The following is a 72,089-nucleotide window of genomic DNA, read 5'->3' as shown; positions in this document are numbered from 1 at the left end:
ACAGAATGTCCTCATTTTGTAGTTTTCTATATTAGTGATACTATAAATCAGAACTTATCCTTATTCCTAACATGCAAGAAGAATCAAAATCATGTGAGAGTGGCAGGGATAGATTTCAGGGTAACTATGAATATAGTGATAACAAAAATTATATCTTTATGTTTACTATCTAATTGAAATAGCATCTTCTTCAATTTTTAAAAATTTAAATTAAAATTTATTCAAGTAACAAGTATAAGCAATTGTAATTTCTAAAAAAAATTATTCTAAGGAGTCCTTACATTTTCACCAGATTCCAAAGATATTTATGGTATTAAAAAAGTGAAGTGAAGAATCTTTAATATCAAAGTTTATATTTTCAAAGTTGTTTTAATAATTAATATATTTCTTCTAAATTTTTGAGTGTGATGAGTTGGGAGAAGGGGATGCCTTTGACATAAGTAGAGCAGTTGGGATAGGGTGTTGGAGCTGAGCAAATAGAAACAATGAATGTTTAGCATTCATTTGACATAAAGGCAGGAAGGAAATGGAACAGTGGTTAGAGAGTGCCCCAAGTTTTAAGTTTAGGATGATGGACTTGTGTAAATCTTAATATAGTAGAAAAAGAGACAGAGAATGGGGAAAGAAAGAAAATGCTAGAAGAGCAAAGGCATTTAAAAGCTTATTTAGTTTGGAAGAAATAAAACTTAGGGGAATATGATTGATCATATCAATTTCAATCATTTCAAATATTTGAAAAACTATCAGGTGGAAGAAGAATTGAATTAATTTCATGTAATTCTGAAAGATATAGTCAATTAGTAGAAGTTACAGGATAGTAATTTTATTCTCAATCTAAAGAAGCATCTCCTAAAAATTAGATTTTCTTAAGAGATGAGTTCCTTGTCATTAAATAGAGGCAGGATGATAACCTCTTGGGATGCTGTAGAAAGGATAAGAAATGTTGAACTGGCTGGCCTCAAAGATGCTTATTAAATCAAAATTTTTGGCTTACACTATCCTAATTCTTGGAGCAAGTTAAGGGACCAAAATAATTTTTTATTAATACTGAAAAGATCTATAAAAAGCATGATTATCTCTGCTGTTTGATTTTTTTTAATACAAAGACTTTAGTATTTAATTTTTTAAAAAATTGACTAATAATAGTCACAGTTTAGAGAAAATTTTCAAGTAATATTTTTATTCATATCTTCTGGTTTTATGCCATTTTCATTTTTAAATATATTCCTCTTTCATATTCCACCCAAAGAGCCATTCCTTGAACAAGCCACATTTAACAAAGGCTAATAAAAAGAAAGAAAATAGACAGTTCATCAAGACCAATCAATATAGCAACTAATTTGAGCTGAATAGGCAATGCTTCACACTGATTGTCTCCCACATTCATAAAGAAATAGGGGAGGGAGGTGCATTTTCTTGCGATATGACATTTCATGGGATACTGTATACTGGGGTTGAAGGAAAAGAATATAAAATTGTATATTTCTATCATAAACATGAAATTCTTTTTCACATTTCTTTCCCATATGTTCTTAGTGAGTTGCTATGAGTCAACTAGATAATGACAGTGGATGGAATGATAGACCTAGAGTGAGGAATGCCTGAATTCAAATTCTCCCTCAGACATTTATTAGGTGTGTGACTTGGGCAAGATATTACCTTTGCCTCAACTTTTTCAACTGTACAATGAGAATAATAATAGCACTTCCTCACAGAGTTATTGTGATGATCAAATGGGATAACATTTCTAAAACACCTTCTACACAGTAGACACAATAGAAATGTTAGCTATAAGTATTACTATGAAAGAAACATTTTTAAAGTGTTTTAAGTTCTAGTATAACAACACAAATAATTTTCAAGAGCAAGCTGAACCTGAGGTCATTTTAATTAAACAGCCAATAACCAATCAATAAGTATTTATTAAACTTGGTATTCTGAGCCAGATGGGTCAGAGAGATGGCAGGGTAGATAGAGTGCTGGGACTGAAGTCAAGAAGACTCATCTTTCTGAGTTAAATCTAGCCTCAGATGCTTCCTAGTTGTGTGATCCTGGGCAATTCGTTTAACTCTATTTGCGTCAGTTTCCTCATCTGTAAAATAAGCTGAAAAAGGAAATGGCAAACCATTCCAGTATCTTTATCAAGAAAATGCAAATGAAGTCATAGAGTCAGACAAAACTAAGATGACTGAACAATAACAATGTGCCAGATATTGTGCTAGGTCCTGGGTGTACAAAAACCAAAACAAAATCCAATGAAATTTCCTATTTCAAATAACTTTTATTCTTTTGAGGGAAGATAATTTGTAATCATAAAAACATATACAAAACATATGCTATATAGATGTAAGGTGGTTTCAGAAAGGAGGCAATTGTGGGAGGAGGTATCAGTAAAGAACTCATATAAAATGTAGCATGTGAACTGAAAGTTGAAGACAATTAAGTATAAATAACAAGCAGAGGGATGTATGTCAGACATGGTAAATTGCAAAAACATGGAGACTGAAGAGGAAATTTTATGTGTAATGAAAAATAAGAAGGCAGTTTGGTTGAATTGTAAAATGTATGGAATTTGAAACAAACAAAACTTTCTTACTTAACAATCTTTTGGGGTCAAATTATATGTAAGTTAAAGAAATAATCCTTGCTAAGGATAGAATTTACTGTCACTCAATTAAATATTATGAAATGTTCACCTCTTTCTATATCCACAGATAAAAGAGGAAAAACATGATAGAAGGAGAAAATCACACCATTTGGACCTATTTTATTTTGGAGGGATTTTCTAAGTATCCAAAATTAGAGATGGTTCTTTTTGCATTCAGTCTTGTAATGTACCTGATTATACTGCTTGGGAATAGCACTCTTATTGTAATCAGCATCCTGGATTTTCACCTTCACACCCCCATGTATTTCTTCCTAGGGAACCTTTCCTTCATGGACATCTGTTATACATCCTCCTCCATTCCAACTTTACTGGTTAACTTGTTGGCCACAGAAAAAACGATCATCTTCTCGGGGTGTGTTCTGCAAATGTATCTCTCTCTTGCCATGGGGTCCACAGAGTGTGTCCTCTTGGCTGTGATGGCATATGACCGGTATGTGGCCATCTGTAACCCTTTGCGGTACTCTATTGTCATGAATCAAAGGATCTGTGTGCAAATGGCAGCTGGATCGTGGATAACTGGTTGCCTCACAGCTCTCCTAGAAACAAGTTCTGCTCTACGAGTGCCTCTTTGTGGGAATGTGATTGATCATTTCACTTGTGAAATTCTTGCCATGCTGAAATTGGCCTGTAGCAGTTCCTTGTTCATGGACATGATTATGCTAGTGGTTGGTGTGCTTCTCCTTCCCATTCCCATGCTCTTAATTTGTATTTCCTATTTTTTCATTCTTTCTTCCATTTGGAGAATTAACTCAGCTGAGGGAAGAAACAAAGCTTTTTCTACTTGTGGAGCCCACTTGACAGTGGTGATTTTGTTCTATGGGGCTGCCCTGTCCATGTATCTCAAGCCCCCAACAACAAGTTCTCAAGAAACAGACAAAGTCATTTTCTTAATTTATGGGGTGCTAACGCCCATGCTAAATCCCATCATCTACAGTCTGAGGAACAAGGAAGTCAAAGAGGCTGCAAAAAAACTATTTAAGAGAAATTCTCCTTTGTCACAAATATAAAAGATTCTGATTGGGTTAAGATCACTTCGTATCTGCAGGAGTAGATCACTATAATATGACTACTTTGAAGAATAGCAAGGAAAGTCATTTAGCACCTAAAGCTCTGTCTTAGACTCTTTATTCTATGAGCTGATAGCAAATGAAGTCAGTTATTACAATATAAGAGACATATATTGTACTTAGAGGCACTGTGCTGTCATAGAATAAAATGCTGGACCTGGGATCAGGATCTCTGTTATGATTCAGATGCTTGTTGGCTGTGAATCATGGGCAAGTCCCTTAATCTCTTTGGGTTTCAATTTTCTTATCTGTAAAGTGAGAGTAATAAAATTCATATTACCTATCTCTCAGGTTGTTGTAAGAAAAGAACTTTATAAGGTCCTAAGTGCTATAAAAATGTGAATTATTTAATAAGTAAATGGAATATTTGCTCAAACCCAGAATTCCACTGCATATATATTGGTATCTTTTTTTTTTCTATTTACTCTTCTTGTATGTTTCATTGATATAAGCTATTTGGTCTTTGTATCTGCCAATCCTTGTATTTCCTCCATTTAGAAAATACTTGTTCCTCAAAATTCACTAGTTCTAGGATGTCTTTTCCAATGAATTCAAGTAAAATTATATTCTTTTTGCTTGACATTCAAGGTTTTCTACAGTTTGCCACTAGGCTCCTTTATCTCTTTCTCATTTGGCGACTTCATCAACTCCCAGAAATTCAATTATGATCTGTAGCCAACTCCAAGATTTAAATATCTAGTCCTTGTCTCTCTCCTGAGCTTTAATCCCGCATTACCAGTTGCCTGTTAGACATGTTGCAAATCTTTCATACTCAATATATTCAAAAAAGAATGAAATATTTTTTTCCCTTCCCAATCCCACTCCTTTTTTGAACTTCCCTATTTTTGTCAAAAAATATTTTCTGTCCTTTCAGTTAGCAAATTTGGTGTCATGCTTGACTCTTCATTCACTTACCCCAAACATTCATACAATGTCTACTCTTGTTTCTATCTCTATAACCTCTCACATTTGGACACATCTCTTTATTCCAGTGGCTACCATCTTAGTGCAGACTGTCATATCTTTTTCTGGACTACTATAGTACCTTCCTAAAAGATATCTTTTTCCACTCCAGTCTATTTCTTTCAAAAAGTTGCCAAAGTGATTTTTTCTAAAGCATAAATCCAATCATGTCACTTCTGGGCTCAAAAAACTCTAGTGGCTCCCTATTACATTGAGGATAAATTCTTCTGTTTGTGATTTAAAGATCTTTCTAGCCCAGCCTCATCCTACTTTTTCATTACCCTTAAACAGTACTCTTCCTCCATCCCCTCTACACACCCTATAATCCAGCCATTTCTCATAAGGAACACTTCATATCTCATCTCCATGTGCTTATGCACCAGCTTTTGAAGTATCCTGCATTTCTGAAATTCTTTCCTTCCTCACCTCTTCATCTAGTAGTCCCTGGTTTCCACTGACTCGCCCCACCTTCTATATAAGGCTTTTCTTAGTCACTTAAGCTGCTAGTGACACTACACTAAGATTTCCTTATATTTGGATTATAGCTATTTTAAATAGATGTGTCTCCCATTAGAATATAAGTTTCTCAGAGGCAGGGAATGTTTCTTTTTCTTTGTTTCTTTAGTGATCAGCCCAATATCTGACATGAGATAGATGCTTAATAAATGCTTTTTGATTGCTCATTACTCTTCTTCTTGTACTCTTGGCTCTGGCCAAATTGTGTACTTTGCCTTGCAAAAATAACCTACCATGTCTTTGCTTATATTATTCTTTATGCCTGGAATTTCCTCCTTCCCCAAATTTGTCTGTTGAATTCTTACATTCTCCACAGACTTCCTTGATTCCATTCCCACTCTACATTTCTTATGTCCCAATGGTTAGAAACAGCTTTGTTCTTGGGTCTCCCAGATCACTTTTATTTTTTTAAGGACCTCTCTAGCCAACAACAAGTAGCACTTATTAAGGGCCTTAATGTCCTACATTCTGAGGAGATAAAGAACAATCCTAGTTCTGCCACTTTGGGTAACTTGAAGCAATTTACTTCATTTATTTATTTGGGCTAGATGAAATGTATTCCTCCAATTAAACAATATGGAACAAATAAAAGCACTTGTAATAGAGAAGGAAATAAATTCAATGTGAATTCTTGAATAAGGAAAAAAATAACCACAAAAAAACCCACATTTAGTGCAAAGATTCTGTTTATTGCTGTAAAGCTTATTAGAAAAAAATTACTTAGAAAACTAGAGATCACTCTGGCAGTAATTGGTTGGGCTTTTAAAATTTTTTGATTTTATGTAATTTTTGGTTATATTTTAAACTTCTGAACTCTACCTTCCCTCCTTATCCCATACTAGAGATTTGACCATTTGATACAGATGTGTGTGTGTGTGTGTGAGTGTGTACAATACCCTATGCATACTTCTATTTATCAATTCATGTTCAGAGACAGATAGCATCTTCCTTCATATGACCTTTGTAGTTGCTTCAGCTACTTATAATACTCAGAATAGCTTAGTTGTTCACAATTATTTCTTGAACAACATTTTTGTTACTGTATACTACCTTGTTTTGATTCTGCTCATTTTACTTGTCATTATTTCATGCAAGTCTTTCCATGTTTTCCTAAAATCAACCAACTCATCATTTCTTACAGTACAATAATATTCCATCACAATCATCTAGCACATCTTATTCAACCATTCCCCAATTAATAGGCATCCCTTCAATTTCCAGTTCTTCGCCACCAGAAAGAAAGCTGCTATAAATATTTTAGAACATATAGGTTCTTTTCTTTCTTCCTTCATCATCTTGGAAAACATATTATGCTGTTTTCCAAGATGATCAAGGAAAAAGGTAAAAAACTAAAATTGAAGGGATGAAGGTAATAGAAATAATCATGAAAGATAAAACTAAAAATGTTTTTAATACATGGAAACCACACAATCAAAAATAAAAGGGACATAATGAACTGAGAAAAAACTTAAAGTTAATTTCTTTGATTAAGTTTTCTTACTCAAATAAATAAGAATTAAACAGTAGAAAAAGGTGAACAAAAACCATTATCTTAATATTAATGGTCAAGTCATATGAACAGGCAATTTTCAGAGGAAGAAACCCATGTTATCCATAATAATTTTTAAAAATCTCTAAATCAGAGAAATATATATTCAGTTATCCATTGTATCCACAAGATTGGCAAAGATGAGCAAAAAAGGAAAATGATAATTGTTGGAGTTCCTTCAGGAAAACAAATATACTAATGATAGACCGATATCCACAGATCATTAAATTACTACTGGGTCAAATAGATCAAAGTATTGCCAATTCTATCCCAAAGTTATCAATGAAGAGAAAAGAAATCAAGTATACAAAAATATTTATAGCAGTAGTTTTGGTGTAACAAAGCACGAGAAATAAAAATTGGAATTGTCTGAGCTAATGGTATAAATGCAATGATGAAAGGGAGGCTTTCAGAGAACCTAGAGATGAATTGTCTGTGAACTAGTATGTTGTGAAAGGAACAGAACCAATAAAACGATTTTCCAATAACATTGTATAAGAAAACATCAGTGATCAACAATGATTCCACCGAATCAGTTATGAAGCAAGTTACACACTTTGACAGGGAAGTGTGGAGTCAGCATAAAATGAGACACATTTTCAGACATGAATGATGTAGAAATTTATTTTGCTTGACTATAAAAGTTAATGCATTTTTTTTCTTATTTTCAGTTGAAAGAGTAGGAGAAAGAAGGAGCTTGGGAATTGAGAAAGTGGGAGAGAGAAGGGAATTGAGTCTGGGAAACAGGACCACCTTTCCTTATGGCTTAGAGATCTTTAATTAAGAACTTAGATTATATTGATCAAAAATTCAGACCCAAAGATTGATCCAAGGTATTATCTCACAATTATACTCCTTAAGCAACCTTATTCTAAAACTAGCTCTTATTCTAAAACTAGCTCTATATTTTATCATTCAATTATTGTTTCCATGTTCCTTTGTTTATTGACATGGGTAAAGTGGACAGCTTTTGCTGAGTATTGGAACTTGTACCTGCTTGCTCTCCCCCTCCAAACTTAGAAAGTCCTTAATCTTTCATCAATCAAAAATTAGATTATCCTGATTGTTTCCTTTTAACTAGTTGTCTTTACTTGATTAATTTTTTTTAACATAGGAAAGTGTGTCTGCCCCTATATTTGGGATTCAGGTCTAAACTGAGGATGGTCTGGTCCCGATTTGTCTGGCAGTTGCCAGGCATTGCTTAGAAAATCCATATGCTCAAGAAGAATTAAACTTCTTTTCCTTTGTCATTTATCTTTCACCTTCCATAGTAGCCAAAAAGGAAAAAAAAAAAGGTCATTGAAGTATTTTTTAAATGAACCGAAAAAAAACACAACAAAAAACCAGAAGGAAGAATTGAAAGAGTCACAGATAACCAGGACAGCTTTTAAAGTTATATGCTTTATTTATTTTAGATTTTTAAAAAATAGGTAACAATTTCTAAAAGAGATTCACAGTTTCATCTATAATGCTTATTTCTATTATATCAAATATGTATATTATATGCACACTATATATGTTATATACTACATTCTATATATGTGTGTGTATGTGAAAAAGATCATTGTTATTTGATGTTAAGTTTAGAATAAAATTTGTCTGAAAATTTAGAACTTACCTCTAAGATGGTTTCCTCTCTTTTGAACATCTATGTTGTTTTAAAATATCATATTTATATATATTTAGTGTGTGAATAATATATAATCTGCAAATATGAATACAATGTAAATGAATTTGTGGAAATATATAAATATATATTTATATTTTAAAGACAAATAGTTTTGTGATCTTTTTGATATGAACTATCCCTCATTGAAAAAGGGCTGTTTCTAAACACAAAGTCTTTATTAACAAGTATGCGGAATTTATCCAAGGAAAAAAAGGTCCCACATTGTATGTTTATGATAATGTATGTCTCCTTCTGCAACTTGAGTCCACCATGAAGTAGACAGCATGCTTTGTTATCAGTATTCTGGAATCATGTTTGGTCAGCATGATAACCAAAAACAACTTTAGAGAATGCATAATGGAACATGATAGGGAAGTGATGGGTTTGCAAAAATTGAGGCATAGATGTATTCACATATTTATAACATATATTTTATTATGATATCACACACATATATGACATGGCTAAAGTAGGAATTTGTTTTGCTTGGCTACACATATTTGTAATTGATTTTGCTTTTCTTGCTTTCTCAATGAAAAAAGAAAGGAAAGTAGGAGGAAAAGAATATACCCCTGAAAATAAAACTGGATTTAAAAAAATAAAAATTCTTTAAACAAAAAAAGAATATATGTCATATATGTGTGTGTATATATATGTATATATAATGTTATTTAAAGAATCTGATTCCCATAAGAACAAAGAATGAATGAATAAATACATACTAGTAAACAATTACTGTCAGTGTCAAGAGAATGTTTTGACAGTCTTTTATGGCTAAGGAAGTAAAAAAACAACAAAAATGTGAGTATCTTTGAGATTTTTTCTTCTTGTTTGTAGAGCTATCTACTTTTTCAAGTTTAATGTTTCCAGATTCTTATGCTATTTCTTTACTCTAAAATGGGGGCTATAATAACACTTTCCTCAAAGAATTGTTGTGAGGAAAGCACTATATACATGAGATAATATTGATACTATATATTCTTCCATCAATACTTCAAATAATTTCAAATGATGGAACATCAAATTCTCAGAATATGCAAAATTGCAAAAATATATAAGTAGATTAAAGCACATGACCAATGATGAATTGTAAAAAGAGGTTAAAACAGATCATCAGGGAATTTGTGTTTGATAAAGCATATAAGCCAATAATGCATTAAGAGTGAAAAAAAATGTACATTGATATAATATATATTTAGATTTTAAAAATTATACATATACTTTTTATCCCTGAGGTAACTGGGATTAAGTGACTTGCCCAGGGTCACATAGCCAGGAAGTTTTAAGTGTCTGAGGTCGAATTTGAACTCAGGTCCTCCTGACTTCAGGGCTAGTGCTCTATCCACTACACCAACTAGCTGTTCCTACATGTACCTTTTTTCAAATTTGAAAAAAAAAAGTGAGAAACAGTAGATGGAAGCCCAGTTGCTGCACAAAATATTGTCAAAGAAAGCAAAAATATTGAACACCACCATCTCAGTTAAATTCTCTTCAGAAGATTTAAGAGGATAAAAGGATAATAATCAGAGATTATGAGAACTGAATAGGATGAATAGGGTTAGGATATGTAGGAAGTGCTCATGTCAATTAGGTCATACATCCAATCAAACATATATGAAAGTATTATTTTTAATGACCCACTCTTTGGAACTATTTGATATTAGCAGTAATCATTAGAGACTGAATTTTCTTTCCTCCACAAAATGATCCTGGGCCAGAGATCTTTTTCTGGATAATATGTCTTAGTTCTTTTCATTTCCATTTAGGCTCTTAAGGGGAAAAAAAACCTATCATAAATCCTATTTTTTTCCCACTAAATGAAAAGATGCTGTTCTTTGCCTCAAACCTTATTTAGCCTTAATCACTGAATGGGACCTGCCTCAGTCAAACTGAGACCTATTAAAGATCTTAACTTAAAAAGTCCAAAGTCTTCCACTGCCTCCAGGGCCATCTCCAGTCATCTTGATCTATTTCTTACCACTGGAACCAGATGGCTCCAGGGGACAAAGTGAAATAGGTGACTTTTCACACTCCTCCCTCACTTCAATCCAATTAATTTGCATGTCATGGCATCAGCTTCTGATGTCATGATCCTTTTTCAGACAGAAGGACAAACAAAAACAATTATTACTTTAGAGACCATGTCACTTCGGAGAGAATGCAAACTTAATGAGAAGAAAAAAATTGCAAGTTTAGTTTTAATAAGATTATCCTTTAAAATTAAAAACATCACTTACTTATGGGATTGAGTCCCACTGTAACCTATTTGTATTTCCATGGCAGAGAGCAAAGAAACTAACTTTTAATGATGTCCTATGAAACACAGTTCCCCAATGAAGACTAAGTATTAGAAAGTGACTTTGTATTCCTGTGGGAGGAATAGTGTCAGAATAGGGATTTAAGATAATGAAGAGAGAGAACCATCACTTGATTTGGAAACCTTTAGGATGCTCCAAAAGTTTCATATCTGAGTAGACTTCCCCACTTTATATACCACAAGGATAATGAGAGACTCCACAATTTCCTGACCCAAAGAAATACTCAGTGATGTGATGACTGTTAGTGATAATATCTGAATTAGGCTTTGTAAATTTAGAAGAGGGGCAATCGCCCCATACCACTTTATTTTGGAGAAGTTGTGAAACTTTTCTGACTGAATCCTTCGCCTTTACTTCAAGTCAAAACAATTTTTTTTCATCTCAGGATCAACTCTTGTTCGTACTCCAGCTAACAGTTATTCCAAAATATTTGTATGTTATCTGAAGAAGTGAACACAACTACATATTTAGACTTCACAGATGACTTTACGTCTTATTTTGCTGAAATCAATGTCACTTGGGTCCATTTTCCTTATTAGATTGTAGAGAGACTTTGAGGAGGGGAATGATCTACCAAATAGACAGAATTCTCATGAATTCCCAACTCTGAATGTGACATTTGGAATAAGAGAGAGAACAGGAAGCTATTGCAAAGAAGAAGACACAAGAAAAGAGCTATAGAGAGTAGATATCAAAAAGTAAAGAATACAAGCTGCCAGGAGTTGAGGTATCCAGATCAGTGTGATGATTGAGATTATTATGCTATATCCTATTTTCCAGTATAATAATGACCATGAAACATGCTCAGATTTGTGCTTACTATTTCCAGTTGACCTATTTTGGGGAAATTGTTTGGCCATATGTACCTTAGTGCCTAAAAGGCTTGCACTTTAGGATGATGAAGAATCCCCTTACTGGCTACTGTCCAGGAAATACTAATGACTCATATATCTAAAAGAGGGCATCCCCAACCTCAGAACTCTCTTTCCTTCTTTCACTAAAGTATGTCACAACCATTTGGGGACAACACAAAAAAGCAGTGAAAAGGTAGGGTGAAGACATGAGTGACTTGCCTTACACTAAAACCAGACTGGGCCTTTTTTACAAGACATAAAATAGGAATTATTTAGATAATACATAACTAAAGTGAAATGTAACATCCCTAAATCAACAGCCTTACAAACTCCTTTGTGTTCTGATGGCTTTTAGCAATCCCCCCTCCCAGAAAGTATAATAATTATTATAAATATAATAAAATATTCATATTTTTAAATTAATAAATGCTTATTTTCTCTCTCCAGTTCTCCTCACCCTTGGGGAAAAAAGAAAAAGAAAAAACAAATCTTTTTTTCAGAAATAGATATGTGTGTGTGTGTGTGTGTGTGTGTGTGTGTGTGTGTGTACTTAAAATAAATTCCTGTACTGGCTATGTAAAAATTTATGTCCTATTCTGCATCTTAAAATCTCTTATTTCTCTGGACAACAGATAAGGCAATGACAAAAAATGACAAAATATATAATGGCTCCTCACCAACTAGAGCAGATGGTATATTATTTTTGTGGAATTATGTGGAACATTTTTCATCATCAGCTTTTTAGAACTGTGATTAGTCATTGCATCGAGCAGAAGTCTCAGATCTTTCAGAACTATTTGTATTCTATTCTTCTTAGACAAGCTTAACACTTTTACAGGTCTCAAATCTAAAGTAACATTTCCTGAGGGGTCTATTCCCTTTCTAAACCAAGTTTTTATAATTCTTTTTGTTAAAAAAATGTTTTTTTTGCATAGAAGCATATCAAAAACACATTTTTTCCAAAAGTATCAGAGAATAAACCTGAATATTTAATTTGTAAGAAAAACTTTGGCAAGGTATTGGGCAAAAGTTCTTGAGCAAAACATTTTTTGAATTTGAGATTTGATTTAGTCAAAAGATTTGAGTTTTTTTTGAATACTTATTCTTGAATATACCAGTAAGAAATCTGTTCTTGTGCTTGAGGCAATAAATTTATCAATATGTACAATAAAACAAAATATTTGTCTTTACAATGTTGTTATACAGATTTTCTTCTGATTCAATTCACTTTACTATTCATCAATTTCTGTAAGTCTTCTCAGATTACTTTGAAAGAAATCCTTTAAGCCATTTCTCATGGAACAATGTTTCATTAGATATTTATGTAACACTAACATGGTCTCCACAACTTGTAGTTTAATTATGTTACAGTTTACCTCTCTCTCAGGATTCTCTGGTACTTTTAAAAGAGCTGAGGTGTCTAGACTTTTGTTAATGGTTTCAATAACATTTCACCAAGTTTAGGGGAATTTCATTTTAATGAAACTTTTCATGTTTTCCAGGTCAATGGTTTTTCTTTTCTTTCTTTTTACAATTCTTTAACTTTGAATATTTTTCTTCTCTCATAAACAAATAAGTTCTAACTGCTCCATTCTATGTATCTGTCCATTACTTATGTAAAGTTTTCTGCATTCTGCTCTAAACTATTGTGTTTATTTCCCTCATAGCTTTTTTTATTCTAAATTGAATTTGTTTCTTTCATCAATTCAATTTTTTCATTCATCTTCCATCCCTTCTTATAGTCCTTAAAGCCAAGTCACTTTTTTCTCTGTAGCTCCACTAATATTTATTGTGAAGTTACTCTTTTTTGTCTGGGTTTACCTCTATGACTTCCTTTAATCCTTAACATCTTTCTCATTTGTATGTTTTTGTTTCCTGTGTATTTGAACTTATTTTAACATAGTCCCTCTCCCTCAGGTTTCAGGACCATTTACAAAGATTTGTGCTGAATTCTCTAATGTTATTATTCTTCCTCAACTACTGTTGGCTTCTTATTGTCTTTTTGTTTTGCAATTATGGTTGGAAGAATTTATTTCCATTCTATCTGGAATCTTCTCTGGATAAGTTGGGGAGAAACAGATTTCCCTATATCTGCTTTTTTTTTTTTTCCAAATTTTTTTTTTTAACAGTAAGCCATCTATCCACAGCTGAACAGGAGGGCAATTGAGATTACAAGCTTCATTTTGTTAGGTGTGATCAAAAACAGCTTTAGAACAAACTTTCCTCATCTATAAATCACTGTAAAAACAGCAAATAGAACTTTGACATTGAACAGAATAAAAATTTTAACCACAGAAATGCTGCCTTAATCATAGATATAAAAAAAAGTTTTTGTTTCTGTGATTTGACTGACTCTTGTTGTTGGTTCTGGACATCAATGAAACAGAAGTTAGCTCACCCTGGTGTCAGTGGACTGCAAAGTGGATACGTCTCCTGTCTTGGTCTGAGATTGGGTAGTTGGGTAGGGGTGGCCCATTCTTCCTCTCTTGTGCTGGGGAAACAATTCATTCTTGGCCCAATGAAATACCAAAGCAGATCAGACCACTCTCCCCTGTTTCCTACTCTCCTCTCTCTTCTCCATTCCTAGCCTGGCCATCCCTAGACCCCATTTTTCCAGGCTAATTATCTGGAGTCAATTAGACTTCTGCTATTATAGTATTTAACTAAAGACCACCAGTCTCTTTTTGGACACTTCCTCTTGTCCCAATGGTGGTGCCTTCTTGGCAATAGGCCAAGCTTCATTTCGCTCTCCTCTATTCCTAGGTACAGTGTGTGCCCTAAGGAACCACCTAAGTGTTTAACTGACTGGCTTCTGCCTGGGGAGATGGCTGGCTGTGCTCATATATCACCCTTTTAATCTGAGACATGGGTCAGGGCTGCAGTGTCAGCCAGAAATTTCAGTGGGAGAGGAGATGGTATATAGTAGATGTCTGAAGGGATGATCTGAGGCAACAATGGGTAGTTGCTTTGTCAGAAGTTTCCATCAGAATCCCTGTATTAGCCAAAAAGAAGAGGTCCCTGTTCTATAGTTATAGTGGAAGCCCCCCTGGAGGGTGTCTTTCAGACAGCAGGGAGGCTGCTGTAGCTGGGCTATTTGATGTAGCCCAGTGGGAACCAGTGGTACATGGTGCATAACCAGGGTACATTTTAGATGGCCCTCTCCCCAAATATTCCCTATCCTGCACCCTGGGGTGATATTGAAAAGGTGCTGGAAATCAGCATAAGGTGGATTAGGGGAAGCCAAGGTACAGGTGGTGGCTTTGCTGCAGTGATCAAAGCTCTGGGAGCCCACCCCTATAATTCCTGCAAATTCTACCTCCACAACACCTCTCCCTATACTTCTTCACATTTAATATTGATTTTGGGTCCAGGTCCAGTTGATGGTGGTGGAAAGAGGCAGGTAGGATTGCTGCATCTGCCTCCTCATAGTCAGGGGTGCATAGTGTTGGGTTACAGGAAGTTGGAACTAGGTACCTGCAGGCTTGTGTCAGGGTAGCCTCATAAATGTCCAAGGGTTGCTGGTGATGGTCTTAGAAGGTGGAAAGGGAGAAGTTATATGTCTGGAGGCAAGCATCAAGAATTGCCTCTTACTTAGGTGTGGGTCTAGGTGGTAATGGGTGGAGTTGTGTGATAGAGAGAATGTGAATTTTTAGAGGCAAAAACAGCCACAGCACATATTTATTAAGTGCCTACTGTATATCTGGTTCTGTGCTAGACATTAAGGATATAAGTACAAAGAAGGAAAAAAATTCCCTGGAATTGAGTATAAGATTGCATATACAAATAGAAAGTATCATTTTGGTTTAATATGTGGGGATGTATCAGGGTAAAAACTGACATTTAAATTTAATAGTTTCACATTGATTTACATTAATGATGGCAATTACTAAATTGTGAGATCCTCCAGGAGAAGAATTGTTTTGTCTTTCTTTGTATCCCAAACTTTTAGCACAATGCTTCACACACTTAATACATGCTGATTGATTGACTGACTGATGATCCATAGTTCTTTTTCTCTGCTTTATTTTTGCTTCATTTTGGAATTGTAACCACAATTTTTGTTAGAGGGAAAAATAGAAGATTATGGTTTTCTAGTTTTTAAAAGAGCTTATATACTAAAGGGGTAATTTTTTCTATAAACGTGTAAGGAATTTTCCTTTCCATAGAACATCTGCCTTATGCTAAATAGCAATGAGCGGGCATAAATACCTATTCAAACTGCAATCTTAATATATACCACTAGATGGAACTCAGAGCTTGAGTCATTTCACACTTCCTCTTACACTTAACTAACTTATACTATCTTCTGAGCTTCTGTGTTACGAGGAGGATTTTCTCCACTTGTCTCACTAACTCTTGACATTTCTTCCTCTGATTTGGATGGATCTCAGCTAGAAATCTCGGGTGCTTGTGCCATACAGTAGACTCTGAACTGATAGAATCACCATTTGGTTTGGAAAATGTCAGTTTGTCAATAACCCTACTTACAACTTACTGCTGGACAAATCAATACACGACAGGGTTAATCACTGCTATGATACTGTTGCATACTGGGGAAAAGTTTCATTTTCATGTAACTTACTCCAACAAGAAATCAATAGTAAATAGATATACTTCCCAAAAAATAGTCAATAATTTGATACCAAATTAGAAAGAGGTTTCTCTTGTAGAGGTCCTCTCTTCTGCACTGAACACTCCATCCCATCCTCTCTTCTACTACAAACGGTTTCGGTTTCGTACACAGTATCGTCAAGACCCTATAACTCTCCAGAACTGAGCCCAGAGCCTAGAGACCTGGAATTTCTATTCACTTAACACTCCCACCTCCATTCCTAACAAGGTGCAGCACGAGGAAAGGCAGGAGGGAGGGGGCCACGGAGGAATGGATATTACACGTTTTGGCTTGTGTTATTAGCTATCTCATCTCCATCCCGTCCTAGAACATTTCTGAGTTCTGGCAAAGAGGGGATGCATGGGAGACGGACAGAAACAGAGACACAGAGACGGAGAGACAAAAACAGGGCGACAAACGGGAAGTATGAAGTCTCTACCCCAGTCCCACTCACGGAGGGAGAGACACAGAGCAAAAAGTTCAATCTATTGAGTCTGGGGAGCCGTGGCTCGCGGCGGGGACCTCATCCTGAAGACTCTGAAGAACCTGGAGGAGGATGAATTTAAGATGTTCAAATTTAAGCTGCGAACGTGGCCGCTGCCGAAAGACTTGTTTGTCTGGACCGTGAGGACCTCAGAGACAAAGTCGTCAATGAAGGGCTACGGGATGGAGCTGACTGCAGAGGTGCTCCTGAATATGGGTTTACCGGAAGAGACTATCACACTCCAGCAAGCGGCAAGGTCTGGTGAAGGTCCCTTCTCTCAATCCCCTCGCCAAGACCGAGACCCATGCTCAACCCGTTCATTTCTAACCCCTCCCATTCCACTTCCTAAACTTTGTACCAAGTTTCCAGGCTCAAGTTCCTGCCTTGAACTTCGTTACAGATCTGACTTTTCTCCTGGGACACAAACCCCTGCCCTCCATCCCAAGCTATAGCCATCCTCTACCTTCCTGCCTGCTGTAGCTTCTTCACCATATGTCTGGCCTCCAGACACATCATTCATTACTGTCTCTCTTCCACTCAGCATTATTTTCATTTTCTTCCTCTGCCCTTGGGTAGATTGGGGTAAAGGAACACTGACACAAGAGACCATAGAAAAATTTAAATACATACACCCCGACACATCTAGTAACATAAACTAACACACATACAAGTTGATGGGAGGCCTTGAGGCTGTAAAGAGATAATATAAGGGTGACTGTCACAATTTCTCTTAGTTCTGAATTTCTTCATTTTGGGGTACTCCTTTCATGTGTGTGATAACTCTTCTTCCTTTTCCCTGCCTCATTCCCCAAACAGTTTTAACTTTCCTGACTCACCAAGGACTAAGTTGAAAGGTCCCAGGACCTTTTATATACCAATACTCATGAATATTTATATATACACCATTCATCACGAGACACAGAGCCAAAAAAACATATTCTCCCTTTTCATCTCTCATTGTCCTGGGACCTTTCAACTTAGTCCTTGGTGAGTCAGGAAAGTTAAAACTGTTTGGGGAATGAGGCAGGGAAAAGGAAGAAGAGTTATCACACACATGAAAGGAGTACCCCAAAATGAAGAAATTCAGAACTAAGAGAAATTGTGACAGTCACCCTTATATTATCTCTTTACAGCCTCAAGGCCTCCCCAAGTGTACTTAGCATTGAACTAGAGCATCCGCTCCATTGAATATGGACTAATACATACTCTCTCAGAGGTCTCTGGATTGAAGTCTTTTGTTCTTCATATTTTATGGAAGATAGGCAAGGATAGGCTGGAAGTATAAATGTCCAGGACCAGAGAGCATCCTTCAAGATGTGGAATGTAGGTAGAGTTTAGGATAAAAAATTATTCAAGCTGTCCATCTTTCAGGAAGACGTCCTGCACTGAACTTCTGACTAGGTATCAAAAGGAATGTGGGTGGAATCCATTTTATTCATTTATTTATTTATTAAGCATCTACTATCTCCTAGAAACTATGCTAAATGCTAGAGATACAAAGACAAAATCAAAATGATGTCTTCCCATAAGGAATTGACATTCTAATGAGGGATATATGTATATATTTATATATGCACATACATATGCACACATATATAAATGTATGTATTGTGTATATATACATATATATGTTTATACTTAACCAGATAACAGACATTTTTAGAGAGGAAGGCACTAGCATCTAATGGGATCAGGAAAGGCTTCTCATAAAAGATGGTTCTTGTGTCAAGTCTTGAAGGAATGTCGAGATTCCAAGAGATAGAAGTAAATAGGGAGAGCAATTCTAGGCAAAGGGCAGTACAAAGTAATGGAGATAGGGGGATGGAATATCCCAGGTGTAGAATAGCAATTATCCTTGGACTCTAGCCTTGCATGTATAAGTAAATTGGAAAGATAAAAAGAGGCCAGCTTGTGAACAGCTTTGAATGCTAGAGGAATTTGTTTTTGATTCTCAAAGTAATAGGAAGCTATTGGAGTTTATTGAGTAGTATATTGGCAAAGTCAGACCTGCATTTTAGGGAAATCACTTCAGTCTCTTTGGAGATGATGAACTGGAGTAGGGAAAGACTTAAGACTATTATAATAGAAGCAGGTGAAAGATTACTACCTAGAATTAGGGTGGAAAGTATGTGAATTAAGGGGATACACATGGTTTAAAAACTCAATGACTATAAAGTTGGTGTTACTCCAACAGAAATAGGGAATTTCAGCAGAGGGGTATTTAGGATAAAAAAATTGTTGTCTACTTTGAACATGTTGAGGATAAGATGTGTATCATCTGCATGATGATAATCAAAATTGTGCAAGCTAATGAAATCATCAGGCAAGATGAGTATATAGCAAGAAAAGAGAAGGGAAAGTATGATGGGGCCTTGAGAAATACCCATAGTTAGAGGACATGACACAATTGATGATCAACAAAGAAGGCTAAGAAAGAACAGTCAGACAGATAGAAGGAAATCCAAAGGAAACAGTACTCACAGATGTCATTTTTGTGCAGTAAACAACAAAACTAAAAACTTTTTTGGCCAAACTAACTTGAAGATCTTTTTCTCCTCTATACAATAAACTGTTTCTTTTTTTGTTTTTTTAAGATTCTAAATAAAGTATTTAGGGACCTTAGATTGAAAAAATTTTTAGAAAGAGGTCCAGACAAGCTTTTTGCCCAAAAGATTTCATATATTTGTATATTGTTATGGTCATATTATACCTTAAGCACTGTTTTACATAGTGTTTTTAAAATTTTGTTTATTGAATATTTTCCCCAGTTACATTTAAAACAAAATTGCTTTATATTTGTTTTTAATTTTTTTGAGTTCTATGTCCTCTCCCTTATCCCCACCCACAATTAAGAAACTATTTGTGAAGTTATGCAAAACATTTCCATAAAAGTCAGGTAGTAAAAAAAAAAAAAAAAGGTATGTGCCCCACCCTAATGAAAATTAAAACATTCAAGAAAAATTAAGTAGAAAGAGAGAAAGAGAATGCTTCAATCTGTATTCAGATACAATCAGTTCCTTTTCTGGATATGGATAGGATTTTTCATAAGTCCTTCAGAGAAGCCATGGATGATTATACTACTGAGAATAGCAAATTTATTCACAACTGGTCATCCCAGAATATTGCTATTATTTTGTATACAGTACATTTCACTTTGCTTGAGTTCATGGAGGACTTTCCAGGTTTGTTTTCCATCAACAACCAGTTTATCGAGCTATTCCCCAATTGATGAGCATCCCCTCAATTTCCATTTTTTTAACCTGAGAAGAGACTTGTTAAGATTATATTATATTATATTAATACATATATGTCATTTTCCTTTTTAAAATCTCTTTTGGTACCCATGGGCACAGATCATATCTTTTGATCATTTATAAATTGAGGCACGGCTCTTGTTTTTTATAAATTTGACTCAGTTCCCTGTGTGTTTAAGATATGAGGGCTTATCAGAGAAACTTGCTTCAAAATTCATTTTACAATTATTATTGCTAACTGTATTTTCCTCTATTTATTTTCTCTCTCCTTTCACTTTGTCCCTCCTCAAAAGTATTTTAGTAATGACCACTCCCTTCACCAATTTGCCTTCTCTTATCCCTATTTCCCATATTACACTCCCCTCCTAACTTTCCTGGAGGATAAGATAGATTTCTATACCCCTACTGAGTATGTATGTTATTTCTTCTTTGTGCCCATTCTGATAAGAGAAAGATTTACTGTCTTCCCCTCTCCTCTCCCTCTTCCATTCCATTTTGCCCCCTTTTTATAGTAGATAAATTGCTTCATAATTCCTTCAGTTATTATGCAGTTTCTGAACACAATATTTTGCATCCAGTTCCATGTTATCACAATTAATTTTACTCTAGACTTTTTTGTGCACATTCATTTTCTTCTCTTTTTTTGTCAATATCTTTAAGATATATATATATATATATATATATATATATATATATATATATATATATATATATATATCTTTTAATAGAATCTTTGGATCAAAGTATGTAACACATTTAGCAATTTTTCTTGCATGATTCCAAATTGTTTTTTACAAAATTATTGAACCAGGAGGCAAAGCAAAGATGGCAGAGAAAAGGCAGGGACTCACTTGAGCTTTCCCCCAAATGCCTCTGAATATTTTTTATATAATATCCCAAAATATTTTGAGCAGTAGAACTCACAAAAAGATGGGGTGAAACAATTTTCTAGCCAAAGACAATTAAGAAGATTAGCAGAAAAAGTCTATCACACTAGGATAAAAGTAGAGTGCAGTCCAGTATAGTCTAAGCTAATGCACACTAAGTCCCAGCAAACCTTGGGAACAACTGAGTCAGCAGTGGGCTTTGTCCAGAGCTCCCAGCCCATAGATGGTAAGAGGGTCAAGCAAGTTGTCAGAAAGAAATTATGAGGGTCTCTTTGCTAGCAATGAGTCAAGACTCTGTTGTTCTGTCCATACAGTGATCCTAATTATAGGCCTGGCTGGCATTCCCAGGGTGAGGAGGAGTGCTAGCACACCAGAGCTTGCAATCACAGTGGAGCTGAGACCTTCCTTACAGTTCCAGGATAGAAAAGAGTACCTGTGGTCTCTCATAGATCAGAACTCAGGCCAAGAGAATAGTAAACACACCTTTCCTTAGATTATAGCACCTTGAAAGAACTGAAAACATACAGATCTCTAGAAGTATCTCTGAAAACAGCTGCACAACTCACCTGAAGCTTCCATAATGCACTTTCCACCCTGGTAGAAGAGCCTTATATTAACAAAGTGTTAAAAGGCAATTATTAGGCTGGGGGGAATGAGCAAACAACAGAAAAAGATTCTGACCATAGAAAGTTACTATGGTTACAAAAAAGGTCAAAACACATACTCAGAAGATAACAAAGTCAATACTCTTACATCCAAAATCTCCAAGAAAATTATGAATTAGGGCAGCTAGGTAGTGCAGTGGATAGAGCACTAGCCCAGAAGGACCTCAGTTCAAAATCTGGCCTCAGACACTTAATACTTCCTAGCTTTGTGACCCTAGGCAAGTCACTTAACCCCAATTGCTTTAGCAAAAAAAAAAGAAAAGAAAAGAAAGAAAGAGAGAAAAGAAAAGAAAAAAAATGAGTCTATTTCAGGCCATGGAAGAGCTCAAAAAGGATTTTGAAAATCAAATGAGAAAAGTAGAAAAAATGGGATGAGAAATGAGATTGATGTAAGAAAATCATGAAAAACAAATCAACAGCTTAGTAAAGGAGACACAAAAATACTGAAGAAAATAACACCTTAAAATCAGAGTAGGCCAAATGGTGAAGGAAGTAGAAAAAGCCACTGAGAAGAATTCCTTAAAATGCAGAATTGGCTATATTGGAAAATAATCCACTGGAAAAAAATGCCTTTAAAAAGTATAACTTGTCAAATGCAAAAAGAGGTACAAAAGCTCACTGAAGAAAATAATTCCTTTAAAGTTAGAATTGAGCAAGTGAAAGCTAATGACTTCAACAGACATCAACAAACAATAAAACAAAATCAAAAGAATGAAGAAGGAGCAGACAATTTGAAAGGAGACATTGGAAAAGTCAATGACCTAGAAAATAGATTCAGGAGAGATAGTTTAAAAATTACTTAACTATCTGAAAGCCATGATCAAAAAGAAAAGAAAAGAAAGAGCCTAGACATCATCCTTCAAGAAATTATCAAGGAAAATTGCCCTGATATTCTGCAACTCGAAGGTAAAAAAGAAATTGAAAGAATCCACTGATTACCTTCTGAAAGAGGTCCCAAAATGAAAATTCCTTGAAATATTATAGCCAAATTCCAGACTCCCAAAGCAAGGAGAAAATATTGCAAGAATCCAGAAAGAAATAATTCAAGCATCATGGAGTCACATTCAGGATAACACAAGATTTAGCAGCTTCTACATTAAAGGATTAGAGAATTTGAGATTATGATATTCTGAAAGGCAAAGGAGCTAGGATTACAACTAAGAATTATCTAGCCAGCAAAATTAAGTATACTCCTTTAAGAGGAAAAAAAAGAATATTTTATGAAATAGAGGACTTTTAAGCATTTCTGATGAAAAGATCAGAGCTGAATAGAAAATTTGACTTTCTAACTAACATAAGACTCAAAAGAAACAAAAAGTTAATTAAGAAAGGGAAATCAAAAGGGACTTATTATGGTTAACCTTTTTATATTCCAGAATGGTTGTACCAATTCATAGCCCCACTAGTAGTAAATTAGTGTGCATGGCCTAAAATTCTGTAGTGAAGTCACCCTTTTCTGTAATAAAGTTTAAGAACAAGAAATAAAATTGTTACAAAAAAGAGGAATATCCTATTTTCATAGCCATATAAAAAATTTCTAATTACAAATATATTAAACAAATGTGATTATGTCCAGAAGTAGGCATATTTATATGAATGCCCAGAGAGTTCATCAAATTATATTTTTTAAAAATTGCAAATTTAATGAAGATGGTAAAAGAAATTAAAAATAAATACTATAGCAGTTGTGAAAGACATCAAGCTAACTTATGATTGGTAAGTTCTTGAAATGGTCTAACCATCATGGAAATTAATTTGAAATTAAATAAGAAAAAATATTAAATTTTACCAAAAAGTAAATGCTAAATAGTAAATGTAGTAATAAAAGTTAGATACTATATAAATGTTTATACATATTGGATTTATTATATATTTTAACATGTTTAACATATATTGGATTGCTTGCCATCTAGGGGAGGAGGTAAAGAGAAGAAGGAAAAAATCTGAAATACAAAGCTATGCAAGAGTCAATATTACTAAATTATCCATGCATATGTTTTGAAAATAAAAAGCTTTAAAAATTTTAAAAAATAAAAAACTATAGATATTATAAAATATTTGGGAATCTACCTGCCAAGACAAAGTCAGGAACTATATAAACAAAATTATAAAACACTTTTATTTTTAAAAAATAATAAAAATTAAATTCTTTCATTCCTGGTATTATACCCCATAAAATAAAGAACAGATAGAAAAGGCTCATCATGTCTCAAAATATTGGTAGCATCATTTTTAAATAAAAAGATGGAAATAAATTATCTGACTAATGATTATGATATGGCCATAGAAGCAAGGTTATAAGGGATGAACTTAAAGCTAGGAAAACAAGGGTTAGAGTTTTATCTATGGACACATACTATGTGATTCGAGATCATTTTATCTATAAGGATCCCAAGAAACTATCTCATGCAACTGATAATTTCTTTTGGTAAAGGGAATTTCCCTAATGGGAACTCCTCACATTAATGAAATCACAGGTCTAGTAGACAACAAGTTTTAATTGAATACCTACTATGTGCCAGGCACTGTGTGAAGATTTAAGAATACAAAGAAAGGCCAAAAGAACAATAACAACCACAAAACTAGTCCCTGCTGTATGTACAAACAAACTATATAAAAGATAAATAGGAAATAACAGGGACAAGGTACTAGCATTAAGGAAACTTAGAAAGGTTTTTTGTAAAAAGATGAGATTTTATCTGAAATTTGAAGGAAGCTAGGGAAGCCAGGAGGCAGAGATGAGAAGGGAGAGGACAACAGCCAATAAAAATGCCAGAAGTCTTTATTGTGTTCAAGTGCAGCAAGGAGGCCAGTGTTCCTGGATTGTAGAGTTGTAGAGGGGAGTAGATATAAGGGACTGAAAAGGAGGGGGCAGGTTTTAAAGATCAGTCAGAAGATTTCATGTTTGATCCTAGAGAAAAGAGGGGGCCACTAAGAGTTTACTGAATCAATTTATAGTTCAGGAAGACTGATTAAAAAGCTAAGCAGATGCTAGATCTATAGCCTAAAGACATAAAAATGGAGGAAGGGAGAAGGACTTATTTGTTCAAAAATATTTTACAGCTGTTATTTTTGTGGTGGCTAAGAAAGTCAAAGGAATGCTCATTGGTTGGAGAATGGCTAAGCAAGTTGTGGTATATGATTATGATGGCATGTTATTGTACTATAAGAAATGAAAAACAGAATGATTTTTAGAAAAACCTGGAAAGAATTACTTGAACTAATGTAAAGGAAAAACAAACAGAGCCAGGAGGATATGATATTATATACAGTAATAGCAATATAGTGATCCCAAACAATTCCAAAGGACAATGATGAAGCATGCTATTTACCTCTAGAGAAAGAACTGTTATTGGCATGCTATTTTTCACTTTCTTTCTTTTATTCAAGTCTTCTTATACAAAATGACTAAAATGGAAATTTCCCCCTATTTTAAAACATTATTATTTAAGGTTTTGAATTTCAAATTTTCTTCTTTTCTCCCTCTCCCCCCACCCCAGATAGTAAGCAATCAGATGTGGCATCAAGTAAAACATTTCCATAATGTTTAACTTGATTGCACATGTATACTCTATATGTGATTCTTTACCATCTGGGGGTGAGTGAGGGGAAAGGGGGAGAAAGGGAAGGATAGAATTTGGAACTAAAAAAACCCCCAAAATTAAAAATTGTTTTAATATTTAATTGAGGGAGAATTTTACATATGTATGTTTGCATGTGTAAAGAAAGCTGAGTGGAGAATAGATTGGAGTGGGGAGAGACTTGAGGCAGGAAGACCAACCAGAAGGCTATTGAAATAGTCCAAACATAAAGTAATGAGATCCTGTACCAGTAAATAACAGTGGCACTGCAGATAAGTGTGTGTGTGTGTGTGTGTGTGTGTGTGTGTGTGTGTGTGTATCCAGATTGTGATTGGGTGATTGGGAGGTTGGTGATACCTTTGACAATGATAGGAAAGTTAAGAAGAGGGGAAGCTTTGGTGAGAAAAAATGTAAATTTGATTTTGGATATGTTAAATTTGAGATGTCTACCAGACTTTCATTTGAGATATCCCTATAGTCAGTCAGTTGGAAATGCAAGACTGGAGATCAGAAGAGAGATTAGGTCTAGTTCAGTAGATCATCAAGAGTGAGACCACTAGATGGAGCAGTGGATAGAGCACTGGCCCTGGAGGCAAAGGAGGAGGTAATCGATGTGATGTCAATGATAAAAGGATTTCATAAAATAAATCTGTGTGGATGGAGAAACTCCAGAAAGCAGATTTTGTGTCAATTGAATTCAGTTCAGCAAACATTCATTCAATTAAATATTTGTTAAATGACTACTAGATTTGAGGGTCTGGACAGTCAAGTTATATGTGTATGTGTATGCATGTCCATCCACACATACATATATGTTTATGTACATCTGTGTATAGATAGATATAAACAAATAAGATAACTTTGCTTTCAGAGAGTTTACAACTTCAGTATTAACTCAATGTCACTTCATCCCTGCGATCCTCAGTTCCCTCATTTATATAATAAAAATTTTGGACTAGATAGTTCCCTCTAGTTCCAACATTCTATTCTATAATCTCATAACCTAATGAAGAGAATATGTCCACAAACAACTGTAATACAAAGAAGAATGAGATAAATGCAGAGAAGGTAGGAGTAAGATTCAATGAGTTATAAAAGGCATGAGATTTGTTCACTCACTTCTGGCTATCAGGAAATAGAAAGTACATTACAAACATGGAGAATGAGTCTAAATTAAGGCATGGGAAATCATGTGATAAAAATGGAGACCAGAGTTGGAAAGTAGAGTCACTTTCGGGAAGAAAAAAATTTCAGCTTTGGGCATGTCGAATTCAAAGTAAACAAAGAGATGTCATGTAGGTGGTTGTCAAAAAGGAGCCAGAGCTCTGAGGAGTCTTGCCACATAGGAAAGTCCTCCATAGAGTGATATGTAGATTAGGGACTCATTTATCCAGAGGCAATAGTCAAAGTTGTGGGTGGTGGATTAGTTCACTTGAAATTGGACACAGAGAAAAAAGCTGAGAATAAGTATCTGACCCAATAGGGAGGAAGAAAAGATGTAGTCAGAGAAATAGAAGGAAAACTGGTGAAGGGAAATATTACAAAACTGAGAGGGTCTGAATGGAGAGGCATAGATAAGTATCAACCTAGATTCCAGCATTCCTTCTTGAAGAACACACTTGTCTCCAGATACATTTAAGATTTCTGTTACTTGTATATACTTTCTCCCTTAATTTATCCTCTCTTGTATTCCTTCCTTTTCTCTCTTCTTGTTCTTTTTTCTCTTTCCTTTAAACTTTTAAGAATTCTTGTAGTTGTGAGAACAGCAGGATTGGTAGGATACTACATATAAATTATGTCTGTACATTACATATAAATCTACTGGAGGAATGCTCTGACAGGCTGGGGAATGATTTGGCTTAAGTGGATGGTTTGTCCATAAAGGAATCTCCCTCCCCTGTGACCATTTTTCTATTTTTAGAATTGTATTGTTAACTAGTATAGTTTTCTTCAAGAAAAATTGCAGCTATGGATAGTGATTTCAATAGTTTTTTTTTTTTAAATTTAAGTGAGTAGTTCAAGTGAATTTTATATCATCTGTTTTTTTATATTTATATTTAGACAAATGTTCCAAAGGCACCATCATTCTTGCTGCTCCCTAGTTTGAAATCAAGGAGTCATCCATCATCCTTCAACTTCATTTTCCCATTTGATTCGTTGGTAAGTCTTGTCATTTCCTCTTTCACTTTCATATGACAATTGCAACATTCATAATTGGTTTCCTTGTATTTTTTCTCTCCTTTCTAAACCATCCAAGACATGATACCAAATTATTTTTTTTAAATGATCGTCACTCCTCAGCTCAAGAAACTCTAATAACTCCTATTGTCTCTAGTATAAGTACAAATTCCTCTGTTTAGTATGCAAAGCGTTTCACAATCTGGTTCCAGATGATCTTTTCAGATTTATTGTATATCTCCCCTTTCATATATCCTTTGTTCAAGGTAAATTAATGTACTGTTACTCAAGCAGAACACGCCATTTCTCATACCTATACCATGAATCCGCTATGTTTTCTCTCCTCACTTCCATCTTTTGGAAACTCTAGCTTCCTTCAAGACTCAGTTTTGAGCATATCCTAAAGAAAGCCTATACTGACTTCCCCTCCCCAACCCCAGTAACTAGATCCCTATTCCCCACAAAATATTTTGGATGGATTTTGTATATATTTGTCTTTGTACATGTAACCTTCCCCCCCTCCCCATTAAAATATAAACTCCTCTAGGGCAAGGACTATTTCATTTATACTTTGCATCCCCATCAATTCAGCCTTAGGCAAATCCATTCCTCTGTCAAATTCACTTCTCATCCCTCTTTCAGAAATTTAGACATGGGACAAGTCACAAACTTGGGTCTCTTTATTGGCCAGGACTTCCAAACCTTACAACCGCTCACTCACTGCTACTTTATGCTGCTTAGCACGCAGTAAGTACTGAATAAAATGCTTACTGATTAGCAGACTGTCCCCACGACCCGTCCCCCTACTCCTCCTGAATGGCCCTCACTACTCCTCGTCTGGTCCCAGCAGCAGCAGGGGCTGTATATTCTTGCCCTTGTCGTGCCAGCAGACATCGAAGAAAGGGTAGACGGGGCCAGGGAGGCGCTCGCGGAAGGAGTGGAGAGCGACCAGGTTGTCGGGATCACTACAATCATAGAAACTGAAGATCCCGTCCCGGAAGCTGAGATAAAGGCCAATCCTCGAGGGTCGTCCTTCCACCTGGAGCACCTTGGGATCCTTGCTCTCCACGTGGGCCTCATACACCTTCCCTTCTCGCAACCCCAGCATCCAGATGCCCTGCGAGGGGACGGGGTGCAGCTTCCCCCGACGGCTGACTTCGGCAGAGATCAGCCCTAGTCCCCAGCGGGGTTTGTCGCCCACCTCCACCTCCCAGTAATGCTCCCCCTCCGACAATTGCTGCTTGGCCACCAGGGCCACTGCTTTGTCAAATTGCTGCGGGTCATCCCCCGCTGGCGGTGCCTTCTGCTCCACACACTCCACCCGCCGGCCGGATGGGGATACTAGCAGGCTGGGATGGGCAGTGGCTGGGTCAAAGGTGAAACCTCCCGGGACTGCAAAGGCAATGAGAAAGAGGGTCAAGTGAGGAGGAGAGAAGAAATGTCTGAGCCTTTGAATAGGGTATCCACCACTTCCCCAGTTCTCCGTGCTTTCTCCCAGCTATCCCTTTTTTCTTAGTGTCTAACTCTATAAAAAGAGAGTTTGGGTTAGTAAAAGTCTTTCCAGATCTATATCCATGATCTTTTATAGAATCACAGATCTGGAATGGATCTAAAATATTCTGAAGCCATCCACTTCTCCATCTTCATGTTCTGTGCCCTCCTTTATCCCAGTAACTTTACCTAAGAAGGGAATGCAACTAGGATGGAAAGCTGAAGGACACATAGGAAAAAAAAATCAGAACATTCTGATTTAAGGACCTCTGGGGGTAGTAACTGCACTAGAGAAAGTTCCTTCCTTCCCCCAATAAATAAATGTTTGTTGATTGATTCAGGAAAATCTGGGTTTTAATTTTGGGGCAGAAATTTGCTGTGTAATCTAGAGCAAATCACACAAACTTTATTAGCCCGATTATGTTAAATGTTAACATTGGAAATAATAATAGAATCTACTTCACATGTTTATTTTAAGGCTCAAATGAAATGAAGAAATTCCTCTACCAAGGCAGTTTTCTATTTTATTTTCAATTAAATCTTGGAGAGCTGCCTAGATCACTGAGAGGTTAAGTGATTAGTCTAGAGTCATTCAGTCAGTATGTTTCAGAGGCAGGACTTTTAACAGAGGTCTTCTGGGTATTCAGATATAATAATATCTCTTCCCAAGCTTGGAGTGTGTGAATAAGACCCTCTTCACTGGTGGAGAAAATGATGACTTGCCACTAGAGAGACCTCCATCCTTCATACTTCAAGAAAGAACACTCTTGTTTCTATATTTTCTTTGAAGAAAGATTGGGGGAGAGGGTGAGGAGAATGGATGGAAGGCAGAAAGAACAAACTGGAAATCAGAGGCATCTTGAGGAGCCATTATTCCCTTACACATCTACCTTTCAAAGTCTATTTTCTCTCCCCAAAATCTCTCCCTGAAAAATTCCAGAACCATTGGTGTCCTCTATCAAGACAGGAAGAAACAAGAGACAAATTATCATTCTCTTCACCAATGAAGTTTTTTTCTTTTAGTCATCAGAATTTTTCTTGGCAAAGAGTTAATGATTTGCCATTTTCTTCTCCAGATCATTTTATAGATGAGACAGTGTTAAGTAAACAGGTCACATAGCTAAATTTCTGAGGTCACATCTGAATTCAAGATGAGTAAGAATTACTAGATCTAGCAATCATTTCACTACGCCACTTAGCTGTCTTTTATAACTAAATCAAATCTTGGAACCTGGGTTACATAAAATTTTTTGAAAAACTTAAAATACTATATAAATTATTATCATTATTGTAATCATTACTATTATCTAACTGCTTTAATTATTGGACATTTCTTCCATGTATTGAAATCTAGGAGGAGCATTTGAGTTGGGTCTTAGAGGGGTGGATAGGATTTTTTCCAGTGGAAATAGCATAGACTTATTCTAGGTAAAGATCTTTGGTGTTTGGAGGATAATAATTATCCTTGTCTTCATCATCATCATTATTGCTAATATTTATATAACACTTTAAGATTTGAAACTTTATGCTTTATATATCTTTTCTCACATTAACCTTATAATAACCCTGAGAGGTAAGTGCTATTTGTCTCCATTTTACAGATGAGCAAACTGAGACTGGTTAAATGTTGATCATATTTAGCGAGTCTCTGAAGGAGTTGAACTCAGGTTTTCCTAATTCCAGGGCCAGACCTCTAGTTACGCTACCACCTCTCTTCCCATGAGATTTGTGATTTCATCAGTGTGGTTATTCTCTCTAGATTGCTAGTTTTTGGGATAGAGCACTAGCTCTGGAGTCAGGAGGACCTGAGTTTAAATCCAGCTTCAGACATTTGACAATTACTAGCTGTGTGACTTTGGGCAAGTTATTTAACCCCAATTTGAATCACAAAAAAAAGAAAAAGGAAAAAAAGGATTTTGGTCTTTTTTTTTCTTCTGTGCCTTGTGTGATTCTGCCTGGATTCTCTCTCACTTGGCTTCCCTGGCATTTTTAAAATACCAGCTAAAATCTCACTTTCTACAAGCTGCCATTTCCAGATCTTCTTAATGTTAGTACTCTCATTATGTGATTACCTCCAATTTATTCTGTATTTATCTTGTTTGTGCATAGTTGTTTATACATTGTCTCTCCCATTAGATTGTAAGCTTCCTGAGAAAAAGGACTGATTCTTATCTTTTTTATCCCCAAAACTTAGCACAGTTCGGGCATGTATAGATGCTTAATAAAAGTTTATTGTCTGACCTGTGGATCTATTAGACTAAAATTTTTTAATGAATAAACAAAAAATATAAGATTACATGTGGAAATATATTTAGAAGAATTGCACACGTTTAACTTATATTGGATTATTTGCTCTGCTGTGTCTGGGGGAGAAGGAGATGGTTTTGCAAAGATGAATGCTGAAAACTATCTTTGCATGTATTTTGAAAAATAAAAAGCTATTATAAAAAGATTATAAAGGAAACTTGTTATATTGAAATAGTTATAAATTAAAAACAAAAGCAGTTCACACTACCTCTTGTTTTGAAGGCTTTACACAGGAGGGTTTCTTTTCACTTGATATCTCAGGGATGCCAGTATGGTATTCAGATTCTTACTTCCTATTCTTAATACATGATTATCCTAGCTTCCCTCCAGTTATAAGCTTCCTCAATAATTTCACTTTTGTCACTTAAGTCAAAATTAGTAATGTCCTACAGATACTGCTGTATCACAGGATGTTGTGATATGTAATAATACAGTTTCAGTAGGAGAATATTGTTGTACAAAAAAATGGGTTTTCATAGCTTGGGGGCACTTTAGGACCAATTAAAAGCATTGTAAGATTATCTCAAGGTGACCTGCAATTCTGGGTTTGGATGGACACTATTGTCTATCTGTAGTGTCTAGCTTGATAGGCCAATTTGACTAACTGCCCATCCAGTTGGCTACCATAGCCTGGTTCCGCGAGTCTGTCAGTCATTTTGTTTTTTCAATGTATATGATTAGACTAATTTCTGTGACAATGCTGTAGATTTCACTGAAAAGATTTGTGGGACTTAATTTTAAAATAAATAAAAATTTATTTAATGAATCCATTTGTTGGGTCTATTTCTTCTAGACTGGCAGCACAGGGCATTAGGTCAGGAGAGGGGCACTAAAAGGGAGTAAATGATACAAAAAGGAGAAGGAGCCCCTTGGACAAATTTTGAATAATGTCCCAGTTTTATTTGGAGTCCATTCAGCTAACTTTTTAGCCTCTGATTCCCCGGGTTGCCTTGTATTATTTTCTAATTGCTTTAGGTATAGTCACCAGGAAGACTGAATCCTTAGAAGGTAGTTACCAGCATTTACCTTGTCATGTTTCTCATATTACTGGTCATGAGACAGGGACTCAATAAAAATTTAGTGACTCGAATTGGAATGGATTGAGCAGCTGCAGTTAAGAGGTCAGTTTGAAAGTTACACTGGTACCCCCGAGAGTAGTCAGTTGTCCATACCTGGCATCAAGGCTCGGAACATTTTCCTCCAGACCTGGAATTTGAAGTCATCAGAGATAATGGGTAGCTGGATGTCCAATCTAGCAGCTGGGGGCGACTCTGCTAGGATTTTCTGCAACCTGAAGAGATGCAAAGAATAGAGGAAAATGGAGGATTGGATTGTATAGGATTGGAGTTTGCAGAGACTAAGCTGAGCTTTCTAGGCATGGAAGGGGAAGACCAGAAAATAAATACCATATTTTCTTGACTTTGGAAGAGAAGTAGCAGTGAGCATGGGACTGGATATTTTGAGTACTCCAGAAGCCTAGGTGGGTCAGGACAGAGAATCTAAGCAATATGATACAAATGCTGTCCAGAAAAGGAAATGCTGAATAGGGAATTGGGTTTCAGAAGGAACTGTGTCAGGGTAAATTCAGTAGCTATAAGCTTGTGTGTGTTGGGGAAAGGGAAAAATGCAAAGAAAATGATGATCATAAATCCCACGAAAGTTGAGGAATTTTAGATAGAACAAAAACCATTGTCAATTTGTTGAGGAGATTTCAATAAGCTTTATGAGTTTATCAGAAACTGCACGGGCTTCTGTGTGTGTATAGGCAAGAAGCACCCAATGTTGGTGATGGAAAGGATTAGATTTTTCAAGAAGAACAACCAGACCTTGATTGTTCTGGGTAAGCCTTACCTGCTGATCACCAGGCAATATTTCTAGAGAGAGAGAATGAGAGAAAAGACACAGAAAAGTGAATTAGAAACCAAAAGATAGTAGGACGGGAGCAGTTAAAGGAAGAACTGGTTGATAAGAAGAAAATAAATACTGCTTTTCTTGATTCTATCCTCTTATGCCTTTGAGGATCAAAGGTGAGGCACAAGAGAGTTAGGCCAAGATTAGCAGAGCCCAGGAAAGAAATTCAAAGAGCTTAAGAAAACATGGGAGATCAAAAAGCGATTTATAGGTTGATTAGAAGAAATTAAGAAGCTCAGTTGTAGAAGCAACAGTGCATAATGAGCAGAAATCAGGAAACTTGGGATCCATCCATTTCTGCAATTTAATGTGTGGTATATAGAAAGCACTTGATAAATGCTTTTTTTTCATTCCATTATTCATGTTTTCATTCACTGGTTATATGACCATGGACAAGATACTTCTCCATTTTGGGTATTTGTCCCTCTTTATAAAATAAGGGAATTACGTTAAATAATGTCTAAGGTTCCTTAAAGCTCTAACATTATATAAATCTAGGATATCTTGAGGATCTAGAAGCCTGAGGGATTGGAAAAGAGCTTATTAGGGAAGAATGAAGGTAGGATCTAAGAAATTTGGGATAGCTCTCACCCTCAGGAATTCTGTTTGGGGCTGATCAGTGACTTCATCCAACACCTTCTCCATCTGCTGAAGTTGTTCAAGGTAGGAAGTGACAATTCTACGTTCAGCCTTTAGGGCCGTCCCTGCCTCTTCAGTCACTCGCTCTGCCTCTTTGCCCAGTGAAGATTCCAATGCTTTCAGAAAGGCTCTAAACACACCAAGCTGCTCTGTCACAGCCCTCTGGAACTGTCGTACTGTATCCTGGGAGATGAGGGATGGGAAAGGAAAGTTGAGAAAGATGAAGCCCCCAGACCTCAGCTCACCCACGCCCCAATCCCAGGTATTTAGTACCAGGTTCTCCTTCTAGAATGTAAGCCCATTTCATACTACAAGTATCTGTCCTCCAACCATCAGCTTACCACCTACCCACCTCTGTGGATGCTTCCCTGCCAGCCCCATATCTCTAAACTCTAAGCTCTCACTTACCTCTACTTCAGCCAGTTGCCGATCCAATAGGGCTACAGTTTTTTCTTTGCGCATGCAGGCCTCTTGTAGCTGTAGCCTCTGTTGTGGGAGTTGCTTCTGTGGAAAAGGTAGAGAAGTGGAGATGCTTAGAGGAAAGGAAGGTATCAGGAAAGAGAACAGGGCCAGGAGACAGGAGGATAAAAGCAAGGGGAACCAGAGGTAATGATGCAGCTATCCATTCTCTTTGAAAGGAAGATGTGGATCCTGTCTTCAATTCCAGTCCTTTGTTAGGCTATTCAATTCCTAGCTCAAATCCCATCTCTTCTATAAAGCCTTCCTGGCTGGCAGGGATTGTTCCCTCTCCAAGCCCTTATATACTACGTCTTGTATAAGTGCTTATATAGTATTTGGAATTTATCCCACATCTCCCTGGCATTGGAAGCCACCTTTGCATAAATGTCATGGAATTAATTTACAGGAAAGTCATACCAGGGCAGCAGATTTCTGAATCTCCTGCTTAGTTCCATATAGATCAATCAATAGATATCAATTGCTTCCTTATCTTATGTCTGTCCTCCCCTCCCCAAAGTTTCATTCATCCCCAGTCTTCTTCCCTTCCCAGCCTAACCTTGATAGTTGAAGGGAAACTGGAACAAAGTTGGGCAGAGAAATACATGTATGCAGACAGATGTGTGGCAAAATCCCTCTCTCACATTCTCCCAGAACCTCAAATTGGAAGTGTCCTTTCATGGTCAGAAAGCATAGTTTCCCTATAATGCTTGGTATGGAGGAAAGAGAACTAACTGGTCTTTTCATGAGAAGACCTGGATCCATCCAAGTGCTTTACATCCCTGGACAGGTTAGTTCAACCCCAAACCTGTAGTTTTCTTCATGTACCATGCAGATACTATTTGCACAAGTTTATTTCAGAGCTGTTGTAAAGAAAATGCTTCTGTCAGGTAAATCATATATAAGTGAGCAGAAAATGGTATCATCTTTAAATAATATGTATCGAATATGGACCATGTGGTAAGCCTGGTTCCTATGTTTGAGGGCTCTATGATAAAGATTCAGCCTGTCCTTATTTCTTGAGAGTCAGGTTGAAGAACTGAGCTGAAGAGATCAGACTATGTGTCTGGCACTGTGCTAAGTGCTAATACACACACACACACACACACACACACACACACAGAGAGAGAGAGAGAGAGAGAGAGAGAGAGAGAGAGAGAGAGAGAACGAGCTAGCCCTCTCACTTTTCTCTGTCTGTCTTTCTGCTGAGGCAATTGGAGTTAAGTGACTGTCCCACAGCTAGGAAGTATTAAGTTTCTGGGGTCGAATTTGAACTCAGGTTCTCCTGACTTTAGGGCCAGTACTCTATCCACTATGCCACCTAGCTATCCCCAATCCTCCCACTTTTCAAGAAATATCGGGAAGCCCAGTCTTCCAGAATCCCATTCTAGAAATCTTCTGAACCCTTCTCCCTCTGGACTCTAGCATCCCCAAGGGACTTCCTCCTTCACACTGACGTAGATGTCTTCCTCTTTCTCTTTCTCTTTCTCCTCCTCCTCCTCTTTATTTCCTGGTACCTGAGGTGCCTGTCCAGTACACAGCAGGCACATTTGCGAACTGACAGTTTGACCACTGAGGGTGGGGAGCCATGGTGCAGGCCCATGACCTCATCTTACGGGCTCTGGAGAACCTGAACGAAGATGAGTTCAAGAAGTTCAAACACAAGCTGTGGACTTGGCCACTGAGGGAAGGCTTCAACCACATCCCCCGGGGGATCTTGCAGTCCATGGACCGCTTGGACCTCTCTGACAAGATCATCAGTCAGTACCTACATGACTACGGGATAGAGCTGACTGTGGAAGTGCTCCTGGATATGGGCATGCGGGAAGAGGCTATCAGACTACAGAAAGCGGCAGAATCTAGTGAGTTTTCCGATCCAGGGCTTCCTTCTTCTTATATCCCGGACTCTTAGTGTCTGAGAATTCAGACCTTAACCATAAGTCTCCCTATGCTTCCTCCTAACTAGAATTTGTGTCCTTCCTCCAGCTTCCATATAGTTTCCTGCCCTCAGACGCCCGGCTCCTGCAGTTTCGGGCCATTTCTCTTCCTCAAGCTTCCTCAACACCTCCCCTTCCCCCAGCCATGTTGTCCACTGTGAGAAGTCCTCTAAGACCCAGAGGAAGCTCCATCCTGGGGAGGTTAGAGGATAAGAGCCATTTCCTCACTTCCCTTTCTCATTACAGGTTGAGGCTTGAAGCTGACTAGCAGCGAGAGGAGCACCCCACGGGTAAGTGATATAAGTAAAAAGTTCCTACTGTATATCTGGGACATTGTGTGGGAGTTGGAAGGCGGAGAATGTGGCACTCTCCAGGGCGCAAAGTAAATCTAGATAATCTAGTCTCAGAAACAATACAGAGGCAGTGTATTGGCCCTTGTTTGATATTGAAAGGCAGGCTGTACCTATAGGGTCATTCAAAACCGAAGGGGAGCACTTCGGCTGATTGGCTAGATTCATTCAGGGAAGGTTTAGCGTTTGAACTAAAATGGATGTATGCTGGGAGAATCCCAGGGGCCTGGCATTTGCCTAAACCTGATCTTACTTTCTAAAAGAGGAAGATTCTTTGGAAGGAGTTTTTGTGGAACATACCTTAAACAAGAAATGATAATGTGAGAAATACTGAAAAACTGGGTTTCCACAGAGTGTTGCAAGCTTTGAGGTGGTGTAGAATAGTAGGCAAGAGGTTTTCAGAATGTGAGAGGTTAAGGAAGGTCGAGATTCCACAGAACAGTTGTTTCCGTTTCTCAGAAGCTTCCAGCAAACAAGAAATTGGGAAATTAGGAAGTCACAGGTGGATTCAGCTAATCAAAAAGAATTTCAGTTTTGAGAAAACCATAAGCTTAAAATAGTAGCTGATCCAATCCAAACTAGTTGGGATAAGTGATTTGATTTGACCAAATCACTTTTAAGGAATGCTTACTAGTCTAATTGAGTATTAAACAACACACCCTATAGAAGGAGTTTTCTGCCATTTTTGAGCATGAGATATATGGAGAAGAAAAGGGAGCATATTTAGGGGGAAACATAAAATGGGCATCAGAAAGATAGTAAATGCAAACGAAGGACCCATTTGGTCTCTGAAGGGAGGGGCTGCACCAAACTAACAATTATAAAGCTTCTCCTGCTTCCATGCTCAGGGGTCCCTCTTCCTGAAAAGGAACACAGTCACTTCTGGCCAGAAACTTTAAGACTTCTTAAGATTCTTCTTTAATAAAATTTCCTGGATATCTGAGAGTATTTCTAACAATAATAATCACTCCCATTTACATAAATTCTTCAAATCTACAAAACACCTCACAACAATAAGACTAGATAGATAGCTCCATTTTATAGATAAACAAACTGAGGCTTAAATTCTCACAGGTAAAATTTGAACTCAACTTGTCACAATTCTAAACCTGATGCTCCGTCTACTTTTCTTTATTACCTCCCATGGGAGGGCTAGGACAGATTATGGAGGGCTGAAGGTCAGCACTTTAGACTTTACTTTGGAGACAATGGAAAGCCAGCCTTTAAATGGGGAGCCATTATGTTGACACAAGGAGGGGATCTAGAAGAAGGTGAAATTTTATAGTTGGAAAGCTCATCTGAGACTTTTGCAATAGTTTAGGCTGGAGGTGGTGGGGATCTAAGTTAAGGGAGTGGCAGTGAGCACCAGGAGAAGGGGATAAATATAATTCGGAAATGGAATCAACAGGAATTTTTGATAGAAGGAAGGATCTTTCCTAATCAAGGACTGCAAGGGATAGGAAAATAGAAAAACATCCCCACTTTTTTCATGACAGTCAATATTTTATTCTGTTACTGCTTCCCTAACTAGTTACCTTCTCAACTGGTTTCTCTTATTTCCTCTTGTCTCCTAGGACCATATACATATATATATAGGGCTGATTGGTCTTCATCACTGGACTCATAAAAGCAGACCAATGAATCCTGATTGAAGACATCACCAACCCTAATTTGAAACTCTTCAGTTTTATGGAAGCCTGGATCTTCATCTACTAGAACATCTTTCAAGGCAGACTTTCAGTCATTGAAACTAAGGGGCCTCTTATTGTTTCCCAATCCTCCTCTGGGATCCATCTCTCCCCACAAAGTCAGCTTTTGTGCCAGAAATCTTGACTGTCTTCTTGTTCCCACCCCCCCCAGGCCCACCCATTTGGGCACATATTTTTATACATTCAAATCCGCCAAAATCTGACTGCCTCTGTGCTTATTTATAGACATATTTACATATATTTGACACTATGAATATTTTATCATTTACATGTATGTATAGATGCATGTGAACTACATGGGGAAATATCCATGCATGTGTGTGTACTATCTCCTCCATATTTACTGTAGCATACAGGTTTAACCAGCAAAACAACTTATGATCCCAAGATATGAATCTTTGAAAAATAGCCAAAGTCCCACCTGGAGCCTCACCCATCTGCTCCTTTCACTTACACTTAACTCTACCTTCTAACAGCCAGGCCTTTGATACTAGTTTTCCAATCCCTATACTTTACCCTCCTCACAGAAACCTTTTGATGTATATGTATGGAGACAGAGAATTTAGTCTAAGTGGAGGCATCTTGATAAAGTTGACTTTTCTTAAACCCAGTTTGAGGCTCAACTCTGACTGGAAGAGAAAGTACTTTAGGGTTATATGTATCAGGATAGACTTCAGAGATTTTTACAGTATTTCCTCTCAGACAAGGAGGCCATAGCAAGGGGAGAGTACAGGAAGAAGGCACAATTCAGGCTCTTCTGAAATTCATAAGCCCTCAAACACAGAAAATTCTTGTGCAAAATCAAACTCTTTTGACAGCCTAAATTTTTTTCCCAGAATTTTCTATCTAACATTCTTCCTTCCCTTTTTTCCTTCCTCTTCCATCAAGAACATTTATCTCTGGTTATACATTCCTCATGGAAAGCTGAAGAATAAAATAAAATATAAATTAAATTAAAAAATAAAAATAAAGTTCTATTAAATAATTTGAGGAATTTTGTTCAATTGTTTTAGCCATGTCGGACCCTTCATGACTCCATTTTGGGGTTCTCTTGACAAAGACACTGGAGTGGCTTGCTATTTCCTTCTCCAGCTCATTTTACAGATAAGGAAACTGAGGCAAACAGGATTAAGTGACTTGCTCAGGTCACAAGTTAGTATCTAAGGCTGAATTTGAACTCAAGTGTTCATTGTGACATTTGGCTGCTCAAATAATTTGATGAATATATAAGTTCTGTTCCTCAAACTCAGATTCAAAACTACTTCTTAATAGTCTAGCAGTTCTTATAACATTTACCCATATGCTCAAATTCTTATAATGTCTACAACGGCCCTGACCTTGAGTTTCAATGCTTATACCATCAGATCTTTTTCTCTAACTTCAGCCATAGCTCTCTCCTTTTTGTTCACATGATTTCCTGGTCACCAATAAGGATAATTCTTGTAACTGTTTGGTAGTGGGTGGAAGGGAGGGTAAAAAGATAAAATACTTTACCCCAAATCCTGAAGGTTAGTCAGACAGTCAGACCTTCTTCTCTACCATGCTTTCTGCTTTGTCATCTTTCCAACACACGCTCTATTCTCCCTCCATCTCTAGGTTAGTCCTGAGGCAACATCTCTAAGCTCAAACCTCAACCACCCTCCTAAAATGAAAATCGTCTTCTAGATTTCACGGGTTCCTTTCAGCATTCGGGACCTGCTAGCAAATATGCCTCATCCAAAGGCCTCTGGAAATAATCCCCTTCATATCCATTCCAAAATCCCTAGATTTTTTTAATGTACTATTAGGGCAAATACTTCTCTCTGGGCCAGCCATAAGGTGGTCCGAATTGGGCAGGGGCAGGAATGGGACCCTCGTTGGAATCAATACCTTCATTCTCTGGTGGGCTTCAGCAGCAGTGACCACACTGTGACCTCGATGCTTGCCCAGAGAGGCACAGACTCCACATATCAGTGCTCGGTCCTGCTCACAGTAGACACTCAGGGGGTCCAGATGTTCCTCACAATGGCCCTGTGGCACCTGAGCCAGGCTCTCCACTAGCCGTGCCAGCTGTTGGTTTGTACTAAGCGCATCAGGTTTTGTGGGTGCCTGGCAAGAAGGGCAGAGCACAGTCCCAGCCTGAGGATCTGAGGCCAGGCGAAGCAGGCAGCTGCGGCAGAAGCTGTGGCCGCACTCAGCTGTGATGGGTGCATCAAAGAGCTTGAGACAGAGGGGGCAGGACAAATCCTGGTACATGCCCTGCATCAGGGCAGGAGCACTCGACATGATGAGACCTGAGGGCAAGTAAAGAAGGAAGGAGTTAAAAGTGCTTCTTGAGACAAATGCCAGCATTTCTTGAGTATTCAGTTAAGATTCAAGCACTCTTTTCTCCCAAATCAAACCCAGACACCCCCACCATCTCATTCCCTTCCCTGGCTAATCAGATAGAACATTGGGTCAAGGGGCAGGAAGAACTGAGTTCAAATCTCTGGACAGTGTGATCCCAAATAAGTCACTTAACTTCTGCCTTAGTTTCCTCAACTGTAAAATGGGGATAACTATTGTTATAGCCCCGTTCTCCAAGAGTTGTTATGGAGGATCAAATAAGATATTTGTAAAGTACATAGCACAGTGCTTGGCATATAGTAGTGGCTTAAGAAATGCTTATTTCCTTCCTTCTTTTCTATATTCCCATCTCGCTAGCTCAGGCCAGAATATACCCATTACCTCAACATAAAAATATCTGAGTGTTCCCAGCTGAATCCTGGGTGTTCCCAGCAAGGACCTAGTTGTCCCCACATCTTAGAGCCAGAGAATTGTGTCTGCCCAGACCAGATCCCAGCAATCAGATGATATTAACTTAGAAGCAGACATCAGTGTTCCCCCAGCAAGATCTAGAAATCCCCATCCCCCATGAAAGCATGAGGCCAGAAGCCGATACAAGTTCTATAAATAGTTCTAACAGATGTACCACAATCCAAAGAGGGAGAAAGAAAATACCACAGGCCACCACCCCAGAGGACTCGGTTTAGAATCAGGGGTCTTGCATCCATGAAAGAACCCAGTCTTCCTGCTCTCCTCTTTGTTTTCCTCTCCACTACCCCAAACCCCACAATTATTGACCTCCTATTCCTGCTACCTATTCTTTCTGGAAAACCCACGTTTTTCTGGAAACCTCATTTAATTTTTTCAAATGTTTTCATATCCTAAAGGTCTTACCTCACTTACAGACGATGAGTGACTTCTTCAATAACCCTGCCCTATCATAGATCCCAGAATTTTCGACTATCCTGTCCTCAGCGCCTGCTTCCTCCAATCTTTAAAACTCTTGCTTCTTCCCTCTGTCATACCTTTCTCAAAACTCAGACTCCCTAGTCCTTTCTTCTCTACTCCTTTTTATTTTGAAGAAAGGATCTCTTCCCTCTTTGTTTTCACCCCTTACTCTCTCCCCTTATCTCCAATGGGAATAGAATGAAAGAATGTCTTACCAAAATGTGGGGTCTTTGCCAGAGGTCAAAGTTGTGAGTTAGGGATAGGAAAGGGGACTCAAGAGCTTGGAGTCACTGTGATCCAAAGTGAGTGTCCAGCCCAACTCTTCTCTGACTTTACCGGAACTCAGAGTGATATTTATATATCTCAGCCTGTTATATCCCATCAGCTCAACTAGATCTAAATATGGGTTGTGATGGAGGCCTAGGGGTGTGGTGTCACATGGCAGAGTCACCTGTCAGGCCTGAAGAATTCTCCTGGAATTAGCCATCTCCCCTCTGTACCCACCCCCAGTCCTAAATATCCTACCATCTCTACTCTCAGGATAGCCCAGAAGCAGGCTCAATCTAGAGTCTACCCCAGCGCATTACAGAGCCAACTCTTAAGACTCCAGCCCAGGATACAACCAAAATCCCAGTTGTCTCACAGAATCATAGCATCTAAATTGGAAGGGACCTCAGAGACCATCCAGTCCAACCCATACTTAAGCAAGAACTTCTTCTACAGCATACGCAACAAATACTCATCTAGTCATCTTATATCTTTTTTAATATCATTTTTTATTTTTAAATTTTTATTTTTATTTTTCAATTTCAAATTCTACCCTTCTGCCTCTTCTTCTCTCACACTCTCCCACTAACGGCAGTTAAATGGTACAGTGAATAGAGTGATAAGTCTGGAGTCTGGCCAAATCTGACCTTGTTAGCTATGTGACTCATTTAATGTCTTTGTCACAGTTCTCGACTGTAAGATGGGGATCATAATAACACCTACCTCCTAGGCTTGTCATGAGAATCAAATAAGATAATATCTGTAAAGTGATCAACATAGTGCCTGGCATATTTTATTGTTTGATCATTTTTCAGTCATTTCTGACTCTTTGTGACCCATTTGAGATTTTCTTGGAAAAGATACTGGAGTGGTTTGCCATTTCCTTCTCCAAATAATTTTACAGATGAGGAAATTGAGGCAGACAGGGTTAAGTGACTTGCCCAGTATCACACAGCTAACTAAATGTCTGAAGATGGATTTAAACTTAGCTAAATGAGTCTTCTGACTCCAGGCCAGAGCTTTATTCACTGTACCATCTAACTGCCCAATTTGGTCCATAGTAGGAACTTAATAAATGCCTGTTCCCTTCCCATTGAGAAAGCAAAAAAAAAAGAAACCAGAACCTGTAACAAATATTTATAGTTATGTCAGATATATACATAGATAACATATATACAGATACGTATGTGTGTATGCCTCATATGCATTCTGACTTCATCTCTGATTTAATATAGTAATTGACCCTTCCATATAACTTGTATGGTCACTGGTTTATATGTTGTCTCTCCTATTAGGCTATGAAGTCTTGAAAGGAAGTTCTGACCGCTATTTTACCTCTTTGTTTTTCCAGTGCTTAGTCCAGTACATTTAGGAAGCACTTGATAAACAAAGTAGGGATCCACCACTGCCATAGCAAGCCATCCCACATTCAGATATCTCTAAATAGCAGGAAGTTGGGGGTTTTTTGTTTTGTTTTTTTAATCACAAGGCTAAATCTGCCTGTTCATAGCTTCCATCTATTGTGCTCAAGTCATGAGTCTACTTGTAGTCACTTCAGGACAAAAATAACAGTACATATATACACAATCACACAAAGTTTAAATAAAATTAAAATGAATTAAACAGAGGAACTGTTCGGGTCTTGGGTTATAAACAACACATTCAATAATATTTCTCTTCTGTTCTTTTTTCTTCTGACTTGTAACTTTCTCTCACTGTCTCCTTTTGAGACTTTCCCTTAAATTATTTCCCCAAAGGAGACCCTTATGATCAAAGAATTACTTCAAACCTTCAAATCAACAGGGAAATAAATATGTAACAGCTTCTATCCTATTCTAGAATATGAAGCCACAGATTTTATCAGGGCATTTTCTCATAGGGAGAATCAAAAGTAAATGCTGAGAAGAAGAAAATTTGGTTGGTTGGAGGATTAGTGGAGTTGTTTAGGGAGATGGTTTGTCTCTGAGTCAAAGTTTTGGTTGCTTCTAAATTGAAACCAGTTACCCCTGATTTGTTATTTGTTTTTCTCTGACTGAGATAGGGTGATCACCTTTGGGTAGTATCCTCACTATTCCCTAAGGATTATTCATAGGTTCTCCTTTAGCAGGTAGATGACAGTCAATAAACATTTTTATGAGAAAATATAATATTTATCTGAAGCAACTGCAAGATACCAAAGAGTTTTTCTTTTAAAATAGGAATAGAAAAAAACAAGCATGTTGGCTACATTAAAAAAAAAAACTTACTCAGAATCAAGGTGTCAATAATAAAGTGAAATCTCAAACAGCCAGAAGGGATCCTAGCTATAAGTGGTTTAACCAGCAGTTATAAAAACAAAAGGATCATTAGGCAGCAGAATAATAATTAATAAAACCAAATGTTCATATAAAAAAGCAAAAAGTTTTTTAAAAAATCAAATTCAAGTAACCCTTTAGTTTGTAAATTGCAGTATATATAATATTTTTGTGGGGAATTATTGACATGACGGAATGACTTGATTTTTAAAAATTCTTAAGACAAAAAAAAAGATGTCACGATCCATTTGCCCAAAAAGTTAGCTATAATATTCTGAATATTTTGGCAAGCATTAAATAATTAGTTACTTTGTTAAAAAAAAGTATATTGGCATCAATAAAAATGTAATCAATATTCTTGGGTTATGGACATAAAGTAGCAGCTGTTCCTCTGTGAATTTGTATTACAGAACTCTTTGCTGAAGTATGACAGATTTATAAACCAAGTAGTAGACAGGAGGAGAGGATCCTGTAGAAAATATGAGCAACTTTAAGAGTCTGGTAGAATTGTGGAAGCAGAACATTATAAGTAATATTTGTTTTTGCCTTTTTTTTTGTACATTTCAACACAGAACATTTCTGATAAAAGAAAGCAGGTCTATTTGAACAAAATAGCAATTCCTGACAGAATATGTCCTTCTAAGAACTAGTTTTTCATTTAGGGAGGTATAGAACATTGAAATTTTCTTAGGGCTCTGCACATAAAAGTAGATTTCATATGGAATCTTTTGGAATCATCTTGTGGAATATGAGTAGTAGCTGTTATCAGATTAGATAACAATGGTACAAAAATCTAATGTTAATGAGATTCAACCAATCATTTAAATATTCTCATTCACTGAAATAAGCAAAACAACAAAATATTTTCACTGAGTTATCAATATTATGTACATTTTGTTGTATTGGGTCCTAAAATACATTATAAAAATAATCATGGTCAGGTTATGAAAATTAAAGGCATCCCCTTTGCTAATCTATTGATGTTTTAAGAATCAATGTGTGTGATTGTTTTTGAAAAACACAGGACATTAAAGTTTTAAAAATTGTGCATTATGAATGATAAAATGGTTTCATTTATTTTATGTTTTTTCAGTATTTATTATGTTGCTTTCAAGAGGAAAAAAACCCAAGATTTGAGTAATGAACAAATGTTCCCCTTTACCCTGGAATTTCTCAATGCAAAACTATACTGAAATCTCCCAGCTGTCAAGTAAAATGAGGAAGCATTTAAGTCAACAACCACTCATAAACTGTTTACTTGATACTAACCACTGTGCTGAGCAGTAGACATACAAAGAAAGACAAAAATATGGTCCCTGCTAACCTTAGAAGGAAGGTCTAATGGCATTGGAGGTAGGATAGGAGGAGGAAGAACTGGGAAAGGCCTCTTGCAGATAGAAGAGATCGAGCTAACTACTGATGAAAGCCAAGAAGTTGAGGTAAGGAGATATAAAAGAAAAAACCCTGAGTTGGGAATTAGAAGATCTGAATTCTAATCCCAACTTTATCACTTACCTTAGAACAAATCATTTTCCCTTTCCAAATGATTCAGGCTTTTGATTTTGCTGAAGTAGGAAAATGTCTCAGCAATTCCAATTCCTTAGATCTAAGAGGCCTGATCCTTTGGCCCCAATCTTTCACCTTTCACTTCTTTAGAGAATAGTTTAGACATTGATTCTGCTGCTTACTACCCATTAGATCTTAAGGTCTCAGTTCCTCATCCATAAATTGAAGAGGTTAAATTAGATGACTCCTAATGTCCTTTCTAGCTCTATGACATTCTGAGCTTTCTCTTATTACTAAGTTTGTACTCAAGGACTTGATCTCCAAAACTGGTTGACTCCCTTAGTGAAGATTTAATATATTCGTAAAGAGCCAGAAATAAGCAGATCTCCTAAAAAGCTATTCAGGGGTTAACATACTCTCTGTGCAGCTGTGGATTGGTTTGCAACAGGCTCACCACTTCTTCCTGACCAAAGTTGGGAATGGAATGAGCTGATCTGATAGGTGCCAAGAAGTGCTGCTGTCACAAATATGCAATCTGGGAGTTTTTTATGTGTACATATAGGCATCAGGAAGGCATGTCTAATATAAACATAGGATGGCCTTGGCAAGGAATGCCCATGTCAAGAACCATATATCACAAACTAGACAATTTTATAATTATGTGGCCACTATCAGATTGGTTCTATTGGTTTTTGCTTAATGTTAATTGATGTATGTAACCATGGAATGTAAACTACTTAGAGACATTTGGTGCTAGTGCTGTCTTAGCTTAAAGAATTATATAAATGGGGAAGAGGGGAACCAAGATGGCCCAGAGCAGACATGGCTTTCTGTGACCTCCTCTCTCAAACCAACAGCAGATTAAGTCTCTAAACTGGTTTTGGAGTCAAAGAACCCAAAATATTAGGAGTACAATACATTTCTAGAAGAAGATACCTTCTGAAGAAGAACTTCAGATCTGTTTCAAACGGGCAGGGGGACAGTCTGCTGAGCCCAGATTGCAGCATAGGGAGCTTTGGGGTAAAGAGTCAGAGTGTTACACCTTCCCCACACCTGGGAATCTTCTGTGAGTCTCTTAGGCTACTTGATCCTGGTTACAAGTGGGTGATCCAGCAAATTTGCTATAAAAGGCAAATTGTAAACCACTGACCCCTGGAAGAAAGGGGACCTAGCCACGATTACGTAGTGCTGAAAGTCAATCAGCAGAACTGTCCCAGGGCAAACTAAAGCAGCTATTGCTCCTTTGCATTAAGAGCAGACATCAAGCCTTTAAAAAATGAGCACAATAACAGAAAGAATTCTCATCATAGATTTCTTTTATGGAGAGAGAGAGAACAGACTTCAAAAGGAAAATCAGCTCCAGATGAGGACCAAAAGGGAGATATGGACTGGTCACCATTCACAAGGCTTTCTTGGAAAATTTCATAAAGGAAGTTAAAAGAGAATTAGATGAAAAATGGGGAAAGAAAATGAGATCTTTGCAAGAAGGGATGGGAAAAGCATATAGCTCCTTACAAAATAGATTTGATGAAATGGAACTCCTTACAAAATAGAGATGAAAAAAGATACCAATTCATTGAAAAACAGAATTTGTAAAATGGAAAGAAATGCAAAGAATATATAAACCCTGGCTCTCAGATCAATAAATGGACTTCTCTCTTGAAGATCCTTTTGTCATACTTTCTCCTCATTGAGGCCCTTAACTGATCTCAGTATTCCATCTGGTAGCTGCTAGATGGTATAGGAGATAGAGCATGGGGTTCTAAGTTCAAATCCTGCCTTAGATACTAGCTGTGTAATATAGGGCAAGTAACAATCTTCCTCATCGTCAGTTTTCTCATCTATTAAATGAGGGAGTTAGACTGAATTATTTCTAAAATCTGTTGCGGCTCTATATTTATGAATCTTTTACCAGTGATTCTATATACAAATTGATTTTATTTTGGCACTTGCTCTTTCTTTCCCTTCCATCCCTTGTTGCCACATACTCCAAATGACAAAAATGAATTTTTTTTTCACTATGGGGCATATAATATATATATGTTTAGAAATCACATATATCAGAGAAACACAATTAGAAGAAATACAACCCAGTTCCAGACTGTCTAAACGACTCTGCTTAGCAATAATTCATTTTCTCTATTCTACACCACAGCACCTAAATCCTTGTTCTATAAGAATGTCAAGTCTTCTACCTCCAAAACATGTTGATTTGAAATCCCACTGTCTGTCTGTTCCAAACCCAGCTCATTTCTAGGTTCTACTAACCATTTACAATTTAGAGAGCAATTTCACATGCAGTTGTCCCTTTGATTCTCATAACCTGTAATGTTCTCTTGTTCGGTTTTCTTGAGGTCTCTGGGAGCAGCTTTCTTTTCTGTAATCATCACACGAGTAGCCAAGGGTTAAAGTCCAAATCCTTTATTATCTCTTTGCCTGATGCTGGGCAGCTTTCCGGAGAGCCTTTCAGTCTGGCCTTGGTCTTAGTGGAGAAACTAAGGAGGAGAGCCTGCCACCAGGTGGTGTGAGATGGGATGAATGAATTTAAGTCCAAGGGTTTGTGCTCCAGCCTCCAGCCTTCTGTCTATTTGTCTTCTCTGGCTCTGTCTCTAGCTGCGATTGTCTGAGCTTATATGCTCTCTTATCATAGGTGTGAATCTTGTAGAACTATATCAAGTACTAAGTACATGTACTGAACTAGAGAACTGTTAAGCACCATGCTAAATAACCATTGTCTCTATTAATTCCACTGAGTTAGCACCTTGTAAGAATCTTTTGTTTCAAGTTCAGAGTTCTGGCCCATAAAGATAACCTTCATGTAGGTTGGGTGGTTTTGGCCCCAGGAGCACTCTCATATAATCAGGAAATCCCCTAACTGCTTGCCAGGGTTTTTTTTGCAACATCAGCATAACAATTTACTTCTTCTTAGGTTAAGAAATCATAACAATTCCAACCATTTCACAAAAGATGACATCAGTTTTTTCACCTGTAAAAGAACAACAACAACAACAAAAAAATAAGAACACCTTCCTTGTCTAAATGGGGTAGTTATATGGATCAATGGGGATAATCGGTGGTGAAATCACTTTCTAAAAATATAAAATGCTAGACATATGAAAGGAATTATTTTGATTATCAGTCTGGAAAGGAGTGAGTGTCTATGAAAATCAGCATCTCTGAGAAGCCTTAGGAACAGGTAAAAGAGGTCAAGGGGGGAAAAAAAGGAAAACCTTTCTAATAAACCAGTTTGGGAAGATTTTTAGTTAGGGTGAGGGTGGGAATATGAGACATGAAGGAACATGCGTGGAGTGAGAAGTTTCAGGTAATCCTTGCTATATAGAATAAATTAATAATCTCCATAAGAACAGCATCTATTTCTTCTCTTCATTTTTTTAAGTGTCTCTGTCATGGTGAGTGGGACATAATTTGAAATTAATAACTGCTTATTAAATTTTATGGAAATATCTAAATTTTATGTCTCATTATATAGTAGGTAGTTAATATTTGCTGATTTGAAATTGAATTGATTTGAAATATAAAAATCACAAAATGTTAAAGCAAAAAGATACTGATTTGAGTTTACTTTCTTTTGTTTTGTATTTATGGTGGTGAATAGGTTTTAGCACACAACAGCAAAATTGGTGATTAAGCAAGTTGGTAAATCTTATTTTTTCTAATAATTTACACAATGAATTAAAAATGTATTCTCATAATTAGAAATAGAATCCCTCAATCTCACAGCAATAAGTTTCAAGAAGATTTATTTCAGCACAACATAAACAAAAGCTTCCTAACTATTAGAGCTAGTCTAAAGTTGAATGCTATAATTATTAAGGTAGTGAATTCTCCATCACTGGTTATCTTCCACAGGAAGCTAGATTCCCACTTCTGGAAGAGTTATAATTAGCAATTTTCAAGGCTAGGGGCCTGGAACATGCCTTCAGTTTATCTTGGAGAACAGATTTCTATATTTTAGTGCAATTCTAGACGATTACTGAAACTCTGGCTATGTTCTCCTCCCTTCCCGATATTTACTCCTTGGTGAAATATTAAATGAGCTGGAGAAGAAAATAGAAAACTACTCTAATGTCTTTGCCAAGAGAACCCCAAATGGGATCACACAGAGTTGGATACAATCAACAACCACAATAACAACAACAGGGCCTTCAGTGCAGCAAGACCATTTTACTGTTCCTTGCTGATGGACTTCCTTTTCCACTCACTACTGCAGCTGTTCCAAATCTTCTTTTCTCTCTTCAGATCTTTCATGTCAAAGCCTTCCCCAACTTTCTCTTCTGAAAATTTCAAGTCATATTTAGCCAGACTGTCTAGCAATTTCTCCTCTTGGGCCCTATGACAATGTTTCTGGAAGTCTCTGTCCACCTGAGTGAATCTGGTGACAGGCACTAAGAGGTGGCCAGAATAAATAAGTTAAGCTTTTAAAGCTCCAACCAATAGGATATTATAAAATTCTTTCTGTAGTTGTGGCTATTCATAGGTATTGTTGTCTTTTCCCCTTTTCTGGGTCCACCTTTTGGGTGCTAAACAAAAACACTGTGAATCCCTTGCTTACCTACTTGCTTGCCTACTACTAGGCCCTAACGTCTACTGAATAGATGTTGCTTGGTCATTCAATTATCCTGTGTCCAGAATTGCCTTGTAAAGTTGAATGATACAACATGATCCCTCTTTAACAAGGTAAGTAGAGCACAAGAGGCTTCTATCATTAAACAGAAGTGACACTCCCAAAAGCACCATTGTATGGGATCCTCTGGCATTAGTGTTCTTCCAAAATAAATGGTGGGGGACTACACCAGAACCTGAAACCTATAGCCCAAATCTGAAATTCGGCTTCTTCTACTGACCCAATGGGCCCTCACCCAATAAGAGCTGGCTCTTAAGGAATATCATTAAGTCTTACTATCAATGACTCTGTATGGTATGAGAAAGGTACATGAAATTATTTGCCAGTGGTCCCTAAACTAGTAACTTAAGAGTCCCTTAAAGAATGGAGGCTTTGCAATTCCAATAGACTTGTGATGGAGAATGCCATCTGCATCCAGAAAGAAGACTATGGGGCTCTGGCCTGAAACTCTGAATCAGACAAGAGAGCACTTAAGGCTACTTATTTGATGTGAGACAATGGCTCTGTTAGTATATATTGGGATAATGGCTCTCCTCACCATTGGTGCTTGCTGAATGTTTGGTAGTGAGATAATGATAGGCAAGAATTGCAGGGCGGAAGGAAAGGGTCAGAAGTGACTTGGGCACAGGATGAGGAAGAGAGAGGCTGGTGACTCTGGACTCGAGAATCCAGGAGAGATCTTTGGCAAACCTCGTGGCAGCTTGCCTCTCTTCTTCACTTCTACCCCTAAAGACCAAGGACTTTAATTTATCATGACTCTGGCTGACCCTGAGGCCCTCCAAGGAGCTAGTCTGTACTCTACAACAACATAGTATTTTCACAATTTTTGTTGTTTTTTTTCTTTCTTTTTTTCCCTCCTTTTTCCCATTTTTTGATCTGATTTTTCTTGTGCAGCATATTAACTGTGGAAATATGCTTAGAAAAATTGGATGTATTTTACCTTTATTGAATTACTTACTATCTAGGAGAGGAGCTGGGGGAGGAGAGGTAGAAAAACTTGGAACAGTATTTTACAAGCGTGAATGTTGAAAACTATCTTTTCATGTATTTTGAAAATAAAAAGCCACTATTGAAAAAAAAGAGAAAAGAATGGAGGCTTTGGCAACTCCTTCTAGCTTCCAGGCTGCATGATTGACGTGTAAGTGAGTTTTAAAGGATGAGGTAGAAAATATCCTTTACACAAATTCCTAAGTGTTGGCTATGGTTTGACCACGTGGTCTGGGGCTTAGAGAGCACAGAATTGGACAATAAAAGGCTCTCCCCTTTGGTGAAGACCAATGGAGAAATTTTGCTAATGCCTTCCACTACATACAGTTGTATGTAGCACCCATCAAAAACTTCATATGATAAATAACCACATTGGAACTGTTATAAGAACAGCAGAAGTTCGAATCTAAGGCTACTGCCAACATGGATATTGGGTTGACAATACTATGTATGACTCCTCTAAGTATAAGGCAATTGGGGGAAGCTAAGTGATCCAGTGGATAAAGTGCTAGACCTAGAATCAGGAAATCTAGTCTCAGATACTTACTAGCTATGTGGTCTTAAGGTCACTTCACCTCTGTTTACCTTAGTTTCCTCAACTATAAAATGGAGATAATAATGGTACTTACCTTTTAGGGTTGTTGTGAGGATTAAATGAGATAATATTTCTAAAGCATTTTACACAATGCCTGGTACTTAATGTTGTATAAAAGTTAGCTATTATGGTTATCATTACTATGTTCCTTGTGCCAATTGGAGCACCCATCTAACCCCAAAATACCCCCAAGTTGTCCATAACTGTCAAAATGCCAATCTCCCATCTCAAGGGAAAAAGTTTGCCCCTGCTAATCAACAGCTGCATCATTATGTAACTGATTTCACAGACCAGGTGTCCATTTCCCCAGAAAGCATATCTATAATGACAAATCAATGCCAGCTTTGTAGGGAGAAGGTTCTCTCTGGTGCACTGATTTCTAGATCTAGTCTCTAGGAAGATTTACGTGATAAGAATGGACTGTTTGGGGACTTAATTCTGGATGAACCTCTATAGCCCTTCCTTATTCCCTCTCCACTGCCCTGGCCACAAGATATCAGAAAGCTATATAAAGCTTGGAGAAGTCATTCAGGTTCCCCTCAGCCAGTAGGCTTTCGATGGGATAATTCAGACAACTCTTTCCCAGAAATAATTTAGGGGACTAACGGAGTGTGATTGTTATGAGATGCCTTGTTTTCTTTTTTTTTTAATATGATTTTTTTTGTGGTTATACATGTACATTCATTTTTTTAAAATACACATTTCTTTATGAATCACGTTAGGAGAGAAAAATCAAAACAAAAGGGAAAAACCATAAGAGAAGTAAAAATAACAAAAATAAAAGAAAAAAAGTAAACATAGCATGTATTTATTCACATTCAGTCTCTATAGTTCTCTTTCTGACAGAAGATGGATTTTTCTATCCAAAGTTTATTGGGATTGCCTTGCATCACTGAACTGCTGAGAAGAAACAAGTCTTTCATATTGATCATCGTACAATCTTGCTGTTACTATATACAATGTATTCCTGGTTCTGCTTCTTTTGCTCAGCATCAGTTCGTGTAAAGCTTTCCAGGCCTTTTTAAAATCAGCTTGCTCATAATTTTCTTATAGAGCAATAATATTCCATTATTTTCACATAACATAACTTATTCAGCCATTTCCCAATTGAGGAATATCTACTCGTTTTCCAATTCTTTGCACCATAAAAAGAACTGCTGCAAACATTTTTGCACATGTGGGCCTCTTTCCCTCTTTTATGATTTCCAAAGAAATACAGATCCAGTAATGGGACTGCTGGATCAAAGGGCATGCACAGTTTTATAGTCATTTGGGCATAGTTCCAAATTGCTCTCCAGGATGGTTTAATCATTTCACAACTCTATCAATAAAAGATGCCTTGTTTTCTAATAGCACAAAGGAGATGAAATTGGCATTATATTATGGTGGATGTGTATTTACTTAAAAGAAAAAGAATCTCTCAATGTAGTGCTGGTATTCTGAGTTCGTGTATAGAGGTAAAGTAAAAATGCTGATTTAGTCCTTGTGAAAGTGCATAAACTTTGCACAGGCTTCATAGCTCATTTTTTCTTTGTTACTAATTTTACCACTTCCTTGTGGCCTTGTAAACCACTTCCATCCTACCCTAGACTTGACTCTCAATTCTTTCTTCTTCTTTTTTTTTTCCAATTCTCTTTTCTGATTGGCTTTCTAAATCCAACTCTCCTGAGCTCTTTGAAGATCTGGCCCCCTACTCTCCCCACAGTCAGGTAGTCCAACTCCATCTCAGCCTGGAAATCTTAACACCAGAGGTGGTCACATCACAGAGGATGAGTTTTCCTCTAACTTCCTAGACTTTTTTTTAAATCTAATGATGAGTCTGGCCCCACTGGAATCCATAATTAGCATTTCTGAACCTTAGATGAAACAATTTCTAGCCTCTTAGCTTAGGTCACATCTTCCCTCCTCATCTCCTCCAAAATATTTACTTCCTTGAGAACAGAAAATGTTAACCTTTTGTCCCTGTAACCCCAATGCCTAGCAAAGTGTTTTGCACATAATAAATTTGGATTACATATTTCTTTATAAATATCTCCATTGATAAACATATAGCATATTTATAAATATAATGCCACAGGATCTTAAAAAAAGAAATATTTACTTCAAAAGCTATAATCACAAATATACAAACTTACTCCCCCAATATGTGAGGTGTAATCCCTTACTACACATGCACACACATTATATGCATATGTATATATACACATATTTGATTCGTTATATTGAGTTTGACAGAGCTGATGTGTTTGATTTCATTTTTAGCTGTTCCGGAACCTGAGATTCAGAGAGGGAAAAAGGGTGAGAATAATTTAGTTCAAAATTTCTTCAGATATGTACATTTCCTTCTATGGAAGCATCTGGTATTTGTCCTTCTCTTCTATCTCATATTACCAACACAGTCTCTAAGTTGAAAAGACACAGGTCAAGAGTCCCTAAAGTGGTGAGAGGGAGGGAAAAGCTATGGACTCAGAAAGTTGAGTAATAATGATAGGAATAATAGCTAAAGTATCTACAATATGCCAGGTACTGTGTGTGCTAAGTACTTTACAAATATTATCTCATTTTTTTCTAAACTTGCCTGTGTGTATAAGTGTCTGTCAATATGTATGTTTACTTATGTAGATATTTGTAAATAAATAGATCAATGTTTCAGCATATATATAAAAAAAACATGCCTATTACCTGTGTGATTAATTGTGTCAGCCTATAACTGGCATTCCCTAAAGCCTAATCTCTTTTTACCTTGATTTTGCACAGAAACTGTGAAAGATGGAATCCATTAAGAGAGAATAACAGAGCCTTGACAGCAATGATGAGGATGGAACCTAATCGATAGTTGGGTCATTTCTCCAGCTCAAGTTTTATAGGGAGGCTGAGACAAGGAAGAATTTGAGTGTATGACTATGACTTTTTTCCATGCAAACATGTACATTTCTATCATCACATATGTGCTAATGGCTGTATAAGTATTCTGTATTGATATATGCATGTCAGAATGTTTGAGTAAGTATTGGGGTGGGGGTATGTCCTTCCCTCATATCTGCAAAACCTTAGAAAGTCAAATATCTTGAAACTAAATATTGGATACCAAGAGGTTAAGAAATTCAGGAAGTTTCTATGAGTTAGGAAGAATATAGAGCTGAAAACAGCCCCCAAGGAGGAAGCCTCTGTATAACAATGAGTTATAAACACTGAAAGCTAGATATGAGACAGCAGGGAAGGGGGAAAGCGGAACAGCTAAGGGGAAAGTAACTGAGTGAGAGTGGTTTTCACTCACCTGACTTTTGTATTCAGAGAGCAGTTTTCAGGAATCTCACATGCCAAGGCTGAGTCTGTTTTAGAGGATTTGGGGAACTTAGGAAATAGGCAAGAAGAAGTCATAATACAGGGCTGCAAAAAGAAGGGAAACAGGATATTTATCCATGTTTACATATGCAAAATAATATATTTTGTATGTAAGTATATAGAATATATAAAATATATAGAAAAGGAAAACAAGGTAAATTTTGTATGTGTTCTAATAATTAGGTGGGTAAGGGATTCAGAAAAAGTCTGAGTTTTGAAGGAGGTTAAGGAACCTAAAAGTTATAGGTGAAGAGAGAATGAGGAGAGAGACAGGAAATGGAATGTCAATGAACCAAAAGCAAGACAATCAGTTTAGCTGGATTACAGAGTGTATGAAGGGGAATAATGTATAAAAAGTCTGAAAGGTAGGCTGGAGTCCAGCTGTGGAAAACTAAATAATAAAGAGTTTTTATCTCATTCTATAGGCAATAGCCACTAAAATTTATGGAGCAAAAGAGTAACATAGATCTATATTTTGGGAATATTATTTATTTTATTTTATTTTTAATTTATGGACTAAAACAACCATTTACATAAGATAGTACAATTTAAAACATTGACTATACATGAAACTACAAATCTACTATGTACGACTGCTATTCCTTTCAAATATACAACAAAATTAATCTTTAAATTTATTTTTTTCTTTTTCTTCTCTCCCCTCTCCACAGTAGTATAGGGGTGTGTGAGTGAATGTGTGTGTGTGTGTGTGTGTGTGTGTGTGTGTGTGTGTGTAAAATTATTCTATACATCTATTTATCAGTTTTTTCTCTGAGTGCAGAATTATACTTAATTTAGGTATTTATAATAGACAAAATAACTCATTTGCTCAAAGATGTTCTTAAAACATTATTGCTATTACTGTTTACAATGTTCCCTTGGTTCTACTCATTTTGTTCCTTATTATTTGATGCACATTTTTCCATATTTTTAAAAAATCCTTGAACTTGGTTACTTTTTTCCTATTAAACCTTTCCGGAGACTGGAGAGGAGTTGGAAGCACAATCCAAATAGTTATGACTATGGCTGGCAGAGTGGAAGCTCTGGAAACTGATATGGGAAACCACACCAAGAATCAAATCCTAACACTATATATGGGTAAGGAGGCCTGCAAAAACAATGGAAGAGAAGGAGCACAAGGAGTATATTAATATCTCCTGGGGACTAGAGCACAATCTAAACATACGTAGTACACATTCTGTAGTACATAACAGACAAACCAAAGAGCATCCTTAGAAGCAGTCGCCAAAAGGATTGAGAAAGCAAAGGCTCCACCAAGTGTGAACTTGACCATCCACTGTCTTTTCTGTAGTTGTTGTCTCCAGTGCCAAGCATAGTACTTGGTACTTAATAGGAATAGGAGTTTAATAAAGTCTTTTTTCATTTAAAAATCCTTGAACTCTTCATTTCTTTTAGCAAAGTAATATTCTATCTTGACCATATACCACAATTTGTTCAGGTATTCCCCAATTGATGGACATTTTTGCAATTTCCACTTCTTTGACAATACAAAGAAAGCGTAGTTTACAGATAAAGATCTCATTTTAAAATATATAAAGAACTTTGTCAATCTATAAGAATGAGTCATTCCCCAAGTGATAAACAAAGATTCTGAACAGGCAGTTTTCCAATGAAAAAAAATCAAAACAATTTATAGTCATATAAAAATGCTTTAAATCACTTTTGATTAGAGAAATGCAGATTAAAATAATCTTGAGATCTCATTTACACTTACCAGATTGGCTAAAATGATATAAGGAAGGGGATGCAGAAAAAAATTGGGACACTAATTCATTGTTGGTGGAATTGTAAAATGATCCAACTGTTTTGGAAAGCAATCTGGAATTATATCCAAATTATGTACTCTTTAACTAAGCAATATCACTAATTGGTCTATTTCTAAAGATCTTTAGGGAAAAAGGAATATCTTTTAGGTGAAAGATAAATTGGAGAGGGAAGAGACATGAGGGAGAGACCAATTAGGAAGCTATTCTAATAGCCAAGTGCCTGTTTGGGATAATGATTGAATAAGTAGGAATAGGAAGATGGATAGGAGAGATATTATGTAAATAGAATCAAGAGACTTAGACACTGATTAAAAGAAGTAAGGAGCTGAAGATAACTCCCAGATTGAAAACCTGAATAACTAGAAAGAGAGGAGTGCCATACACAGAAATTGGGAACATGGGAAAATTATAGGTTTTTAAGGAAACAATTATGAATGCTGTTTTGAACACATGAGTTTGAGATGACCATTGGATGTATATATGGAAATGGTTTGAATGTGCATTGGATATGGTTTAAAATGTCAACAGGAAGATGTTGATGTGGTACAGGAACTAAAGAGAGAAACAAGGGCAAGTGAGGTGGATTTTGGATTTTTCTACATAGAGATGTAGGGCAGTGTGCTCTAGTGGATAGAAAGTTGTCGTTTGAGTAAAGAATAACTAAGTTCAAGTTCCAACACACACTAGTTGAGTGACCATGGTTGTATTAAATTCTTACTTTTCTAGGCAGCTCTTTAAGACTTAAGTGGTAGGGAATTTACTTATCGGCATTGGAAGGAGTGTTTTCATTTGGGAGTTCCCCATTCCAGTGAAACCATAGGTCTAGAATCTATCCCTTCATAAAATAATATATAAATTATTTTTGTTGTTTTTAATTTACTTTAAAAACAGAATAAGAAAAATAGAAAAGGAATACAAAATAAAATAAAACAAAAAAGAACATTGTCATATGCCCAGGAGAACATCAGGGAGGATTAAAAATATATAACAACAAATTATCAACTCAAGAAAGTGTATATATACTAGTAGAAGAAATTATATTCTTAAGTGTCCATCTTTTCTTTATTTCCTTGTACATTATTCAGTATATAAACTCTTAAGAGGCAATATGATCATCAAGACAGTTGATGTTCTTTCTACTTCCTGAGTTGCCACTTGCTGCTTTTCTGCAGATTAGATTCTCAAGATGTCTTTGGCTGCTGGAATTGTTTCTTCCTCAAAGAGAAGAGACATGCCTAGAGCTAATCTATATTTTTCACTCTTGAAAATAAGACCCAAAGCCAGAGGACAAAGAACTTTTTGGATCAACATGTTTCTTTTTAATAAACTTATTTCTTCTCAGCAGGAATACACTCAGTCTATTTGATATTAAGGTTAGGTGAGTAATTTTCTTTCAACTTCCATAATGCTCCGATAGCTAGCTCTAGAATCATGCAAATTAATTTAGACCTAGATTTAGCAACTAAATGATACAGCAAACAGAGCACTAGCCCTTGAATCAGGAGGATCTGAATTCAAATTTAGCTCCAGACACATTAGCTGTGTGACCCTGGACAGATCATTTTACCCAGTTTACCTCAGTTTCCTTATTTGTAAAATGATCTGGAGAAGGAAATGGCAAACCATTCCTAAATGGGGTTACAAAGAATCAGACACAACTAATAGACTAAAAAACAACAAATACTTAGCTTGCAGCTTTCATCCTGCATTCTTGCCATAAAATGGAGGTCCAGTATTTATTATGCTCCCAGTATAAATTGAACTTCCTTGGGGCAGAAACATTCTCTCTCTCTCTCTCTCTCTCTCTCTCTCTCTCTCTCTCTCACTTTCTCTCTCCCTCTCTCTCTCTCTCTCTTATCTTCTAGGATTTTGCATATAGTAGATGATTAATAAGTTTTGTGGTTGTTATTGTGCTGTTCTTAAAGAGGACCAATGACATCACAAGAGTGATGCCTTTACTTGCATATGAATTGAATTTAATTGAGGCAGAGCTGCTCAAGGTATATATATATATAAACTATTTCTATTTAAATTTATGCTTATTTGTATTTAAAAATTAATTTCTAAATAAAAATATCAATCCTGGCTTTTTAATTACTCCCTCTGCAAGTTTCTTCCATTTTGTTCCCTCATTTTTTTTTTTTTTTGGTTTTTGAGTACCTTTTTTTCTTTTTCCTTTTTTTCCATTTATAGCCAATTCTTTATGTGACTTTCTTTAAATTGATACATTTCTTTTCACATAACAGACTCTTTTCAACAAACACCATTACAAACCTCCCTAGGAAAAACATTCCATGAAATAAGTTGGCAAAACCATCTATAGTGAGATTGTGTTTGATAGCTGATCACTTTTCATCTTTGTGATTTCCCCATTGTTAAATAACAATAAGGAAATTATGATAGTTTTGAGTGAAACAGGAAACTGAGGACTTCTCAAAATAATAATTTTGGGTAATTCAAGACTCAGCATCAAGGGTCTGTTTAATTATTAGACTCTGGGAAAAAAAGCAAAGACTTCATTTCCAGCAGAAAATATTTAAGAGATAACCCCTTGATCTTTCCTCAACTTAAAGAAGAACCTAACTAATTATTTAATGGCCTGGAGATACTGGAGAAGCCTCCAAACTGGCTATCTCTATTTGTTGATTGAGAAAAACCTGAGATAAACCAAATCTCCTTAGTTAATCTAGGAAATCTTTAATCTCTTTGGCTTAATTGATTACTTACCTCTAAATAAATCTCCTTGTTGCAAAGGATTGTTGTAATGACCGCGTATTTAAAGTCAGCCGGAGTCAGGAATTCAGGTTAAGGGAAAAATCTTCAATATTTATTGAAGTGAAGAGGTGAATAAAGATTGCTATAGCAAATATAGGCAAGAAAGATTGCGATAGCAAATATAGGCAGTTGCGACAGGAAGCCAGCTAAGAGAGAGCGACGCGAGCCGAGCCAACAGTGGAGTCAACCGTGGAGGTAACTGTGGCAATGGCCGTCCCAAAAGTCTCTCCTCCCCTTCCTATTCCACTCCCCTGCCTCCACCCACCAAAATCGTCATTTCCTATACAACACATCAGGACTTGCACAAAGAGTGGGTGGGGGCCATTCTCTCTCCAAGCTTATCTATTAATAGAGTATGGTCCAATTACTATTTAGCCTCATGTGCTTGGGACCTCAGTGCATCAACTCAAGCCTCAGCCCATTACATCTCCCGCTTTCTTTTGTTTTAGAACACAGGTGATCATGCCATCCCTGATTCTTCAGGGAGGTCAGAACCCCCAAGGGAAGGTGATCACACCCTCCCTGATTTCTCAGGAAAGGAGGTGAAAGCACCGAAAAGGAAGTGATCACGACCCCCCTGACTTCTCAGGAAGGGAGGTGAAAGCACTAAAAAGGAGATAATCACGCCCTCCCTGACATCTCAGGAAGGGAGATGAAAAGCACCAAAGGGAAGTGGAGGTTGCTAGCAGGTTTCTGGGCTCAAGGGTCTTATTATGCACAAACCCATCAGCATGGGAACACATAGCACATAGCAACAACGCAGAGACTATTAGTGATGACTCCCCACAGTCAGTGCAGGCTTGATGTGTTATAACAAACATGAATTATGCACCCAAGTAACGGTATAACAAACAATATAAATCAACAGTATGATGTAAAAGATTGCCAGAAGTCCTAGAAGGAGAGTATGTAAACAGCAGTCACACATACACCTCTTCAGCAGCCAAGAGATAGTCCAAAACCAGTCTATTGTCCATTGCTTCACATATCAGGGAATCCAATGATCCCCCAAGTTTTTGAAGTCCAGCAAAAGTCTTTTTATGTCTTAGGGAATCCAATGATTCCAGCAGATTTTGAAGTCCCGTAACAGTCTTATCATTTCTCAGAAAATCCAATGATTCCTGAGGGCTTTAAAGTCCTACAACAATCTTATGTCTCAGAGAATCCAATGATTTCTGAGGGTTTTGAAGTCCAATGATTTTCTATGTCCATGAGTCAAACGCCATAACTGCCACACTCTTTCAATGGTGAGCACAATCAGCAACAGAACCACCCGATGTTTCTTGGGTCTTCTCCTTCGTTTCAAGGGTCTGCTCCGTCTCTCTGCGGTGGACAAGGCGAATACGGCTCGTTGGCACCCATCTGATTCCTTCTCCACCTGTAGAGATACAAGCAAACCCTCTCCCCCAAGCAGTTAGCCTATCTGGTCCCTTCCATTCACCACTTTCTGGTCTCTCCACATCACCTGGCGATTATCTAAAGATAGTGGAGCTGCTCGCACTGGACATTGCCCTTCCGGTGGGTTATAAAACCTGTCTGCCGGAGCCAGTGCATCTTCGTCAAAAATCAAGAAGTTAATAGTATAAAGAGCTAGATTTAGTAGTTCTCTAGGGTTACCTGTGGCTCCCCCTTTCTTTTGTTTTTGGAGGAGCGTCTTAATGTCTCTGTTTCTCCTCTCTACTATTGCCTGTCCTTGAGGATTAAAAGGTATGCCAGTGGTGTGTAAAATCTTATACTGTGCACAAAAGTGTGCAAAATGTTTGGAGGTGTATGCAGGACCATTGTCTGTTTTTATTGCTTGTGGCACACCCATAATGGCAAATGCTTGCATGAGAAATTCAGTGACCACTCGGGCTGTCTCTTTTGCTGCTGGTATGGCAAAAGTGAATCCTGAAAAGGTGTCTACCACAACATGGATAAAAGACAGACGACCGAAAGATTTATAATGGGTCACATCCATTTCCCCGCTGTGGGGCCCTGGCCAGCCGCTCCTTGTGCCAAGCCTGTGCCTTACTTGATGGTCTCAACCGGGGCCGGCCCCGTCTGGCCATTGGCAAGGGCCGAAAGGGGTTGGGGGGTTTGGGGTGGGGGATGGAGCATCTTTACCTAGGGTCTGTCCCATTTCAGCCAAAAAGTTACTGCTTTCGTCTTTAAGAAAATAAGTTCCCTGTTTGTCTTATACTCACCTAAGTTCCTAGTCACTGGAGACTTCTTCAGTGAAAGTAGGGTCCTTGGGCCCCACGTTGGGCGCCAAATGTAATGACCGCGTATTTAAAGTCAGCCGGAGTCAGGAATTCAGGTTAAGGGAAAAATCTTCAATATTTATTGAAGTGAAGAGGTGAATAAAGATTGCTATAGCAAATATAGGCAAGAAAGATTGCGATAGCAAATATAGGCAGTTGCGACAGGAAGCCAGCTAAGAGAGAGCGACGCGAGCCGAGCCAACAGTGGAGTCAACCGTGGAGGTAACTGTGGCAATGGCCGTCCCAAAAGTCTCTCCTCCCCTTCCTATTCCACTCCCCTGCCTCCACCCACCAAAATCGTCATTTCCTATACAACACATCAGGACTTGCACAAAGAGTGGGTGGGGGCCATTCTCTCTCCAAGCTTATCTATTAATAGAGTATGGTCCAATTACTATTTAGCCTCATGTGCTTGGGACCTCAGTGCATCAACTCAAGCCTCAGCCCATTACAGATTGTGATTATTAAATCATTAATTAAGGTAGAGTGAACCTATAACTTAAATTTTAGTTTATGAAGGTCTGATGGGTTTGAGAAAAATGAAATTCTTTGTACAAACATTACAATAGAGTGCTCTTATCAACTCAAGCTGATTTGCAAACATTGTAACAAGATGACCACAATAAATTTAGGCAAACACACCTGCAGTAAGTCAACTAAATCTTCTAGACTAGAATTTAGCAATCCTTTGATACTTCCACTTGAGCAAGCAGTGAAAATTAGCCAGATAAGGAGTCATGAGTTCCTATGACTATTTAATCACTTCTAACTCTGTAATTAGTGGCCATCTCTCAGAGAACTCAGTAAGTGGGCTGCCTGCTTCTCTTGAGATTTTAATAAAACTTCTACTCTTCACTTTGAGAAATCTCTGAGTAGTCATTTTGAATCAGGGGTTGCGTTGCAGTCCCACACTGTTTGATAGCAAAAATGATTCATTGTTTTTAACCTGAATTTTGTTGTCATATAGTATTGACTCAATTTACATTTTTGCAGTCATGGATATTGTTCTTTTGGCCTTTCTTTGTATTCCCAGATCTTCACACAGTGCCTGATACATAATAGATAATCAATAAAAACTTCTTGTCTACTAAACTTGTAATTTCATTAGTGTGGGAAGTTCCCAATAGGGAAATTCCCTCTACCAAGGGAGATCATCAACTGCATGAGATGGTTTCCTGGGGCCTTTATGAGTTAAATGATCTAGAGTCACATAGTATGTATTCACAGATAAGACTCTAAGCCTTATTTTCCTGGCTTTAAGTTAGCTCTCTTTCTATATCATATAGCATATCTAATATATTTAGGCTCATTCCTTATAACACAAATATCATGTTTTTTAGCCACATCATAATCATTAGGAACATATTTTATTTTCATCTTTTTATTTTAAAAATGATTCTATAGATATTTTGAGCCTTTTATATATATTCTTTATTTTATGGGGCATAATCTCAGGAATGAAAGTATTCACTTTTTAGTATCTACTTTTATTACTAAATTTGCTATTTAGCAATTACTCTTTGGTAAAATTTAGTATTTTTCTTATATAATTCCAAATTAATTTCCTTGATGATTAGACCAATTCAAGAAATTATCAGTCATAAATTAGCTTGATGCCTTTCTCAACTGCTACAGTATTTAATTTTTCGTTCTTTTTCCATCTTTATTCATTTAAATTTTCAATCTTTTAAAAATATAAATTGCTTGATGAACTCTCTGGTCATTCATATTAATATACCTACTTCTGGACATAATCACATTTGTTTAATATATTTGTGGTTAGCAATTTTTTATATGGCTAAATTGGCAACTTTTCTTTCTTGTCATAATAATTTGATTTCTCATTCTTAAACTTTCTTGCAGAATAGGGTGATTTCACTATAGCTTTTTAGGCCATGCAACCTAATTTACTACTAGTGGCACTATGAATTGGTACAACCATTCTGGAATATAAAAAGTTTAACCTTATTAAGTCCCTTTTGATTGCCCTTTCTTGCCTAGCTTTTTATGTTTCTTTTGAGTCTTATGTTAGAAAGTCAAATTTTCTATTTTAGCTCTGATCTTTTCATTAGGAATGCTTGAAAAACCTCTATTTCACTGAAATATTCTTTTTTTTTCTCTTGAAGGATTATACTTAGTTTTGCTGGGTAGGTGATTCTTGGTTGTCATTCTACCTCCTTTGCCTTTCAGAATATCTTAATTCCAAGTCCTCCAACACTTTAATATAGAAGCTGTTAGATCTTGTGTTATCCTGAGTAAGGCTCTACGATATTTGAATTATTTAATTTTGGCTGCTTACAATATATTTCTCTTTGCTTTAGGAGCTCTGGAATTTTGCTGTAATATTTCTGGGAATTTTCATTATGAAATCTCATTCAGGTAGGTAATCAGTGGGTTCTTTTCATTTCTATTTTACTCTCAAGTTTCAAAATATCAGAGCAGTTTTCCTTTATAATTTCTTGAAAGATGATGTTGAAGCTCTTTTTTTGTTGTTGTTGTTCATGGCTTTTATATCTTTTATATCTTTTCTGTCCTAGAACTGGAGGAAGGTCCCTACTCCACTATGACTTCAAGCTTTAGCGTGCTAGCACTCCTTACCTTGGGAATGCCAGCCAGGCCTGGCCAGAGAATGGACAGAGCAACAGAGTCTTGCCTCAATGCTAGTAAAGAGATCCTTATAATCTCTTACTGACAACTTGATTGATTCTCTTACTGTCTATAGGCTATGAGCTCTGGAAGCAGCCAATACTGCTGACTCAGTTGTTCCAAAGGTTTACTAGAGCCCAGTGTGTACTAGCTCAGCCTGTACTGGACTACATTCCACTCTTACCTTAGTGTGACAGACTTTTTCTGCTAACCTTCTAAGTTGCCTTTGGTTGGAAAATTGTTTCACCCCATATGTTTGTGGGGTCTGATGTTCCAGAATTTGTTTTGAGATATTACATAAAAAATATTCCAAGGCATTTGGGGGAAAGTTCTGGTGAGGTTCTGCCTCTTCTCTGCCTACTTGGCTCTGCCTCCTGGTCCAACAATTCTGTAAAACAATTTGGAATTATCAAGGAAAGTTGGTAAATAAGTTACATACTTTGATCCAAAGAGTCTACTTAAAAGTCTTTATTCTACAGATGTTGACAGAAAAAAATTAAAAAGACACATGTGCACAAAAAAGCCTACAATAGAATTAATTGTATTAACAAGGAACTAGATATAAAATATTGTATCTAGAAATTGAATAATAACTGAAAGAATTATGGAATGCTAATGTAGAGCTTTAAATAGCAGTTCTGGTCTGTGAAGTATGCAGTATGAAAAGTGTCCTGGGGGAAAGTCCAGTCACACTGAATTATGTCTATATGTATGCATCTTAAGGAATGACAATATAAAGAATTCAGGGAAATTCTTTACTATTTAAGTAGTAAATAGTAAAGAATGAATAAAACAGTATAGTAAATAATAGTAAATAGTAATAGTAAAGAATGAATAAAACAAAACCAAAAAATATGCACAATGACTCTAATAGTGTCATAAAGAAAGTTAGCATGAAGAGACAAACAAACTAGTTAGTTAAAAAAAAGTCAGTATTAGTAGCAGCCAGTCAAATTTAAGGAACACAAGTCCAATAAGGAGGGAGTAGTGCATCAAACATATCTGATAAAAATGTGATATCCACAATATAGGGGGAATTTATACAAATATGTAAGAGCCATTTTCCAGTTACTAGTTGGGGACATTTAACTTTGTTGCTTTAGTTTTCTCATTTATGAAATGAAATGAAGAAGAGAATGGCGAATCACTCCAGCACTACTGCCAAGAAAACTCCAAACAAGTCATGACTAAACTACTGAACAGGGTATATTTGAACTCAGGCCTTTTTGACTGCAGGCTCAGTTCTTCATACACTGCACTACCTATGTACCTCCAGCTAAATAGAAGTGAAGGAGAGAATTCCAGAATGGGGAATAGCCATTGGAAATGCTCAGGGTCTGAAGATCAGAAGATTGTATATGAGGGACAGCAAGGAGGTCAGTGTCATTGGATTGCAGAGTATGAAAAGACTGGAAAGAAAGGAAGAGATCATATTGTGAAGGGATTTAAAAGCCAAATAAATTTTTTATATTTGGTTCTGGAGGTAACAGGGAGTCACCTGGAGTGGGAAAATACTACCCACTTCCAGATAAAGAATTATGGATTCTGAATGAAAAATGAATTCAAAGCATACTATTTTCACTTTTTTCTTTCTTGTGGTTTTTCCCTTTTGTTCTGATTCTTCTTTAACAACATGACTAATGTGGAAATATGTTTAAATGATTGTATATGTGTAATTTATATCAGGTTGCTTGATGCCTTGGGAGGAGGCGACAGAAAAGAGTGAAGGAGAAAAAAACTGGAACTCAAAAAAAAAAAAAGAATGATAAAACTATTTTTACAAAAACTGAAATTCAACAGAAGAAAAAAAGCAGGAGGAAGAGGAAGAGGAGCAGGAAGAAGATGAGGATCAGGAGAAAGAGAAAGTTCATTTACTTCTTTGCTTTTTAGTCCTTTAGCTTAAAGAGATACTTTATTTTATCAAATGCTTTGTCTCTGTGTCCTGTGGATTTAGGCCTTAGTCACTTTCTTTTTGCTTCTCTTTTCCCAGTATATAGTGAAGTACCAGGTTTGGTCTCTCTACCTCATGCTATTAAAGCAAATTGTGTTTTCTGTTCTGTTGTAAGAGTCCAGGGCTGGGGTCTAATTTCAAGTGTCTATTCTTAAAGTTGGTCTTGATTTATGAGGATTTTGTTCAGAGTACTAGCTGATTTCAGATCCCTGCTCCACCTGTCTTCTAGATCTAGACTCCATCACTTTTATCTGAGCTGGCTTACCTAAATAGTCTTTTTGGCTGTCTTTTTGTGCAGTTCTAAAATGACAGGAAGATGTTACTTCTTTCTTTTTCAAACTTTCACTGGGGTATCTATGTGAGAACTGGACACATGACCCATAAGGAGGGGAGAAAGGGTAAGGATTTTCAGTGCTAGAGAGGAGTAGAATAGAGTTTCTTGACTGAAAGAGATTTCCCTGAGGAAGTTAAGGGACCAGGCTCAGTCCTACTTGGGGGAGACCAAAGTGAGAGGGAGAAAACAGTCAGAGACATGGAAAAGACTCAGTTGTGATAATTTTATTTGACTTTTAAAGACAATTTGGGAGACCAAAACAGGAGAGAGAAAACAGATACAGGAAGAGACTCAATTTTGATACTTTGATTTTTTAAGGCAATTTGCAGGTGTCTTGAGAATCAGGCATCAAAGTGCCAGGGTTAGAGCAGAATGCTAGATGCTCCTCAGCTTTTCTCCAGTTCTTCCACCAGGAAAGGGTTGTTTTTCCTCAGAGCTTCTAAAAACATGTCTTTACATGCATTATCCCAGTTTCGCATGAAGGTGTAGAGTTTTCTCATCTGTTTCTGTATGGTGGTCTCAGCCCTGATGGTGTCATATTGCTCTGCAATCAGAACGTTCCCAAACAACTCATCTAGGACTGGATCTAGCACAGTGACTCGATTGATGAGGTTTACCCGATGCCGATCCACAAAATGTTCCCCTAGGATACACGGCAGGAAGAGAAAAATAGAGAAAGGGTGAGATGATGGTTCATGCCTCTTGAAAATTTAAACAGAAGGGGAGAAATGGTTAGCTCCTGGGTGGGAGAAAAATCATTCAAACCCACATGGGAAGGAATAGGGGAGGAAGAATGGAAACCCTTGGTATTAGTACTTGATTAGCCCTAGGGTAGGGGAAATCCTTCTAAGCAAGTATATTTTGTTACTCCAAGATTGTCTGACTGCTCCTCCTCTTCCCCCCATAAAAAGACACTCAACAACCCATAATTATAACTTGTGAGTTTTCAGTGGGACCATTTGCCATGCCTTTTAGCTAATCCATCCTTTTCCTCTCTCTCATATCTTCACTAAATGTTGGTCTTCTTTGAAAAGACTAACTTCACAGTGTTCACTAATTTCTTTCTTTATCTGTCACCTCCATTCATTCTGCAGTCCTTAAACCATTTTGGACTAATAGAAGCTCTGGTCTTAGAGTTTTCAAACATAGATAAGCCTCAATTGAAACATCCTTCAAAGCTTCTTTAAAAAGTCACTATCTCAGAACACTGAATTGGGATTCTGTTCCCAACAATCCTTTAATATAATATAAAACAATGCAATAAAATTATAATAAATAATATAATACATATAATTATATGTTATAATATGAATAATACAATTTTATAACTAATGCTATAATATAATAAATATAAATTAATATAACATAATATAAAAGCACTGTGAAGCAAAGCCACTGGCATGTTTTTGTGACTTGTTGACATTGGGGAAAGACGAAACATGAAATATCCCCTTGGCTCAATTTCTATTTCTTTTTGACATCTTCCACTCATGTTCTTCCATCTCTTAGAATTTAACAAGACAGACTGCCTCCCTTCTCCTCCCCCTATTATCCTCTCTAACCTTTATTCCAAGCATCCCTGTTAGCTATCCTGTTATCTCTTTTCTTTTCTCCTTCTTTCTAACCCTCTGTAATCTCTGATTAATGACTTTATCAGTCATTTCAAACTTCTCTCTCCAACATCACCAAAGCTAATTGCTAATCTGATTGCTGATTGCTTATAATTATTTATAATTTTTGTCATCCTTTAGTCCACATTGCAGCATCTGACACAATTGACCAAGATGATACAGTAAAGCATATCTTGGATCTAGAATCCAAGGACCTGGATTCAAATCTTGCTTAATCTTGGGCAAATTATTTAATCTCTAAGAGTCTTGGTTTTCTCATTTGTAAACTAAGGATGCTGGATTAGATGGCCTCTGAGATCCCTTTCAACTCTAGATTGATGATCCTCCTGGATACTGTCTCATCTCTGAGTTTTCATGATAACTGCTTTCTTTGGATCTCCTCCTATCCATCTGACTGTTTTTTCTCAGCCTTCTTTGTTGATCATCAATTATGTCAAGTTCTCTAACTGTGGGTATTTCTCAAGGCCCCATTATGATTTCCCTTCTCTTTTCTTGCTATATTCTTCTTACTTGGTGATTTCATTAGCTTCCATAATTGTATTATTGTCATGCAGATGATACATGTCTCATCCTCAACATGTTCAAAACAGAAGTCATTATTTTTTCTCCTAAACTCAACCCTCTCCTGAACTTCCCCATTTCTACTGAAGTAATACTAAACTTATAGTCACTGAATTTTTAAATCGTGTTTATGTGTGTGTGTGTACTTCCTTAATTTACATAGTTTCCACCCTAATTCAGGGTAGTAATCTCTCAACTCTATTATAATAGTTATTCTATTTAGTCTTAAGTCTCTTCCTACTCCAGTCCATTATCTCCAAAGACACTGAAGTGACTTCCTTAAAATGCAGGCCTGATTATGCCAATAAACTACTCAATAAACTCCAATAGTTTCCTATTCCTCTAGCATTCAAAGCTCTTCACAAGCTGGCCTCTTCCTATCTTTTCAGTTTACTTATACATGCAAAATTGCAGTCTAAGTATATTTGCTATTCCAAACCCAGGATATTCCATTCCCCATCTCTATTACTTTGTAGTACCTTATGCCTAGAATTGCTCTCCCTACTCACTTCTGTCTCTTGGAATCCCTAATTTCTTCCAAGACTAAACTCAAGTACCACCTTTTATAGGAAGCCTTTCTTGGTCCCATCAGATCCTAGAACCTTCTTCTCTAAAAACATCTGATATGTGATTAGTATATGATATGTATATATATATATACATATATATACACATATATATATACACACACATAAATAAATATATACAGTACAGATATGCATATACATATGTTATATATAATATACATGCATACATGCATGTATATGTGTATGTATGTGTGTATATATATGTATATGTGTGTGTGTATATATATATATATATATCCCTCATCAGAATGTCAGTTCCTTAAGGGAGACATCATTTTGATTTTGTCTTTTTATCCCTATGTATGCTTGCTTATTTTACTGATTCCACCCACATGTCTCTCAATATATAGTCAGAAATTCAGTGCAGGAAGTCTTCCTGAAAAGATGGACTGAATAATAAACAAGACTCTATCTACATTCCACATCTTGGAGGATGCTCCCTGGTCCTGAACCTTTATCCTTCCACCCTTAGTGTCTACCTTCCACAAGCTATGAAGAACAAAAGACTTCAATGTAGAGTTCCTTGGGAGAAAAAGAATTAGTGCCTACCTGATGCAGTAGATGCACTAGCTGAATGCTGAGTGGATTGGGCTGCATTTCCATTTGAAGCTGTAAAGAATAGAAGAGTGATTGTTCCAATTTCTCTTAGTTCTGAATTTCTTCTCTCTGGGAATTCCCTTTAGCATGTGACACCTCTTCTTCTTTCTCCCCAACTTCATTCCCCAGTCTTAAGCTCCCAGAGAATGTGATTCTTTTGCTCTTTCTCTTGCTGAACGTCTGTATATGTGAACATTCATGAGTGTTAGTATATATGTCAACGTGTATGTATTGATGATGATATGACAATGTGTGACCTGTCACACATGTGTGTGTGATGTGTGTGTTTAAATGTTTTCTACAGTCTTTTGTCCCAGTATTCCCGTATCCCAATCTATCTAAGGGCAGTGGAAGAAAATGAAAATAATGCTGAGGGGAAGAGGGACAGTAATGAATGATGTGTCTGGAGGCCAGACATATAGTGAAGAAGCTACCGTAGGCAGGAAGGCAGAGGATGGCTATTGCTTGGGATGGAGGTCAGGGGTTTGTGTCCCAGGAAAAAAGTCAGATCTGTAACGAAGTTCAAGGCGGGAATTTGAGCTTGGAAACTTGGCTCAAAGTTTAGAAAGTGGAATGGGAGGGGTTTAAAATGAGCGGATTGAGGATGGGTCTCGGCCTTGGCGAAGGGATTAGAAGAAGGGACCCTCACCAGACCTCGCCGCTTCCTGAAGTGCGACAGCTTCTTCTCGTATGCCCATATTTAGGAGCACCTCGGCAGTCAGCTCCATCCCGTAGCCCTCCAGGTAGCAACAGACGATCTTGTCACTGAGATCCACGCGATCCATAGACGACAACTTCCCCCGAGGAATAGGGGTGAAACCTTTCCGCAGCTGCCAATTCTGCAGCTTGTATTTGAACGTCTTGAACTCATCCTCCTTCAGGTTCTCCAGAGCCTTCAGGATGAGTTCCCGGCCGCGAGCCATGGCTCCCCAGATTCAGCGGAATGAATGTTTTGCTCTGTGTCTTTCCCTCCGTGGGCGGGACTGGGGTGGAGACTTCATACTTCCTATTTCCCGTCCTGTTTCTGCCTTTCTGTCTCTGCCTCTCTGTGTCTCTGTTTCTGTCCGTCTCCCTGCATCCTCTCTTTGCCAGAACTCAGAAATGTTCTAGGACGGGATGGAGATGAGATAGCTAATAACACAAGCCAAAACATGTAATCCATTCCTCCGTGGCCCCCTCCCTCCTGCCTTTCCTCGTGCTGCACCTTGTTAGGAATGGAGGTGGGAGTGTTAAATTAATAAAAATTTCGGGTCCTTAGGCTCTGGGATCAGTTATAGGGATTTGAGCATACTATTTAGTCATGTCAAATGGTAGAAAATGGTGTGTGTGTGTGTGTGTGTGTGTGTGTGTGTGTGGGGGGGGGGGGTGTGGGTGTGTATGTGTTTGCGCGCGCGCCCAGGGAGAGGAATAGGAGGTGGTTCTGTTTGGATGCTGAGGAACCAAGCTTAAACGGGGACCTCGGCTTTCATCATCATCCTAATCTTGAGAGGGGGAAGAGAGAGGAAAGTGGGGAGGAAGAGAGGAAGATAGCAGAGAGAGAGAGAGACGGACAGACAAGAGACAGAGATAGAAAAAGACAGTGAGGCAGACACACACACACACACACACACACACAGAATTATATTTTCTTAGCATAATTCCAAATTGCTTAATTGCTTTCTGGCAAAAGTGACAAAGCTCTACCAACAGTAGTAGCAATTAGTAAATAAAATGACTATTTAGAATAACATTATTAAAATAAAACAATTTTTTTTCAAGGATTTCACTTTGGATGGGATAATCATCTCCACTGCCTAATTTTCCTATCAATTCCTTCTCTCCCAAGACTTCCTGGGTTGAGGGGGATAATGAAATGGGTCACAAAAGCCTTCGGGCTGACCCTTAGAACTGTGGTAAAATAAAGGAAGAAAGAATTCTTAAATTTCCGTGTGAGTTGTGTTAGAGGGAAGTGAAATGACTCAAGCTCAGAATTCCACCTGGTGGTATATATTGAGATTGCACATTGAATAGCTATTCCCACT

At 37.1% G+C, this 72,089-nt stretch overlaps 4 protein-coding genes and 1 long non-coding RNA gene across 7 annotated transcripts; 3 read left to right on the top strand and 2 right to left on the bottom strand.

Annotated features, from left to right (window-relative positions):
* Positions 1–2,724: 2,724 nt before the first annotated feature.
* On the top strand, positions 2,725–3,675 carry LOC127544887 (olfactory receptor 2K2-like). The gene has a single exon (XM_051971780.1). It carries the CDS (start codon positions 2,731–2,733, stop codon positions 3,673–3,675), a length of 945 nt encoding a protein of 314 aa, XP_051827740.1. The 5' UTR covers positions 2,725–2,730.
* Positions 3,676–27,927: 24,252 nt separating this feature from the next.
* On the bottom strand, positions 27,928–45,495 carry TRIM72 (tripartite motif containing 72). Of its 2 annotated transcripts, none has more exons than XM_051996340.1 (7): positions 45,394–45,495; positions 39,935–40,338; positions 34,022–34,117; positions 33,566–33,796; positions 32,915–32,937; positions 32,236–32,354; positions 27,928–28,657 (listed from the first exon to the last, which is right to left on the bottom strand). In XM_051996340.1, exons 2-7 carry the CDS (start codon positions 40,328–40,330, stop codon positions 28,092–28,094), a joined length of 1,431 nt encoding a protein of 476 aa, XP_051852300.1. In that variant the 5' UTR covers positions 40,331–40,338; positions 45,394–45,495; the 3' UTR covers positions 27,928–28,091. The 2 variants fall into 2 exon arrangements, with proteins under 2 accessions (XP_051852300.1, XP_051852290.1); XM_051996330.1 differs by lacking the exon at positions 45,394–45,495 and adding an exon at positions 41,533–41,664.
* Positions 35,564–39,050, top strand: PYDC1 (pyrin domain containing 1). Its single transcript, XM_051996363.1, has 3 exons — positions 35,564–35,931; positions 36,253–36,296; positions 37,931–39,050. The coding sequence occupies exons 1-2, from the start codon at positions 35,658–35,660 to the stop codon at positions 36,255–36,257; spliced, it is 279 nt and encodes a 92-aa protein (XP_051852323.1). The 5' UTR covers positions 35,564–35,657; the 3' UTR covers positions 36,258–36,296; positions 37,931–39,050.
* On the top strand, positions 45,158–66,332 carry LOC127561129 (uncharacterized). 2 transcript variants are annotated; one of them, XR_007953462.1, is made up of 3 exons: positions 45,158–45,317; positions 64,083–64,140; positions 66,094–66,332. It is a non-coding gene; the product is annotated as an uncharacterized LOC127561129 (long non-coding RNA). The 2 variants fall into 2 exon arrangements; XR_007953463.1 differs by having other exon boundaries at positions 64,299–66,332.
* Positions 66,333–66,901: 569 nt separating this feature from the next.
* Positions 66,902–71,236, bottom strand: PYCARD (PYD and CARD domain containing). The gene is made up of 3 exons (XM_051996350.1): positions 70,718–71,236; positions 70,021–70,080; positions 66,902–67,335 (listed from the first exon to the last, which is right to left on the bottom strand). Exons 1-3 carry the CDS (start codon positions 70,989–70,991, stop codon positions 67,079–67,081), a joined length of 591 nt encoding a protein of 196 aa, XP_051852310.1. The 5' UTR covers positions 70,992–71,236; the 3' UTR covers positions 66,902–67,078.
* Between the last annotated feature and the right edge of the window lie 853 nt (positions 71,237–72,089).

This window comes from Antechinus flavipes, chromosome 1, assembly GCF_016432865.1.
Source record: "Antechinus flavipes isolate AdamAnt ecotype Samford, QLD, Australia chromosome 1, AdamAnt_v2, whole genome shotgun sequence".
NCBI classification, from domain to species: Eukaryota; Metazoa; Chordata; class Mammalia; order Dasyuromorphia; family Dasyuridae; genus Antechinus; species Antechinus flavipes.
The sequence above is the reverse complement of the archived record's forward strand: the minus strand, read 5'-3'. Positions and strand labels throughout refer to the sequence as shown.

Excerpts from the sequence above, each read along its gene's own strand:
- TRIM72 (XM_051996340.1), bottom strand. The coding sequence starts at position 40,330 with ATGTCGAGTGCTCCTGCCCTGATGCAGGGCATGTACCAGGATTTGTCC. Across the intron at positions 34,118-39,934 it reads AAGCCCACCAGAGAATGAAG|AAGCAACTCCCACAACAGAG; the intron begins GTATTGATTCCA and ends CCTTTTCCACAG. Across the intron at positions 32,938-33,565 it reads CCCAAACAGAATTCCTGAGG|AAATATTGCCTGGTGATCAG; the intron begins GTGAGAGCTATC and ends CTCTCTCTCTAG.
- PYCARD (XM_051996350.1), bottom strand. The coding sequence starts at position 70,991 with ATGGCTCGCGGCCGGGAACTCATCCTGAAGGCTCTGGAGAACCTGAAG. Across the intron at positions 70,081-70,717 it reads TCAGGAAGCGGCGAGGTCTG|CTTCAAATGGAAATGCAGCC; the intron begins GTGAGGGTCCCT and ends TATTCTTTACAG. Across the intron at positions 67,336-70,020 it reads TAGTGCATCTACTGCATCAG|GGGAACATTTTGTGGATCGG; the intron begins GTAGGCACTAAT and ends CGTGTATCCTAG.
- LOC127544887 (XM_051971780.1), top strand. The coding sequence starts at position 2,731 with ATGATAGAAGGAGAAAATCACACCATTTGGACCTATTTTATTTTGGAG.
- PYDC1 (XM_051996363.1), top strand. The coding sequence starts at position 35,658 with ATGGTGCAGGCCCATGACCTCATCTTACGGGCTCTGGAGAACCTGAAC.